Genomic DNA, 72,089 nt, shown 5'->3' on the forward strand with positions numbered 1-72,089 from the left:
TCCCAAAGGTCACCGGGCCTGGTGTCACTTTAAAGAAGTAGTCCAGTTACACATTTGTGGGCTTATAACTTGGCTTCTGAATGTCCAAGAGAGATCAGGTTTGTTTTTAGTGTACTCCAATCAACAGCCCCTACAACCACAATAAGGAATGGAGTCATTAGCACTTATGGTTTTTAAATGGCACCCAGAATTATGTTGCACGAAGCACAATTTCACATCATTCTGGGTTCATTTGTGTGAAAACAAGGTCAAATCAGGCTGAAACATTACAAGAAGGTAGAATCTATTGAGTTGTAAGTGATCTGAATGTTTCATGATGATCGCACATTCCTATAAGGGGTCAAACCATGTCCCAAAGGTCACCGGATCTGGTGTCAATTTAAAGAAGTAGTCCAGTTACACATTTGTGGGCTTATAACTTGGCTTCTGAATGTCCTAGAGAGATCACGTTTGTTTTAGTGTACTCCAATCAACAGCCCCTACAACCCAAAAAGGAATGGAGTCATTAGCACTTATGGTTTTTAAATGGCACCCAGAATTATGTTGCACAAAGCACAATTTCACATCATTCTAGGGTTCATTTGGGTGAAAACAAGGTCCAATCAGGCTGAAAAAATACAGGAAGGTAGAATCTATTGAGTTGTAAGTGATCTGAACGTTTCATGATGATAGCACTTTCCTAAGCGGGTCAAACCATCTCCCAAAGGTTACCGGATCTGGTGTCAATTTAAACAAGTAGTCCAGTTACACATTTGTGGGCTTATAACTTGGCTTCTGAATGTCCTAGAGAGATCAGGTTTGTTTTAGTGTACTCCAATCAACAGCCCCTACAACCACAAAAAGGAATGGAGTCATTAGCACTTAAGGTTTTTAAATGGCACCCAGAATTATGTTGCACGAAGCACAATTTCACATCATTCTGGGTTCATTTGTGTGAAAACAAGGTCCAATCAGGCAGAAACGTTACAAGAAGGTATAATCTATTGAGTTGTAAGTGATCTGAACGTTTCATGATGATAGCACTTTCCTAAGGGGGTCAAACCATGTCCCAAAGGTCAACGGATCTGGTGTCAATTTAAAGAAGTAGTCCAGTTACACATTTGTGGGCTTATAACTTGGCTTCTGAATGTCCTAGAGAGATCAGGTTTGTTTTAGTGTACTCCAATCAAAAGCCCCTACAACCACAAAAAGGAACTGAGTCATTACCACTTATGGTTTGTAAATGGCACCCAGAATTATGTTGCACGAAGCACAATTTCACATCATTCTGGGTTCATTTGTGTGAAAACAAGGTCCAATCAGGCTGAAACGTTACAGGAAGGTAGAATCTATTGAGTTGTAAGTGATCTGAACGTTTCATGATGATCGCACATTCCTATAGGGGGTCAAACCATGTCCCAAAGGTCACCGGGCCTGGTGTCACTTTAAAGAAGTAGTCCAGTTACACATTTCTGGGCTTATAACTTGGCTTCTGAATGTCCAAGAGAGATCAGGTTTGTTTTAGTGTACTCCAATCAACAGCCCCTACAACCACAATAAGGAATGGAGTCATTAGCACTAATGGTTTTTAAATGGCACCCAGAATTATGTTGCACGAAGCACAATTTCACATCATTCTGGGTTCATTTGTGTGAAAACAAGGTCAAATCAGGCTGAAACGTTACAAGAAGGTAGAATCTATTGAGTTGTAAGTGATCTGAATGTTTCATGATGATCGCACATTCCTATAAGGGGTCAAACCATGTCCCAAAGGTCACCGGATCTGGTGTCAATTTAAAGAAGTAGTCCAGTTACACATTTGTGGGCTTATAACTTGGCTTCTGAATGTCCTAGAGAGATCACGTTTGTTTTAGTGTACTCCAATCAACAGCCCCTACAACCACAAAAAGGAATGGAGTCATTAGCACTTATGGTTTTTCAATGGCACCCAGAATTATGTTGCACAAAGCACAATTTCACATCATTCTAGGGTTCATTTGGGTGAAAACAAGGTCCAATCAGGCTGAAAAAATACAGGAAGGTAGAATCTATTGATTTGTAAGTGATCTGAACGTTTCATGATGATAGCACTTTCCTAAGCGGGTCAAACCATCTCCCAAAGGTCACCGGATCTGGTGTCAATTTAAAGAAGTAGTCCAGTTACACATTTGTGGGCTTATAACTTGGCTTCTGAATGTCCTAGAGAGATCAGGTTTGTTTTAGTGTACTCCAATCAACAGCCCCTACAACCACAAAAAGGAATGGAGTCATTAGCACTTATGGTTTTTAAATGGCACCCAGAATTATGTTGCACGAAGCACAATTTCACATCATTCTGGGTTCATTTGTGTGAAAACAAGGTCAAATCAGGCTGAAACGTTACAAGAAGGTAGAATCTATTGAGTTGTAAGTGATCTGAACGTTTCATGATGATAGCACTTTCCTAAGGGGGTCAAACCATGTCCCAAAGGTCACCGGATCTGGTGTCAATTTAAAGAAGTAGTCCAGTTACACATTTGTGGGCTTATAACTTGGCTTCTGAATGTCCTAGAGAGATCAGGTTTGTTTTAGTGTACTCCAATCAAAAGCCCCTACAACCACAAAAAGGAATGGAGTCATTAGCACTTATGGTTTGTAAATGGCACCCAGAATTATGTTGCACGAAGCACAATTTCACATCATTCTGGGTTCATTTGTGTGAAAACAAGGTCCAATCAGGCTGAAACGTTACAGGAAGGTAGAATCTATTGAGTTGTAAGTGATCTGAACGTTTCATGGTGATAGCACTTTCCTAAGGGGGTCAAACCATGTCCCAAAGGTCACCGGATCTGGTGTCAATTTAAAGAAGTAGTCAAGTGTTCTAAAATAAAATGTTTTATTTTATTTTAATTACCTTAAAAGACTCAAAGTCTCTTTTTACACTTTATATTTATTTAATCAGGATCGTTGTCAAGTCGACGCCAGAAACAATGAAACACAACTTGAATATCAGATGAACAACAAGGCTTTATTCAACCGGCATTCATACAAGTTATCAATCATGAACAAAACATTTCTCTTACCGTTGCTTATGGGTGGAGAGCTGAACACCCCAGTTAGAAAACGTAATCCATGATAGGTGAAGAACTGAACACATGTAATCCATGAACCTCGTCAGGTAGAATCCTTCAAGCAGCTCTAACCCCCTGAGCTCTACTCTGCTCCTTATACATTCCCTGATGTGCGTGCAAAGCTGCACACCTCCACCATGATTACCTTGATTACATCCTCATGATCACATTATGTTCGGCTCTACCATGATTACCCTTGATTACATCCTCATGATAAGTGTGATTGACAAACAGTAGTGATCAATAACTTATATAAAGCAATTATACAACAGATGACAAGTTCATTTTTATTACATTCCACTCTTGAACTTTTCATCTAATTTATGTAACATATCCATCACCATTTCCCCATCAAAACCAACGTCATTTATAACATACCTTGTAGTTCCACTTTAATTTTCATCGTAGTCTTTGCATTATTACCCAATTTATTTCTCTTCTTAATCGAATAACATACCAACAAATAATAAGATTACACAATGTTAGAATGCTGATTATAATTAATGCTGCAATCATAGGTGGAATTAGCACTTTATTAGCGGTACTCGACATGCCTGTAAATATATCCCACCAATGATGAGCGGAAGCCTGTTCAATCAATGTAGCAACATGTTTTATTTCCCCTTGTGCCACAAGAGTAGACACCATGAGCCTGGAAAGGTTGGACCTATGAGAGTCAATCAATTTTGCCACTTCAGTGGAACCATCCAATGCGCATTTGAATCGTTCCAGTGAGAGTGTCCAAGGGGAGTGTAAAACCTCCCATTGTATCTTAGTCAGCCGACTAGATACAGTGTAATTACTCAACCAATAGGTCACGTTATTCCATTCCCACATATGTATACCCTTGAGACAACCTGAAAAGGGAACTGAAGGTACCTGTGGGGAATTGGTCATTGTAGCCACGCATAAGGTGTTAGGACCCACCTGCCAAAACTGTTCCTCTGGGGGTGTGACCGTCCAATCACAGAGTACGACCCTTGAATCAGTGAAACATGGATTGCTATGTCCTTTTACCAATGGGCAGGCTAAACCCTTATCAGTCTCATCACAGTGTTTTACTTCATATGTTCGATTTGTTTTAACATCCCACCACTCTCCACTAACATGGAGATACCAAAACCCTTTAGTGGTTATCACCGGCAGTATCTGATATCTACACACAGTCATTACTGATGTCATATTATACTGATCCCAGTATCCAGTACACATAGATTTATTACAAATCGTCATTTCTGCATGTGGCTGTAGCCATAATGAACTACTGATGTTCCATAATGTTCGCCATGCATGATAGTTATTACTCATTACCTGTATTTGAAACCTATTTCTTTGTGTCTCAGCATGAATAGTCTGCAAGGAACAGACTGTCCAATTACCTATGTGTGACAAATTATGCAATGCATCATAAGTTTCATTCCAAAGCTTTAGATTCCATTTAAATACACTTTTCCACACATCACTTCCTTCTAACTGACTAGATACAGTCGAAGGCATCCATCTTGCAGTCTTGGTGACAGCTTGTGCGGTGTATTCTCCAGTGTTGGACAGCATAGTTCGTGTTACCTCATTGTCTGCTGTGTTAGCCAGACCATACAAAGTTCCAGTTCCTCCTAGCACGGTGTCATACCATGCTCGCCTCCTCCTGTTGCAAGGCGGAATAGGAGGGAATTTCACAGTCCATCGCACATATTCGGCTACCCTTATTTGTCCCATTTGTTGACAAGTGTGAACCAGGGGAGCTACAGCTGTCTGCGTAGCTCTAGCTGTGTCGGGCAGCACCCAGAATATGTACAAATAGGCGTGTCCTCCTGTGATTACAGTTCCATTCCTGATCCAGAAATCGTGATCAACCTTCATACTCCAATTTGTGCCATTTTGTATGCAAGTACCATTCCCCTGATGGTATGCACAGATGCGCGCTGCAGAATTAAAGGTTACTGTTGATCCTTGAACCAACACCCCCGGGCTGATCACCCTTCCTCGGAATTTAAGACATCCTCTGCACCGGTACATCTTACCGGTAGATGTTAGGTTTCCCAAGTAGCAAGCGTCATTTGCTCTGCATGTGAATGTGCCTTGAGTGCGGTTGGACATACTGCTAACCAATTCCAGATGGCCCATGACCCCTTCTTCCAACACATGTCCTTCCGTGAGCCCCCAACAGAAATGTGCCCTCAGTGCGATGACAGCGAGGACATGGAGGACGATGACCAAACATCCGACACCACCAGGTCCGCGGAGCCCATCCATCGCCTCGACAAGGGTTCAATCCTTTTGTAGGGGAAGGGGACCCAGTCAACCACCGTCACTCAGACACCCGCCTATGGGATACATACAAAACTGCAGATAGAATGACAAGCATTAATTTTCTCTCCTGTAACATTTGTTTATCGGAATATTAATCCATTTTTCCTCTCCGGGGAACAATACACTTACCACAGCATCTTTTCCCTGTGCAATAATCTCTCCAGCTCTGGGAGGACCATTGAGCTGCTCCACCCACACTTTTGCCCCCGCAGTAAAGTCTGATGATCCAAACCCAGTTTCACCCCTCTGAGTGATAGTGGTAGGTTTAGTAATCTCTTCAACTTTGGACATTACACACCGTTTGATTACTAACTGAGCTATCTTGTCTCCTTTTTCCAGTACCAACGGTTCTTTACCTGTATGCTGACACACCACACCTATTTCCCCTTGATAGTCTGAGTCTATTACCCCAGCTAAAATGGTTAGACCCCTCAAAGCTAAACCACTTCTTGGACACACATGAGCATAAGTTCCTGGTGGACATTGAATTCCCAATCCTGTTTTTACCACTGTCACTTTATTGGTTACTAAAGTGATGCTTTCCAAGATTTTAAGATCTAATCCCACAGAGCCCGCAGTTGCTCTAACAGGGAGTTCTGCCTCAGAAGTTAGTTTCCACATTCGTATAGGAGGGTCAGTAGAAGTTGTTTCCCTTCCTGCCCTGGCAACCATTAGCATCAGTGGAGTAACTCCATCCCCCACGGGTCTGTTATTTAACTGATGTACTGCCCTAGTCAGATTTTCTCTCCATTTGTCCAAAGAATTAGTAACCAATAGTTTCCTTAGTTTCTCTTTCAGTAACCCATTCATTCTCTCAATGAGTCCACTAGCTTTCGGGTGATATGCTACATGATAGATCCATTCTACCGCGTTGTTCTCTGCCCATTCTTTGATCTTATTTCCAGTGAAATGGGTACCATTATCAGTCTGAACCTGCAAAGGTAGTCCATAATAGGTCTCTATTAATGACAGACATTTCAATGTAGCCTCCTGATTGGCGTTATGACACGGATGCACCACCAGTACCCCTGACACCGTATCCACGGCTGTGCATGCATACTTACAGTTTTTACTTTTTGGCAATGGTCCAATGAAATCAATCTGCCAACACTGTCCCGCTTGTTTACCTCGATGTATCTGTCCCTGTATATGTCGAGGGATTCTCTTTTTCTGATGTTGACAAGGTTCACAATCTTCTATGGCAGTTTTAATATCATCAATGATGAGATCTATTCCTCTGTCCCTCGCCCATTTCAATGTTCCCTGCACACCCCAATGTCCAGCAGTAACGTGAGCCCATTTGGCTAATCCAGGACTTGATTGTCTTACAGCCTGAATTTTCACTATCTTATCTACAGTCTGATTATGCAGGGATTCAGGATCATTGTTATTAGTATGAGCATCCACATGTAATACTGACACAGGAATATTTTGGCATTTCTCCCAAATGTCCTTCCATAGGTCAGCTCCCCAAACCTCTTTTGAATGTATCTTCCATTGTGTAGCATGCCAAGTTGGCATCCAAGTTAACATTCCTTGGGCTACTGACCAGGAGTCAGTATAAATACTTACTCCCTGCACCCCAGCCGCCATTATTACCATGTGTACTGCTTTCAACTCCGCCCATTGACTACTCTTTCCTGTCCCTGTGAGTTCCATAACTTGTTGTGTACCAGGGTTAAATGCCCCAGCCTTCCATTTCCTGGTTCCTGCCACATATTGACAGGAACCATCAGTGAACCAGGCTCGCTCCTGCTGCTCTGGGGTGAGTTCGCTCCATCTTACCCCCAGTTTCACAGGAGAATCCTGGATTGGTTTTACCTCAAAAGGCACTTCATCCATTTCTGGAACGTCTGCCACTTGCTCGTGGAGCATTGATACTCCTTTTTCTCCTGGTTTCATTCTCTCAGAAACATACCACTTCCATTTTATGATGCTAGCCTCTTGAGCTACCCCTATGCGGTGAGTTGTAGGATTGCTCATGACCCAAGTTAGAATGGGTATATGTGTTCTCATCATTACTTCATGCCCCACAGTTTGGGCTTCTGTTTCCAACAAAGCCCAATAACATGCCAACAACTGTTTTTCAAATGGAGTATATCTCTGTCCTGCATCAGGCAATTTCCTAGACCAAAAACCCAAAGGTTTTCTGCACCTATCTTGTTTTTGCCACAAACTCCAGTTAGCATAATCATTTACTGCAGAAACCTGTAACTCCACTGGTCCTGACAACATCTTCCCCAAAGAAACAGCTTGTTGGATTGCCTCTTTAGCTAGTTCAAATGACTGTTGTTGATCAGGCCCCCATTCAAACTGCTCCTTCTTCCGAGTGCATCTGTACATAGGCTGCAAGATCTGTCCTAAATGAGGTATGTGGTGTCTCCAGAACCCGAACAACCCAATATACCGCTGAGCATCTGTCTTATTCTGTGGTATTGGGAACCGTGCTATTTTCTCTTTAGCTTTAGTTGTTATCTCTCTTTCCCCTCTATTCCAGATAATTCCCAAGAACTTCACTGACTGTGCAGATCCCTGCACTTTCGCTGGATTTATCTCCCATCCATGATTCTTCATATGTGTTATCAGAAGTGGGAGCAATTGCTCAACCTCTTCTTTAGTGTTTCCCTGAATCATGATGTCATCAATGTAGTGTGATAGCAATATGCCTGATGGGATCTTTAAAGTCGACAGATTTTCAGCCACTATCCTATGACAGATTGTGGGTGAATGCAAATACCCTTGTGGTAATCTGGTGAAGGTGTACTGTCTTCCTTCCCATGTAAAGGCAAACTGTTCCATCTTGTCCTCAGGGATAGGTATGGTAAAGAAAGCATTGGCCAAATCTATCACCGCATACCATGTACCAGAGTGATGCTGCACCCTTTCCACAATCGTGATAACATCCGGAACCGCAGACGTTAAAGGAGGAGTATGTTTATTCAGCGCTCTATAATCCACAGTCATTCTCCATGAACCATCTGATTTCTTCACTGGCCATAAGGGATTATTCCACCGTGTGGTGCATGTTTTCAAAACTCCTGCCTCCAGATATTCTTTAATAGTGTCCGTAATTTCTTTCTGACCCCCAGGCAACCGGTATTGTTTTTGTGATACCACCTGTGTTGCTTCAGGAATGGGAAAAGGTGTCATTTTGACCTTGCCTACCAAAATGGTGTGGATTCTGTTTATACCAAAACAAAATCGACCATGTTTCAGATGAAGAGTCATTCCGGCCAATATATCCATTCCAATAATCCATTCCCTTGCAGGAGCCACTACTACACTGTAATTTCTAATAGGTTGATTTCCTATTTTTAAGGGCAAAGTTACTCCCTTTCCTACTAACATCTGCCCCCCAAGTCCAGTCAAAGGTACAATGTTTCCCTTTATTTTATCAGGATTGCCATGAATTACCGAGGCCTCCGCCCCAGTGTCAACCAATGCCATTACTGTCTGTACTGATTTTTTCCAATAAATCTGTAATTCCACATGTGGTCTGATATCATTTATTGACCATCCTGAGGCACTGGCAACAACCCGAGCTTGACCTTCATCCTATTCATCATCATGTTCCCTTCGGTGCTGTTTTTCCTTTCTACGCTTCACTGCCGCCACCTGATAACACTCATCTGAACTCTCCTCCTCTGAAGATTCCTTGGGAGGGGCGGAAGGTTCAGCAGGCTTCGACGCCACCTCCCTGATCACATTCTGCAACATTCCAGCCAATTCTGACACAGACATCCTGTCGTCCTTTTCAGGACAATGTCTGAACTGACAATGGACCTTCAGTCCCATTTGGCTGCATTTCTCCATCAATGCATTAGTGGGCAATCCATCAATCTCCTCAAACGGCACTCCCGCTTGTCGCAGTGCCCTCCACAGATCTGTTCTAGAGGGGCCCATTGCCCCCCCTTTACGACCCCTTAAATGTGGATCAATCCTGGGTTTATTTTCAGTTCTAGCTCCCTCTCTCCTCGTCTCAGACCAATCACCCAGCGTGGTGAGTTCGCCAAGACGATCTTTTATCGCGGCAAAAGTCTGGTCTGCCGCGCCAAACAACAAGCTGGTCACCATGGGTTTATAATGTGGTGGGGCATGTCTGATGAGGTGATCTCTAGTTGCCTTAGAGATGTTACAGTCCACCACTCCAGCTCCCCCGTTTCGAGCCACTTGCTCTCTAATAGTGAGTCTGGTGAGCCGCTGAATGGCATCTCTCACTGTCTGCCATTGCCCTTTAATCTCAGACCAGTCCGCCGTGGTAGGATAGATTACATGACATGCCAGAGCATATGCATCCCCCACATTGAAATCTTCATCAGCTGGCAATGCCCGGACTGTAGCCCGGTATTCAGCATTTATCTGTGCATCAGTACTTAATCCTGAAAATCTCATGGCATCACCGGCATCTATGGCTATATCACACGCGCCATCCTCCATAAGGCGATTAAGCCAGGAGTCAGTTGGTTCGCCTGGGCGCTGTTTCAGCTTCCCATTCATGTGATTTAACTCATCTTGTGAATAATCCTCTAGCGTTGTTAGCAGCCTAGGGGCGGGTTGTGGCTGCTGTTGTAACATCCTTCTTATATTACCCGCCTCATCGAGTTCCGGCCGTCCCTGATCATCCACCATATCTACCAGTATTGGTGGAATAATTTGCTGTTCTCGCCGACGCCTAGTAATAGGTCTTTGTTCTGACATCTTTATCCCCTGTAATGATGGATACAAGGGCTGAGGTGGTGGGTCAGGTTTAATCGCCCACTCCTCCTCCTCATCATCCCCCCAAAGATCCCCGTTCCATTTCTCCGGGTCCCAATCTTCACCAACATTCTTTACAAACGCCCGGATCTGAGCAGGACCTGTTCTACGAGGTCGCTTCTTTTCCTTCCTTTGCGCTCGAGACACAAAAGTCAGCGTTTTATCCAAAACATTCTGAGCATGCTTTAGCTCTTTCCCCATCACACACACTCTCTGCTCAAACTCTGAGCATGATTTTTCAACTTCTTCAGCATGGATTTTCTCCTGCGCCGCTCGCTCTCTACAACTGCTCAATTCTAACTCCTGTTTTTTCCATGCTTCTGCAAAAAGCCACATCATATCTCTCACTCCTGCCAGCGGCGCTTTTTCTTTAACTTCTATCCGCGTCAAACGGTCCAGCACCACGGCGGGGCTGACCACTCCATTTAACTCTCCCCACGGCCCAGGGCGTCCACCGCGCTGCCTTAACATATCACCAATGGTTCGGAACTCCTCCGTTTCCCAGCCGGGAATCGGCACGGGAATCGACGTTCCCTCCCCAGAAGCACTCGGCTCCTTTTTGCTTCTCCAAAAACACTTCATTGTTGCTGGAATAGCTTGACTGATCCTGTTCGTGACGCCAAAAATGTTCTAAAATAAAATGTTTTATTTTATTTTAATTACCTTAAAAGACTCAAAGTCTCTTTTTACACTTTATATTTATTTAATCAGGATCGTTGTCAAGTCGACGCCAGAAACAATGAAACACAACTTGAATATCAGATGAACAACAAGGCTTTATTCAACCGGCATTCATACAAGTTATCAATCATGAACAAAACATTTCTCTTACCGTTGCTTATGGGTGGAGAGCTGAACACCCCAGTTAGAAAGCGTAATCCATGATAGGTGAAGAACTGAACACATGTAATCCATGAACCTCATCAGGTAGAATCCTTCAAGCAGCTCTAACCCCCTGAGCTCTACTCTGCTCCTTATACATTCCCTGATGTGCGTGCAAAGCTGCACACCTCCACCATGATTACCTTGATTACATCCTCATGATCACATTATGTTCGGCTCTACCATGATTACCCTTGATTACATCCTCATGATAAGTGTGATTGACAAACAGTAGTGATCAATAACTTATATAAAGCAATTATACAACAGATGACAAGTTCATTTTTATTACATCAAGTTACACCTTTGTGGGCTTATAACTTGGCTTCTGAATGTCCTAGAGAGATCAGGTTTGTTTTAGTGTACTCCAATCAACAGCCCCTACAACCACAAAAAGGAATGGTGTCATTAGCACTTGTGGTTTTAAAATGGCACCCAGAATTATGTTGCACTAAGCACAATTTCACATCATTCTGGGTTCATTTGTGTGAAAACAAGGTCCAATCAGGCAGAAACGTTACAGGAAGGTAGAATCTATTGAGTTGTAAGTGATCTGAACATTTCAAGATGATAGCACTTTCCTAAGGGGGTCAAACCATGTCCCAAAGGTCACCGGATCTGGTGTCAATTTAAAGAAGTAGTCCAGTTACACCTTTGTGGGCTTATAACTTGGCTTCTGAATATCCTAGAGAGTTCAGGTTTGTTTTAGAGTACTCCAATTAACAGCCCCCATTACCACAAAAAGGAATGGAGTCATTAGCACTTATGGTTTTTACATGGCATCCAGAATTATGTTGCACAAAGCACAATTTCACATCATTCTGGGTTTATTTGTGTGAAAACAAGGTCCAATCAGGCTGAAACGTTACAAGAAGGTAGAATCTATTGAGTTGTAAGTGATCTGAACGTTTCATGATGATCGCACATTCCTATAGGGGGTCAAACCATGTCCCAAAGGTCACCGGGCCTGGTGTCACTTTAAAGAAGTAGTCCAGTTACACATTTGTGGGCTTATAACTTGGCTTCTGAATGTCCAAGAGAGATCAGGTTTGTTTTTAGTGTACTCCAATCAACAGCCCCTACAACCACAATAAGGAATGGAGTCATTAGCACTTATGGTTTTTAAATGGCACCCAGAATTATGTTGCACGAAGCACAATTTCACATCATTCTGGGTTCATTTGTGTGAAAACAAGGTCAAATCAGGCTGAAACATTACAAGAAGGTAGAATCTATTGAGTTGTAAGTGATCTGAATGTTTCATGATGATCGCACATTCCTATAAGGGGTCAAACCATGTCCCAAAGGTCACCGGATCTGGTGTCAATTTAAAGAAGTAGTCCAGTTACACATTTGTGGGCTTATATCTTGGCTTGTGAATGTCCTAGAGAGATCAGGTTTGTTTTAGTATACTCCAATCAACAGCCCCTACAACCACAAAAAGGAACGGAGTCATTATCACTTATGGTTTTTAAATGGCACCCAGAATTATTTTGCACGAAGCACAATTTCATATCATTCTGGGTTCATTTGTGTGAAAACAAGGTCCAATCAGGCTGAAACGTTACAGAAAGGTAGAATCTATTGAGTTGTAAGTGATCTGAACGTTTCATGATGATAGCACTTTCGTAAGTGGGTCAAACCATGTCCCAAAGGTCACCGGATATGGTGTCAATTTAAAGAAGTAGTCCAGTTACACATTTGTGGGCTTATAACTTGGCTTCTGAATGTCCTAGAGAGATCAGGTTTGTTTTAGTATACTCCAATCAACAGCCCCTACAACCACAAAAAGGAATGGAGTCATTATCACTTATGGTTTTTAAATGGCACCCAGAATTATGTTGCACGAAGCACAATTTCATATCATTCTGGGTTCATTTGTGTGAAAACAAGGTCCAATCAGGCTGAAACGTTACAGGAAGGTAGAATCTATTGAGTTGTAAGTGATCTGAACGTTTCATGATGATAGCACTTTCGTAAGTGGGTCAAACCATGTCCCAAAGGTCACCGGATCTGGTGTCAATTTAAAGAAGTAGTCCAGTTACACATTTGTGGGCTTATAACTTGGCTTCTGAATGTCCTAGAGAGATCAGGTTTGTTTTAGTATACTCCAATCAACAGCCCCTACTACCACAAAAAGGAATGGAGTCATTAGCACTTATGGTTTTTAAATGGCACCCAGAATTATGTTGCACGAAGCACAATTTCATATCATTCTGGGTTCATTTGTGTGAAAACAAGGTCCAATCAGGCTGAAACGTTACAGGAAGGTAGAATCTATTGAGTTGTAAGTGATCTGAACGTTTCATGATGATAGCACTTTCCTAAGGGGGTCAAACCATGTCCCAAAGGTCACCGGATCTGGTGTCAATTTAAAGAAGTAGTCCAGTTACACATTTGTGGGCTTATAACTTGGCTTCTGAATGTCCTAGAGAGATCAGGTTTGTTTTAGTGTACTCCAATCAAAAGCCCCTACAACCACAAAAAGGAATGGAGTCATTATCACTTATGGTTTTTAAATGGCACCCAGAATTATGTTGCACGAAGCACAATTTCACATCATTCTGGGTTCATTTGTGTGAAAACAAGGTCCAATCAGGCTGAAACGTTACAGGAAGGTAGAATCTATTGAGTTGTAAGTGATCTGAACGTTTCATGATGATAGCACTTTCGTAAGGGGGTCAAACCATGTCCCAAAGGTCACCGGATCTGGTGTCAATTTAAAGAAGTAGTCCAGTTACACATTTGTGGGCTTATAACTTGGCTTCTGAATGTCCTAGAGAGATCAGGTTTGTTTTAATGTACTCCAATCAACAGCCCCTACAACCACAAAAAGGAATGGAGTCATTAGCACTTATGATTTGTAAATGGCACCCAGAATTATGTTGCACGATGCACAATTTCACATCATTCTGGGTTCATTTGTGTGAAAACAAGGTCCAATAAGGCTGAAATGTTACAGGAAGGTAGAATCTATTGAGTTGTAAGTGATCTGAACGTTTCATGATGATAGCACTTTCCTAAGGGGTTCAAAACATGTCCCAAATGTCACCGGATCTGGTGTCAATTTAAAGAAGTAGTCCAGTTACATCTTTGTGGGCTTATAACTTGGCTTCTGAATGTCCTAGACAGGTTAGGTTTGTTTTAGTGTACTCCAATCAACAGCCCCTACAACCACAAAAAGGAATGGAGTCATTAGCACTTATGGTTTGTAAATGGCACCCAGAATTATGTTGCACGAAGCACAATTTCACATAATTCTGGGTCCATTTGTGTGAAAACAAGGTCCAATCAGGCTGAAACGTTACAAGAAGGTAGAATCTATTGAGTTGTAAGTGATCTGAACGTTTCATGATGATCGCACATTCCTATAGGGGGTCAAACCATGTCCCAAAGGTCACCGGGCCTGGTGTCACTTTAAAGAAGTAGTCCAGTTACACCTTTGTGGGCTTATAACTTGGCTTCTGAATGTCCTAGAGAGGTCAGGTTTGTTTTAGTGTACTCCAATCAACAGCCCCTACAACCACAAAAAGGAATGGAGTCATTAGCACTTATGGTTTGTAAATGGCACCCAGAATTATGTTGCACGAAGCACAATTTCACATCATTCTGGGTTCATTTGTGTGAAAACAAGGTCCAATCAGGCTGAAACGTTACAGGAAGGTAGAATCTATTGAGTTGTAAGTGATCTGAACGTTTCATGATGATAGCACTTTCCTAAGGAGGTCAAACCATGTCCCAAAGGTCACCGGATCTGGTGTCAATTTAAAGAAGTAGTCCAGTTACACATTTGTGGGCTTATAACTTGGCTTCGGAATGTCCTAGAGAGATCAGGTTTGTTTTAGTATACTCCAATCAACAGCCCCTACAACCACAAAAAGGAATGGAGTCATTAGCACTTATGGTTTTTAATTGGCACCCAGAATTATGTTGCACGAAGCACAATTTCACATCATTCTGGGTTCATTTGTGTGAAAACAAGGTCCAATCAGGCTGAAACGTTACAGGAAGGTAGAATCTATTGAGTTGTAAGTGATCTGAACGTTTCATGATGATAGCACTTTCCTAGGGGGGTCAAACCATGTCCCAAAGGTCACCGGATCTGGTGTCAATTTAAAGAAGTAGACCAGTTACACATTTGTGGGCTTATAACTTGGCTTCTGAATGTCCTAGAGAGATCAGGTTTGTTTTAGAGTACTCCAATCAAAAGCCCCTACAACCACAAAAAGGAATGGAGTCATTAGCACTTACTGTTTGTAAATGGCACCCAGAATTATGTTGCACGAAGCACAATTTCACATCATTCTGGGTCCATTTGTGTGAAAACAAGGTCCAATCAGGCTGAAACGCTACAAGAAGGTAGAATCTATTGAGTTGTAAGTGAACTCAACGTTACATGATGATCGCACATTCCTATAGGGGGTCAAACCATGTCCCAAAGGTCACCGGGCCTGGTGTCACTTTAAAGAAGTAGTCCAGTTACACCTTTGTGGGCTTATAACTTGGCTTCTGAATGTCCTAGAGAGGTCAGGTTTGTTTTAGTGTATTCCAATCAACAGCCCCTACAACCACAAAAAGGAATGGAGTCATTAGCACTTATGGTTTGTAAATGGCACCCAGAATTATGTTGCACGAAGCACAGTTTCACATCATTCTGGGTTCATTTGTGTGAAAACAAGGTCCAATCAGGCTGAAACGTTACAGGAAGGTAGAATCTATTGAGTTGTAAGTGATCTGAACGTTTCATGATGATAGCACTTTCCTAAGGAGGTCAAACCATGTCCCAAAGGTCACCGGATCTGGTGTCCATTTAAAGAAGTAGTCCAGTTACACATTTGTGGGCTTATAACTTGGCTTCTGAATGTCCTAGAGAGATCAGGTTTGTTTTAGTATACTCCAATCAACAGCCCCTACAACCACAATAAGGAATGGAGTCATTAGCACTTATGGTTTTTAAATGGCACCCAGAATTATGTTGCACGAAGCACAATTTCACATCATTCTGGGTTCATTTGTGTGAAAACATGGTCCAATCAGGCTGAAACGTTACAGGAAGGTATAATCTATTGAGTTGTAAGTGATCTGAACGTTTCATGATGATAGCGCTTTTCTAAGGGGGTCAAACCATGTCCCAAAGGTCACCGGATCTGGTGTCAATTTAAAGAAGTAGTCCAGTTACACATTTGTGGGCTTATAACTTGGCTTCTGAATGTCCTAGAGAGATCAGGTTTGTTTTAGTATACTCCAATCAACAGCCCCTACTACCACAAAAAGGAATGGAGTCATTAGCACTTATGGTTTTTAAATGGCACCCAGAATTATGTTGCACGAAGCACAATTTCATATCATTCTGGGTTCATTTGTGTGAAAACAAGGTCCAATCAGGCTGAAACGTTACAGGAAGGTAGAATCTATTGAGTTGTAAGTGATCTGAACGTTTCATGATGATAGCACTTTCCTAAGGGGGTCAAACCATGTCCCAAAGGTCACCGGATCTGGTGTCAATTTAAAGAAGTAGTCCAGTTAAACATTTGTGGGCTTATAACTTGGCTTCTGAATGTCCTAGAGAGATCAGGTTTGTTTTAGTGTACTCCAATCAAAAGCCCCTACAACCACAAAAAGGAATGGAGTCATTAGCACTTATGGTTTTTAAATGGCACCCAGAATTATGTTGCACGAAGCACAATTTCACATCATTCTGGGTTCATTTGTGTGAAAACAAGGTCCAATCAGGCTGAAACGTTACAGGAAGGTAGAATCTATTGAGTTGTAAGTGATCTGAACGTTTCATGATGATAGCGCTTTTCTAAGGGGGTCAAACCATGTCCCAAAGGTCACCGGATCTGGTGTCAATTTAAAGAAGTAGTCCAGTTACACATTTGTGGGCTTATAACTTGGCTTCTGAATGTCCTAGAGAGATCAGGTTTGTTTTAGTGTACTCCAATCAAAAGCCCCTACAACCACAAAAAGGAATGGAGTCATTAGCACTTATGGTTTTTAAATGGCACCCAGAATTATGTTGCACGAAGCACAATTTCACATCATTCTGGGTTCATTTGTGTGAAAACAAGGTCCAATAAGGCTGAAACGTTACAGGAAGGTAGAATCTATTGAGTTGTAAGTGATCTGAACGTTTCATGATGATAGCACTTTCGTAAGGGGGTCAAACCATGTCCCAAAGGTCACCGGATCTGGTGTCAATTTAAAGAAGTAGTCCAGTTACACATTTGTGGGCTTATAACTTGGCTTCTGAATGTCCTAGAGAGATCAGGTTTGTTTTAATGTACTCCAATCAACAGCCCCTACAACCACAAAAAGGAATGGAGTCATTAGCACTTATGATTTGTAAATGGCACCCAGAATTATGTTGCACGACGCACAATTTCACATCATTCTGGGTTCATTTGTGTGAAAACAAGGTCCAATAAGGCTGAAATGTTACAGGAAGGTAGAATCTATTGAGTTGTAAGTGATCTGAACGTTTCATGATGATAGCACTTTCCTAAGGGGTTCAAAACATGTCCCAAATGTCACCGGATCTGGTGTCAATTTAAAGAAGTAGTCCAGTTACATCTTTGTGGGCTTATAACTTGGCTTCTGAATGTCCTAGACAGGTTAGGTTTGTTTTAGTGTACTCCAATCAACAGCCCCTACAACCACAAAAAGGAATGGAGTCATTAGCACTTATGGTTTGTAAATGGCACCCAGAATTATGTTGCACGAAGCACAATTTCACATAATTCTGGGTCCATTTGTGTGAAAACAAGGTCCAATCAGGCTGAAACGTTACAAGAAGGTAGAATCTATTGAGTTGTAAGTGATCTGAACGTTTCATGATGATTGCACATTCCTATAGGGGGTCAAACCATGTCCCAAAGGTCACCGGGCCTGGTGTCACTTTAAAGAAGTAGTCCAGTTACACCTTTGTGGGCTTATAACTTGGCTTCTGAATGTCCTAGAGAGGTCAGGTTTGTTTTAGTGTACTCCAATCAACAGCCCCTACAACCACAAAAAGGAATGGATTCATTAGCACTTATGGTTTGTAAATGGCACCCAGAATTATGTTGCACGAAGCACAATTTCACATCATTCTGGGTTCATTTGTGTGAAAACAAGGTCCAATCAGGCTGAAACGTTACAGGAAGGTAGAATCTATTGAGTTGTAAGTGATCTGAACGTTTCATGATGATAGCACTTTCCTAAGGAGGTCAAACCATGTCCCAAAGGTCACCGGATCTGGTGTCAATTTAAAGAAGTAGTCCAGTTACACATTTGTGGGCTTATAACTTGGCTTCAGAATGTCCTAGAGAGATCAGGTTTGTTTTAGTATACTCCAATCAACAGCCCCTACAACCACAAAAAGGAATGGAGTCATTAGCACTTATGGTTTTTAATTGGCACCCAGAATTATGTTGCACGAAGCACAATTTCACATCATTCTGGGTTCATTTGTGTGAAAACAAGGTCCAATCAGGCTGAAACGTTACAGGAAGGTAGAATCTATTGAGTTGTAAGTGATCTGAACGTTTCATGATGATAGCACTTTCCTAAGGGGGTCAAACCATGTCCCAAAGGTCACCGGATCTGGTGTCAATTTAAAGAAGTAGACCAGTTACACATTTGTGGGCTTATAACTTGGCTTCTGAATGTCCTAGAGAGATCAGGTTTGTTTTAGAGTACTCCAATCAAAAGCCCCTACAACCACAACAAGGAATGGAGTCATTAGCACTTACTGTTTGTAAATGGCACCCAGAATTATGTTGCACGAAGCACAATTTCACATCATTCTGGGTCCATTTGTGTGAAAACAAGGTCCAATAAGGCTGAAACGCTACAAGAAGGTAGAATCTATTGAGTTGTAAGTGAACTCAACGTTACATGATGATCGCACATTCCTATAGGGGGTCAAACCATGTCCCAAAGGTCACCGGGCCTGGTGTCACTTTAAAGAAGTAGTCCAGTTACACCTTTGTGGGCTTATAACTTGGCTTCTGAATGTCCTAGAGAGGTCAGGTTTGTTTTAGTGTATTCCAATCAACAGCCCCTACAACCACAATAAGGAATGGAGTCATTAGCACTTATGGTTTTTAAATGGCACCCAGAATTATGTTGCACGAAGCACAATTTCACATCATTCTGGGTTCATTTGTGTGAAAACAAGGTCCAATCAGGCTGAAACGTTACAGGAAGGTAGAATCTATTGAGTTGTAAGTGATCTGAACGTTTCATGATGATAGCGCTTTTCTAAGGGGGTCAAACCATGTCCCAAAGGTCACCGGATCTGGTGTCAATTTAAAGAAGTAGTCCAGTTACACATTTGTGGGCTTATAACTTGGCTTCTGAATGTCCTAGAGAGATCAGGTTTGTTTTAGTATACTCCAATCAACAGCCCCTACTACCACAAAAAGGAATGGAGTCATTAGCACTTATGGTTTTTAAATGGCACCCAGAATTATGTTGCACGAAGCACAATTTCATATCATTCTGGGTTCATTTGTGTGAAAACAAGGTCCAATCAGGCTGAAACGTTACAGGAAGGTAGAATCTTTTGAGTTGTAAGTGATCTGAACGTTTCATGATGATAGCACTTTCCTAAGGGGGTCAAACCATGTCCCAAAGGTCACCGGATCTGGTGTCAATTTAAAGAAGTAGTCCAGTTAAACATTTGTGGGCTTATAACTTGGCTTCTGAATGTCCTAGAGAGATCAGGTTTGTTTTAGTGTACTCCAATCAAAAGCCCCTACAACCACAAAAAGGAATGGAGTCATTAGCACTTATGGTTTTTAAATGGCACCCAGAATTATGTTGCACGAAGCACAATTTCACATCATTCTGGGTTCATTTGTGTGAAAACAAGGTCCAATCAGGCTGAAACGTTACAGGAAGGTAGAATCTATTGAGTTGTAAGTGATCTGAACGTTTCATGATGATAGCGCTTTTCTAAGGGGGTCAAACCATGTCCCAAAGGTCACCGGATCTGGTGTCAATTTAAAGAAGTAGTCCAGTTACACATTTGTGGGCTTATAACTTGGCTTCTGAATGTCCTAGAGAGATCAGGTTTGTTTTAGTGTACTCCAATCAAAAGCCCCTACAACCACAAAAAGGAATGGAGTCATTAGCACTTATGGTTTTTAAATGGCACCCAGAATTATGTTGCACGAAGCACAATTTCACATCATTCTGGGTTCATTTGTGTGAAAACAAGGTCCAATAAGGCTGAAACGTTACAGGAAGGTAGAATCTATTGAGTTGTAAGTGATCTGAACGTTTCATGATGATAGCACTTTCGTAAGGGGGTCAAACCATGTCCCAAAGGTCACCGGATCTGGTGTCAATTTAAAGAAGTAGTCCAGTTACACATTTGTGGGCTTATAACTTGGCTTCTGAATGTCCTAGAGAGATCAGGTTTGTTTTAATGTACTCCAATCAACAGCCCCTACAACCACAAAAAGGAATGGAGTCATTAGCACTTATGATTTATAAATGGCACCCAGAATTATGTTGCACGACGCACAATTTCACATCATTCTGGGTTCATTTGAGTGAAAACAAGGTCCAATAAGGCTGAAATGTTACAGGAAGGTAGAATCTATTGAGTTGTAAGTGATCTGAACGTTTCATGATGATAGCACTTTCCTAAGGGGTTCAAAACATGTCCCAAATGTCACCGGATCTGGTGTCAATTTAAAGAAGTAGTCCAGTTACATCTTTGTGGGCTTATAACTTGGCTTCTGAATGTCCTAGACAGGTTAGGTTTGTTTTAGTGTACTCCAATCAACAGCCCCTACAACCACAAAAAGGAATGGAGTCATTAGCACTTATGGTTTGTAAATGGCACCCAGAATTATGTTGCACGAAGCACAATTTCACATAATTCTGGGTCCATTTGTGTGAAAACAAGGTCCAATCAGGCTGAAACGTTACAAGAAGGTAGAATCTATTGAGTTGTAAGTGATCTGAACGTTTCATGATGATCGCACATTCCTATAGGGGGTCAAACCATGTCCCAAAGGTCACCGGGCCTGGTGTCACTTTAAAGAAGTAGTCCAGTTACACCTTTGTGGGCTTATAACTTGGCTTCTGAATGTCCAAGAGAGGTCAGGTTTGTTTTAGTGTACTCCAATCAACAGCCCCTACAACCACAAAAAGGAATGGATTCATTAGCACTTATGGTTTGTAAATGGCACCCAGAATTATGTTGCACGAAGCACAATTTCACATCATTCTGGGTTCATTTGTGTGAAAACAAGGTCCAATCAGGCTGAAACGTTACAGGAAGGTAGGATCTATTGAGTTGTAAGTGATCTGAACGTTTCATGATGATAGCACTTTCCTAAGGAGGTCAAACCATGTCCAAAAGGTCACCGGATCTGGTGTCAATTTAAAGAAGTAGTCCAGTTACACATTTGTGGGCTTATAACTTGGCTTCAGAATGTCCTAGAGAGATCAGGTTTGTTTTAGTATACTCCAATCAACAGCCCCTACAACCACAAAAAGGAATGGAGTCATTAGCACTTATGGTTTTTAATTGGCACCCAGAATTATGTTGCACGAAGCACAATTTCACATCATTCTGGGTTCATTTGTGTGAAAACAAGGTCCAATCAGGCTGAAACGTTACAGGAAGGTAGAATCTATTGAGTTGTAAGTGATCTGAACGTTTCATGATGATAGCACTTTCCTAAGGGGGTCAAACCATGTCCCAAAGGTCACCGGATCTGGTGTCAATTTAAAGAAGTAGACCAGTTACACATTTGTGGGCTTATAACTTGGCTTCTGAATGTCCTAGAGAGATCAGGTTTGTTTTAGAGTACTCCAATCAAAAGCCCCTACAACCACAAAAAGGAATGGAGTCATTAGCACTTACTGTTTGTAAATGGCACCCAGAATTATGTTGCACGAAGCACAATTTCACATCATTCTGGGTCCATTTGTGTGAAAACAAGGTCCAATAAGGCTGAAACGCTACAAGAAGGTAGATTCTATTGAGTTGTAAGTGAGCTCAACGTTACATGATGATCGCACATTCCTATAGGGGGTCAAACCATGTCCCAAAGGTCACCGGGCCTGGTGTCACTTTAAAGAAGTAGTCCAGTTACACCTTTGTGGGCTTATAACTTGGCTTCTGAATGTCCTAGAGAGGTCAGGTTTGTTTTAGTGTATTCCAATCAACAGCCCCTACAACCACAAAAAGGAATGGAGTCATTAGCACTTATGGTTTGTAAATGGCACCCAGAATTATGTTGCACGAAGCACAGTTTCACATCATTCTGGGTTCATTTGTGTGAAAACAAGGTCCAATCAGGCTGAAACGTTACAGGAAGGTAGAATCTATTGAGTTGTAAGTGATCTGAACGTTTCATGATGATCGCACATTCCTATAGGGGGTCAAACCATGTCCCAAAGGTCACCGGGCCTGGTGTCACTTTAAAGAAGTAGTCCAGTTACACCTTTGTGGGCTTATATCTTGGCTTCTGAATGTCCTAGAGAGGTCAGGTTTGTTTTAGTGTACTCCAATCAACAGCCCCTACAACCACAAAAAGGAATGGAGTCATTAGCACTTATGGTTTGTAAATGGCACCCAGAATTATGTTGCACGAAGCACAATTTCACATCATTCTGGGTTCATTTGTGTGAAAACAAGGTCCAATCAGGCTGAAACGTTACAGGAAGGTAGAATCTATTGAGTTGTAAGTGATCTGAACGTTTCATGATGATAGCACTTTCCTAAGGAGGTCAAACCATGACCCAAAGGTCACCGGATCTGGTGTCAATTTAAAGAAGTAGTCCAGTTACACATTTGTGGGCTTATAACTTGGCTTCGGAATGTCCTAGAGAGATCAGGTTTGTTTTAGTATACTCCAATCAACAGCCCCTACAACCACAAAAAGGAATGGAGTCATTAGCACTTATGGTTTTTAATTGGCACCCAGAATTATGTTGCACGAAGCACAATTTCACATCATTCTGGGTTCATTTGTGTGAAAACAAGGTCCAATCAGGCTGAAACGTTACAGGAAGGTAGAATCTATTGAGTTGTAAGTGATCTGAATGTTTCATGATGATAGCACTTTCCTAAGGGGGTCAAACCATGTCCCAAAGGTCACCGGATCTGGTGTCAATTTAAAGAAGTATACCAGTTACACATTTGTGGGCTTATAACTTGGCTTCTGAATGTCCTAGAGAAATCAGGTTTGTTTTAGAGTACTCCAATCAAAAGCCCCTACAACCACAAAAAGGAATGGAGTCATTAGCTCTTACTGTTTGTAAATGGCACCCAGAATTATGTTGCACGAAGCACAATTTCACATCATTCTGGGTCCATTTGTGTGAAAACAAGGTCCAATCAGGCTGAAACGCTACAAGAAGGTAGAATCTATTGAGTTGTAAGTGAACTCAACGTTACATGATGATCGCACATTCCTATAGGGGGTCAAACCATGTCCCAAAGGTCACCGGGCCTGGTGTCACTTTAAAGAAGTAGTCCAGTTACACCTTTGTGGGCTTATAACTTGGCTTCTGAATGTCCTAGAGAGGTCAGGTTTGTTTTAGTGTATTCCAATCAACAGCCCCTACAACCACAAAAAGGAATGGAGTCATTAGCACTTATTGTTTGTAAATGGCACCCAGAATTATGTGGCACGAAGCACAGTTTCACATCATTCTGGGTTCATTTGTGTGAAAACAAGGTCCAATAAGGCTGAAATGTTACAGGAAGGTAGAATCTATTGAGTTGTAAGTGATCTGAACGTTTCATGATGATAGCACTTTCCTAAGGGGTTCAAAACATGTCCCAAATGTCACCGGATCTGGTGTCAATTTAAAGAAGTAGTCCAGTTACATCTTTGTGGGCTTATAACTTGGCTTCTGAATGTCCTAGACAGGTTAGGTTTGTTTTAGTGTACTCCAATCAACAGCCCCTACAACCACAAAAAGGAATGGAGTCATTAGCACTTATGGTTTGTAAATGGCACCCAGAATTATGTTGCACGAAGCACAATTTCACATAATTCTGGGTCCATTTGTGTGAAAACAAGGTCCAATCAGGCTGAAACGTTACAAGAAGGTAGAATCTATTGAGTTGTAAGTGATCTGAACGTTTCATGATGATCGCACATTCCTATAGGGGGTCAAACCATGTCCCAAAGGTCACCGGGCCTGGTGTCACTTTAAAGAAGTAGTCCAGTTACACCTTTGTGGGCTTATAACTTGGCTTCTGAATGTCCTAGAGAGGTCAGGTTTGTTTTAGTGTACTCCAATCAACAGCCCCTACAACCACAAAAAGGAATGGATTCATTAGCACTTATGGTTTGTAAATGGCACCCAGAATTATGTTGCACGAAGCACAATTTCACATCATTCTGGGTTCATTTGTGTGAAAACAAGGTCCAATCAGGCTGAAACGTTACAGGAAGGTAGGATCTATTGAGTTGTAAGTGATCTGAACGTTTCATGATGATAGCACTTTCCTAAGGAGGTCAAACCATGTCCAAAAGGTCACCGGATCTGGTGTCAATTTAAAGAAGTAGTCCAGTTACACATTTGTGGGCTTATAACTTGGCTTCAGAATGTCCTAGAGAGATCAGGTTTGTTTTAGTATACTCCAATCAACAGCCCCTACAACCACAAAAAGGAATGGAGTCATTAGCACTTATGGTTTTTAATTGGCACCCAGAATTATGTTGCACGAAGCACAATTTCACATCATTCTGGGTTCATTTGTGTGAAAACAAGGTCCAATCAGGCTGAAACGTTACAGGAAGGTAGAATCTATTGAGTTGTAAGTGATCTGAACGTTTCATGATGATAGCACTTTCCTAAGGGGGTCAAACCATGTCCCAAAGGTCACCGGATCTGGTGTCAATTTAAAGAAGTAGACCAGTTACACATTTGTGGGCTTATAACTTGGCTTCTGAATGTCCTAGAGAGATCAGGTTTGTTTTAGAGTACTCCAATCAAAAGCCCCTACAACCACAAAAAGGAATGGAGTCATTAGCACTTATGGTTTTTAATTGGCACCCAGAATTATGTTGCACGAAGCACAATTTCACATCATTCTGGGTTCATTTGTGTGAAAACAAGGTCCAATCAGGCTGAAACGTTACAGGAAGGTAGAATCTATTGAGTTGTAAGTGATCTGAACGTTTCATGATGATAGCACTTTCCTAAGGGGGTCAAACCATGTCCCAAAGGTCACCGGATCTGGTGTCAATTTAAAGAAGTAGACCAGTTACACATTTGTGGGCTTATAACTTGGCTTCTGAATGTCCTAGAGAGATCAGGTTTGTTTTAGAGTACTCCAATCAAAAGCCCCTACAACCACAAAAAGGAATGGAGTCATTAGCACTTACTGTTTGTAAATGGCACCCAGAATTATGTTGCACGAAGCACAATTTCACATCATTCTGGGTCCATTTGTGTGAAAACAAGGTCCAATAAGGCTGAAACGCTACAAGAAGGTAGATTCTATTGAGTTGTAAGTGAGCTCAACGTTACATGATGATCGCACATTCCTATAGGGGGTCAAACCATGTCCCAAAGGTCACCGGGCCTGGTGTCACTTTAAAGAAGTAGTCCAGTTACACCTTTGTGGGCTTATAACTTGGCTTCTGAATGTCCTAGAGAGGTCAGGTTTGTTTTAGTGTATTCCAATCAACAGCCCCTACAACCACAAAAAGGAATGGAGTCATTAGCACTTATGGTTTGTAAATGGCACCCAGAATTATGTTGCACGAAGCACAGTTTCACATCATTCTGGGTTCATTTGTGTGAAAACAAGGTCCAATCAGGCTGAAACGTTACAGGAAGGTAGAATCTATTGAGTTGTAAGTGATCTGAACGTTTCATGATGATCGCACATTCCTATAGGGGGTCAAACCATGTCCCAAAGGTCACCGGGCCTGGTGTCACTTTAAAGAAGTAGTCCAGTTACACCTTTGTGGGCTTATATCTTGGCTTCTGAATGTCCTAGAGAGGTCAGGTTTGTTTTAGTGTACTCCAATCAACAGCCCCTACAACCACAAAAAGGAATGGAGTCATTAGCACTTATGGTTTGTAAATGGCACCCAGAATTATGTTGCACGAAGCACAATTTCACATCATTCTGGGTTCATTTGTGTGAAAACAAGGTCCAATCAGGCTGAAACGTTACAGGAAGGTAGAATCTATTGAGTTGTAAGTGATCTGAACGTTTCATGATGATAGCACTTTCCTAAGGAGGTCAAACCATGTCCCAAAGGTCACCGGATCTGGTGTCAATTTAAAGAAGTAGTCCAGTTACACATTTGTGGGCTTATAACTTGGCTTCGGAATGTCCTAGAGAGATCAGGTTTGTTTTAGTATACTCCAATCAACAGCCCCTACAACCACAAAAAGGAATGGAGTCATTAGCACTTATGGTTTTTAATTGGCACCCAGAATTATGTTGCACGAAGCACAATTTCACATCATTCTGGGTTCATTTGTGTGAAAACAAGGTCCAATCAGGCTGAAACGTTACAGGAAGGTAGAATCTATTGAGTTGTAAGTGATCTGAATGTTTCATGATGATAGCACTTTCCTAAGGGGGTCAAACCATGTCCCAAAGGTCACCGGATCTGGTGTCAATTTAAAGAAGTATACCAGTTACACATTTGTGGGCTTATAACTTGGCTTCTGAATGTCCTAGAGAAATCAGGTTTGTTTTAGAGTACTCCAATCAAAAGCCCCTACAACCACAAAAAGGAATGGAGTCATTAGCTCTTACTGTTTGTAAATGGCACCCAGAATTATGTTGCACGAAGCACAATTTCACATCATTCTGGGTCCATTTGTGTGAAAACAAGGTCCAATCAGGCTGAAACGCTACAAGAAGGTAGAATCTATTGAGTTGTAAGTGAACTCAACGTTACATGATGATCGCACATTCCTATAGGGGGTCAAACCATGTCCCAAAGGTCACCGGGCCTGGTGTCACTTTAAAGAAGTAGTCCAGTTACACCTTTGTGGGCTTATAACTTGGCTTCTGAATGTCCTAGAGAGGTCAGGTTTGTTTTAGTGTATTCCAATCAACAGCCCCTACAACCACAAAAAGGAATGGAGTCATTAGCACTTATTGTTTGTAAATGGCACCCAGAATTATGTGGCACGAAGCACAGTTTCACATCATTCTGGGTTCATTTGTGTGAAAACAAGGTCCAATAAGGCTGAAATGTTACAGGAAGGTAGAATCTATTGAGTTGTAAGTGATCTGAACGTTTCATGATGATAGCACTTTCCTAAGGGGTTCAAAACATGTCCCAAATGTCACCGGATCTGGTGTCAATTTAAAGAAGTAGTCCAGTTACATCTTTGTGGGCTTATAACTTGGCTTCTGAATGTCCTAGACAGGTTAGGTTTGTTTTAGTGTACTCCAATCAACAGCCCCTACAACCACAAAAAGGAATGGAGTCATTAGCACTTATGGTTTGTAAATGGCACCCAGAATTATGTTGCACGAAGCACAATTTCACATAATTCTGGGTCCATTTGTGTGAAAACAAGGTCCAATCAGGCTGAAACGTTACAAGAAGGTAGAATCTATTGAGTTGTAAGTGATCTGAACGTTTCATGATGATCGCACATTCCTATAGGGGGTCAAACCATGTCCCAAAGGTCACCGGGCCTGGTGTCACTTTAAAGAAGTAGTCCAGTTACACCTTTGTGGGCTTATAACTTGGCTTCTGAATGTCCTAGAGAGGTCAGGTTTGTTTTAGTGTACTCCAATCAACAGCCCCTACAACCACAAAAAGGAATGGATTCATTAGCACTTATGGTTTGTAAATGGCACCCAGAATTATGTTGCACGAAGCACAATTTCACATCATTCTGGGTTCATTTGTGTGAAAACAAGGTCCAATCAGGCTGAAACGTTACAGGAAGGTAGGATCTATTGAGTTGTAAGTGATCTGAACGTTTCATGATGATAGCACTTTCCTAAGGAGGTCAAACCATGTCCAAAAGGTCACCGGATCTGGTGTCAATTTAAAGAAGTAGTCCAGTTACACATTTGTGGGCTTATAACTTGGCTTCAGAATGTCCTAGAGAGATCAGGTTTGTTTTAGTATACTCCAATCAACAGCCCCTACAACCACAAAAAGGAATGGAGTCATTAGCACTTATGGTTTTTAATTGGCACCCAGAATTATGTTGCACGAAGCACAATTTCACATCATTCTGGGTTCATTTGTGTGAAAACAAGGTCCAATCAGGCTGAAACGTTACAGGAAGGTAGAATCTATTGAGTTGTAAGTGATCTGAACGTTTCATGATGATAGCACTTTCCTAAGGGGGTCAAACCATGTCCCAAAGGTCACCGGATCTGGTGTCAATTTAAAGAAGTAGACCAGTTACACATTTGTGGGCTTATAACTTGGCTTCTGAATGTCCTAGAGAGATCAGGTTTGTTTTAGAGTACTCCAATCAAAAGCCCCTACAACCACAAAAAGGAATGGAGTCATTAGCACTTACTGTTTGTAAATGGCACCCAGAATTATGTTGCACGAAGCACAATTTCACATCATTCTGGGTCCATTTGTGTGAAAACAAGGTCCAATAAGGCTGAAACGCTACAAGAAGGTAGATTCTATTGAGTTGTAAGTGAACTCAACGTTACATGATGATCGCACATTCCTATAGGGGGTCAAACCATGTCCCAAAGGTCACCGGGCCTGGTGTCACTTTAAAGAAGTAGTCCAGTTACACCTTTGTGGGCTTATAACTTGGCTTCTGAATGTCCTAGAGAGGTCAGGTTTGTTTTAGTGTATTCCAATCAACAGCCCCTACAACCACAAAAAGGAATGGAGTCATTAGCACTTATGGTTTGTAAATGGCACCCAGAATTATGTTGCACGAAGCACAGTTTCACATCATTCTGGGTTCATTTGTGTGAAAACAAGGTCCAATCAGGCTGAAACGTTACAGGAAGGTAGAATCTATTGAGTTGTAAGTGATCTGAACGTTTCATGATGATCGCACATTCCTATAGGGGGTCAAACCATGTCCCAAAGGTCACCGGGCCTGGTGTCACTTTAAAGAAGTAGTCCAGTTACACCTTTGTGGGCTTATATCTTGGCTTCTGAATGTCCTAGAGAGGTCAGGTTTGTTTTAGTGTACTCCAATCAACAGCCCCTACAACCACAAAAAGGAATGGAGTCATTAGCACTTATGGTTTGTAAATGGCACCCAGAATTATGTTGCACGAAGCACAATTTCACATCATTCTGGGTTCATTTGTGTGAAAACAAGGTCCAATCAGGCTGAAACGTTACAGGAAGGTAGAATCTATTGAGTTGTAAGTGATCTGAACGTTTCATGATGATAGCACTTTCCTAAGGAGGTCAAACCATGTCCCAAAGGTCACCGGATCTGGTGTCAATTTAAAGAAGTAGTCCAGTTACACATTTGTGGGCTTATAACTTGGCTTCGGAATGTCCTAGAGAGATCAGGTTTGTTTTAGTATACTCCAATCAACAGCCCCTACAACCACAAAAAGGAATGGAGTCATTAGCACTTATGGTTTTTAATTGGCACCCAGAATTATGTTGCACGAAGCACAATTTCACATCATTCTGGGTTCATTTGTGTGAAAACAAGGTCCAATCAGGCTGAAACGTTACAGGAAGGTAGAATCTATTGAGTTGTAAGTGATCTGAATGTTTCATGATGATAGCACTTTCCTAAGGGGGTCAAACCATGTCCCAAAGGTCACCGGATCTGGTGTCAATTTAAAGAAGTATACCAGTTACACATTTGTGGGCTTATAACTTGGCTTCTGAATGTCCTAGAGAAATCAGGTTTGTTTTAGAGTACTCCAATCAAAAGCCCCTACAACCACAAAAAGGAATGGAGTCATTAGCTCTTACTGTTTGTAAATGGCACCCAGAATTATGTTGCACGAAGCACAATTTCACATCATTCTGGGTCCATTTGTGTGAAAACAAGGTCCAATCAGGCTGAAACGCTACAAGAAGGTAGAATCTATTGAGTTGTAAGTGAACTCAACGTTACATGATGATCGCACATTCCTATAGGGGGTCAAACCATGTCCCAAAGGTCACCGGGCCTGGTGTCACTTTAAAGAAGTAGTCCAGTTACACCTTTGTGGGCTTATAACTTGGCTTCTGAATGTCCTAGAGAGGTCAGGTTTGTTTTAGTGTATTCCAATCAACAGCCCCTACAACCACAAAAAGGAATGGAGTCATTAGCACTTATTGTTTGTAAATGGCACCCAGAATTATGTGGCACGAAGCACAGTTTCACATCATTCTGGGTTCATTTGTGTGAAAACAAGGTCCAATCAGGCTGAAACGTTACAGGAAGGTAGAATCTATTGAGTTGTAAGTGATCTGAACGTTTCATGATGATAGCACTCTCCTAAGGAGGTCAAACCATGTCCCAAAGGTCACCGGATCTGGTGTCAATTTAAATAAGTAGTCCAGTTACACATTTGTGGGCTTATAACTTGGCTTCTGAATGTCCTAGAGAGATCAGGGTTGTTTTAGTATACTCCAATCAACAGCCCCTACATCCACAAAAAGGAATGGAGTCATTAGCACTTATGGTTTTTAAATGGCACCCAGAATTATGTTGCACGAAGCACAATTTCACATCATTCTGGGTTCATTTGTGTGAAAACAAGGTCCAATCAGGCTGAAACGTTACAGGAAGGTAGAATCTATTGAGTTGTAAGTGATCTGAACGTTTCATGATGATAGCGCTTTTCTAAGGGGGTCAAACCATGTCCCAAAGGTCACCGGATCTGGTGTCAATTTAAAGAAGTAGTCCAGTTACACATTTGTGGGCTTATAACTTGGCTTCTGAATGTCCTAGAGAGATCAGGTTTGTTTTAGTGTACTCCAATCAAAAGCCCCTACAACCACAAAAACGAATGGAGTCATTAGCACTTATGGTTTTTAAATGGCACCCAGAATTATGTTGCACGAAGCACAATTTCACATCATTCTGGGTTCATTTGTGTGAAAAGAAGGTCCAATAAGGCTGAAACGTTACAGGAAGGTAGAATCTATTGAGTTGTAAGTGATCTGAACGTTTCATGATGATAGCACTTTCGTAAGGGGGTCAAACCATGTCCCAAAGGTCACCGGATCTGGTGTCAATTTAAAGAAGTAGTCCAGTTACACATTTGTGGGCTTATAACTTGTCTTCTGAATGTCCTAGAGAGATCAGGTTTGTTTTAATGTACTCCAATCAACAGCCCCTACAACCACAAAAAGGAATGGAGTCATTAGCACTTATGATTTGTAAATGGCACCCAGAATTATGTTGCACGACGCACAATTTCACATCATTCTGGGTTCATTTGTGTGAAAACAAGGTCCAATAAGGCTGAAATGTTACAGGAAGGTAGAATCTATTGAGTTGTAAGTGATCTGAACGTTTCATGATGATAGCACTTTCCTAAGGGGTTCAAAACATGTCCCAAATGTCACCGGATCTGGTGTCAATTTAAAGAAGTAGTCCAGTTTCATCTTTGTGGGCTTATAACTTGGCTTCTGAATGTCCTAGACAGGTTAGGTTTGTTTTAGTGTACTCCAATCAACAGCCCCTACAACCACAAAAAGGAATGGAGTCATTAGCACTTATGGTTTGTAAATGGCACCCAGAATTATGTTGCACGAAGCACAATTTCACATAATTCTGGGTCCATTTGTGTGAAAACAAGGTCCAATCAGGCTGAAACGTTACAAGAAGGTAGAATCTATTGAGTTGTAAGTGATCTGAACGTTTCATGATGATCGCACATTCCTATAGGGGGTCAAACCATGTCCCAAAGGTCACCGGGCCTGGTGTCACTTTAAAGAAGTAGTCCAGTTACACCTTTGTGGGCTTATAACTTGGCTTCTGAATGTCCTAGAGAGGTCAGGTTTGTTTTAGTGTACTCCAATCAACAGCCCCTACAACCACAAAAAGGAATGGAGTCATTAGCACTTATGGTTTGTAAATGGCACCCAGAATTATGTTGCACGAAGCACAATTTCACATCATTCTGGGTTCATTTGTGTGAAAACAAGGTCCAATCAGGCTGAAACGTTACAGGAAGGTAGAATCTATTGAGTTGTAAGTGATCTGAACGTTTCATGATGATAGCACTTTCCTAAGGAGGTCAAACCATGTCCCAAAGGTCACCGGATCTGGTGTCAATTTAAAGAAGTAGTCCAGTTACACATTTGTGGGCTTATAACTTGGCTTCGGAATGTCCTAGAGAGATCAGGTTTGTTTTAGTATACTCCAATCAACAGCCCCTACAACCACAAAAAGGAATGGAGTCATTAGCACTTATGGTTTTTAATTGGCACCCAGAATTATGTTGCACGAAGCACAATTTCACATCATTCTGGGTTCATTTGTGTGAAAACAAGGTCCAATCAGGCTGAAACGTTACAGGAAGGTAGAATCTATTGAGTTGTAAGTGATCTGAACGTTTCATGATGATAGCACTTTCCTAAGGGGGTCAAACCATGTCCCAAAGGTCACCGGATCTGGTGTCAATTTAAAGAAGTATACCAGTTACATCTTTGTGGGCTTATAACTTGGCTTCTGAATGTCCTAGACAGGTTAGGTTTGTTTTAGTGTACTCCAATCAACAGCCCCTACAACCACAAAAAGGAATGGAGTCATTAGCACTTATGGTTTTTAATTGGCACCCAGAATTATGTTGCACGAAGCACAATTTCACATCATTCTGGGTTCATTTGTGTGAAAACAAGGTCCAATCAGGCTGAAACGTTACAGGAAGGTAGAATCTATTGAGTTGTAAGTGATCTGAACGTTTCATGATGATAGCACTTTCCTAAGGGGGTCAAACCATGTCCCAAAGGTCACCGGATCTGGTGTCAATTTAAAGAAGTATACCAGTTACATCTTTGTGGGCTTATAACTTGGCTTCTGAATGTCCTAGACAGGTTAGGTTTGTTTTAGTGTACTCCAATCAACAGCCCCTACAACCACAAAAAGGAATGGAGTCATTAGCACTTATGGTTTGTAAATGGCACCCAGAATTATGTTGCACGAAGCACAATTTCACATAATTCTGGGTCCATTTGTGTGAAAACAAGGTCCAATCAGGCTGAAACGTTACAAGAAGGTAGAATCTATTGAGTTGTAAGTGATCTGAACGTTTCATGATGATCGCACATTCCTATAGGGGGTCAAACCATGTCCCAAAGGTCACCGGGCCTGGTGTCACTTTAAAGAAGTAGTCCAGTTACACCTTTGTGGGCTTATAACTTGGCTTCTGAATGTCCTAGAGAGGTCAGGTTTGTTTTAGTGTACTCCAATCAACAGCCCCTACAACCACAAAAAGGAATGGAGTCATTAGCACTTATGGTTTGTAAATGGCACCCAGAATTATGTTGCACGAAGCACAATTTCACATCATTCTGGGTTCATTTGTGTGAAAACAAGGTCCAATCAGGCTGAAACGTTACAGGAAGGTAGAATCTATTGAGTTGTAAGTGATCTGAACGTTTCATGATGATAGCACTTTCCTAAGGAGGTCAAACCATGTCCCAAAGGTCACCGGATCTGGTGTCAATTTAAAGAAGTAGTCCAGTTACACATTTGTGGGCTTATAACTTGGCTTCAGAATGTCCTAGAGAGATCAGGTTTGTTTTAGTATACTCCAATCAACAGCCCCTACAACCACAAAAAGGAATGGAGTCATTAGCACTTATGGTTTTTAATTGGCACCCAGAATTATGTTGCACGAAGCACAATTTCACATCATTCTGGGTTCATTTGTGTGAAAACAAGGTCCAATCAGGCTGAAACGTTACAGGAAGGTAGAATCTATTGAGTTGTAAGTGATCTGAACGTTTCATGATGATAGCACTTTCCTAAGGGGGTCAAACCATGTCCCAAAGGTCACCGGATCTGGTGTCAATTTAAAGAAGTATACCAGTTACACATTTGTGGGCTTATAACTTGGCTTCTGAATGTCCTAGAGAGATCAGGTTTGTTTTAGAGTACTCCAATCAAAAGCCCCTACAACCACAAAAAGGAATGGAGTCATTAGCACTTACTGTTTGTAAATGGCACCCAGAATTATGTTGCACGAAGCACAATTTCACATCATTCTGGGTCCATTTGTGTGAAAACAAGGTCCAATCAGGCTGAAACGCTACAAGAAGGTAGAATCTATTGAGTTGTAAGTGAACTCAACGTTACATGATGATCGCACATTCCTATAGGGGGTCAAACCATGTCCCAAAGGTCACCGGGCCTGGTGTCACTTTAAAGAAGTAGTCCAGTTACACCTTTGTGGGCTTATAACTTGGCTTCTGAATGTCCTAGAGAGGTTAGGTTTGTTTTAGTGTATTCCAATCAACAGCCCCTACAACCACAAAAAGGAATGGAGTCATTAGCACTTATTGTTTGTAAATGGCACCCAGAATTATGTGGCACGAAGCACAGTTTCACATCATTCTGGGTTCATTTGTGTGAAAACAAGGTCCAATCAGGCTGAAACGTTACAGGAAGGTAGAATCTATTGAGTTGTAAGTGATCTGAACGTTTCATGATGATAGCACTCTCCTAAGGAGGTCAAACCATGTCCCAAAGGTCACCGGATCTGGTGTCAATTTAAATAAGTAGTCCAGTTACACATTTGTGGGCTTATAACTTGGCTTCTGAATGTCCTAGAGAGATCAGGGTTGTTTTAGTATACTCCAATCAACAGCCCCTACATCCACAAAAAGGAATGGAGTCATTAGCACTTATGGTTTTTAAATGGCACCCAGAATTATGTTGCACGAAGCACAATTTCACATCATTCTGGGTTCATTTGTGTGAAAACAAGGTCCAATCAGGCTGAAACGTTACAGGAAGGTAGAATCTATTGAGTTGTAAGTGATCTGAACGTTTCATGATGATAGCGCTTTTCTAAGGGGGTCAAACCATGTCCCAAAGGTCACCGGATCTGGTGTCAATTTAAAGAAGTAGTCCAGTTACACATTTGTGGGCTTATAACTTGGCTTCTGAATGTCCTAGAGAGATCAGGTTTGTTTTAGTGTACTCCAATCAAAAGCCCCTACAACCACAAAAAGGAATGGAGTCATTAGCACTTATGGTTTTTAAATGGCACCCAGAATTATGTTGCACGAAGCACAATTTCACATCATTCTGGGTTCATTTGTGTGAAAACAAGGTCCAATAAGGCTGAAACGTTACAGGAAGGTAGAATCTATTGAGTTGTAAGTGATCTGAACGTTTCATGATGATAGCACTTTCGTAAGGGGGTCAAACCATGTCCCAAAGGTCACCGGATCTGGTGTCAATTTAAAGAAGTAGTCCAGTTACACATTTGTGGGCTTATAACTTGGCTTCTGAATGTCCTAGAGAGATCAGGTTTGTTTTAATGTACTCCAATCAACAGCCCCTACAACCACAAAAAGGAATGGAGTCATTAGCACTTATGATTTGTAAATGGCACCCAGAATTATGTTGCACGACGCACAATTTCACATCATTCTGGGTTCATTTGTGTGAAAACAAGGTCCAATAAGGCTGAAATGTTACAGGAAGGTAGAATCTATTGAGTTGTAAGTGATCTGAACGTTTCATGGTGATAGCACTTTCCTAAGGGGTTCAAAACATGTCCCAAATGTCACCGGATCTGGTGTCAATTTAAAGAAGTAGTCCAGTTACATCTTTGTGGGCTTATAACTTGGCTTCTGAATGTCCTAGACAGGTTAGGTTTGTTTTAGTGTACTCCAATCAACAGCCCCTACAACCACAAAAAGGAATGGAGTCATTAGCACTTATGGTTTGTAAATGGCACCCAGAATTATGTTGCACAAAGCACAATTTCACATAATTCTGGGTCCATTTGTGTGAAAACAAGGTCCAATCAGGCTGAAACGTTACAAGAAGGTAGAATCTATTGAGTTGTAAGTGATCTGAACGTTTCATGATGATCGCACATTCCTATAGGGGGTCAAACCATGTCCCAAAGGTCACCGGGCCTGGTGTCACTTTAAAGAAGTAGTCCATTTACACCTTTGTGGGCTTATAACTTGGCTTCTGAATGTCCTAGAGAGGTCAGGTTTGTTTTAGTGTACTCCAATCAACAGCCCCTACAACCACAAAAAGGAATGGATTCATTAGCACTTATGGTTTGTAAATGGCACCCAGAATTATGTTGCACGAAGCACAATTTCACATCATTCTGGGTTCATTTGTGTGAAAACAAGGTCCAATCAGGCTGAAACGTTACAGGAAGGTAGAATCTATTGAGTTGTAAGTGATCTGAACGTTTCATGATGATAGCACTTTCCTAAGGAGGTCAAACCATGTCCCAAAGGTCACCGGATCTGGTGTCAATTTAAAGAAGTAGTCCAGTTACACATTTGTGGGCTTATAACTTGGCTTCGGAATGTCCTAGAGAGATCAGGTTTGTTTTAGTATACTCCAATCAACAGCCCCTACAACCACAAAAAGGAATGGAGTCATTAGCACTTATGGTTTTTAATTGGCACCCAGAATTATGTTGCACGAAGCACAATTTCACATCATTCTGGGTTCATTTGTGTGAAAACAAGGTCCAATCAGGCTGAAACGTTACAGGAAGGTAGAATCTATTGAGTTGTAAGTGATCTGAACGTTTCATGATGATAGCACTTTCCTAAGGGGGTCAAACCATGTCCCAAAGGTCACCGGATCTGGTGTCAATTTAAAGAAGTAGACCAGTTACACATTTGTGGGCTTATAACTTGGCTTCTGAATGTCCTAGAGAGATCAGGTTTGTTTTAGAGTACTCCAATCAAAAGCCCCTACAACCACAAAAAGGAATGGAGTCATTAGCACTTACTGTTTGTAAATGGCACCCAGAATTATGTTGCACGAAGCACAATTTCACATCATTCTGGGTCCATTTGTGTGAAAACAAGGTCCAATCAGGCTGAAACGCTACAAGAAGGTAGAATCTATTGAGTTGTAAGTGAACTCAACGTTACATGATGATCGCACATTCCTATAGGGGGTCAAACCATGTCCCAAAGGTCACCGGGCCTGGTGTCACTTTAAAGAAGTAGTCCAGTTACACCTTTGTGGGCTTATAACTTGGCTTCTGAATGTCCTAGAGAGGTCAGGTTTGTTTTAGTGTATTCCAATAAACAGCCCCTACAACCACAAAAAGGAATGGAGTCATTAGCACTTATGGTTTGTAAATGGCACCCAGAATTATGTTGCACGAAGCACAGTTTCACATCATTCTGGGTTCATTTGTGTGAAAACAAGGTCCAATCAGGCTGAAACGTTACAGGAAGGTAGAATCTATTGAGTTGTAAGTGATCTGAACGTTTCATGATGATAGCACTTTCCTAAGGAGGTCAAACCATGTCCCAAAGGTCACCGGATCTGGTGTCAATTTAAAGAAGTAGTCCAGTTACACATTTGTGGGCTTATAACTTGGCTTCTGAATGTCCTAGAGAGATCAGGTTTGTTTTAGTATACTCCAATCAACAGCCCCTACAACCACAAAAAGGAATGGAGTCATTAGCACTTATGGTTTTTAAATGGCACCCAGAATTATGTTGCACGAAGCACAATTTCACATCATTCTGGGTTCATTTGTGTGAAAACAAGGTCCAATCAGGCTGAAACGTTACAGGAAGGTAGAATCTATTGAGTTGTAAGTGATCTGAACGTTTCATGATGATAGCGCTTTTCTAAGGGGGTCAAACCATGTCCCAAAGGTCACCGGATCTGGTGTCAATTTAAAGAAGTAGTCCAGTTACACATTTGTGGGCTTATAACTTGGCTTCTGAATGTCCTAGAGAGATCAGGTTTGTTTTAGTGTACTCCAATCAAAAGCCCCTACAACCACAAAAAGGAATGGAGTCATTAGCACTTATGGTTTGTAAATGGCACCCAGAATTATGTTGCACGAAGCACAATTTCACATCATTCTGGGTTCATTTGTGTGAAAACAAGGTCCAATCAGGCTGAAACGTTACAGGAAGGTAGAATCTATTGAGTTGTAAGTGATCTGAACGTTTCATGATGATAGCACTTTCGTAAGGGGGTCAAACCATGTCCCAAAGGTCACCGGATCTGGTGTCAATTTAAAGAAGTAGTCCAGTTACACATTTGTGGGCTTATAACTTGGCTTCTGAATGTCCTAGAGAGATCAGGTTTGTTTTAATGTACTCCAATCAACAGCCCCTACAACCACAAAAAGGAATGGAGTCATTAGCACTTATGATTTGTAAATGGCACCCTGAATTATGTTGCACGACGCACAATTTCACATCATTCTGGGTTCATTTGTGTGAAAACAAGGTCCAATAAGGCTGAAATGTTACAGGAAGGTAGAATCTATTGAGTTGTAAGTGATCTGAACGTTTCATGATGGTAGCACTTTCCTAAGGGGGTCAAAACATGTCCCAAATGTCACCGGATCTGGTGTCAATTTAAAGAAGTAGTCCAGTTACATCTTTGTGGGCTTATAACTTGGCTTCTGAATGTCCTAGACAGTTTAGGTTTGTTTTAGTGTACTCCAATCAACAGCCCCTACAACCACAAAAAGGAATGGAGTCATTAGCACTTATGGTTTGTAAATGGCACCCAGGATTATGTTGCACGAAGCACAATTTCACATAATTCTGGGTCCATTTGTGTGAAAACAAGGTCCAATCAGGCTGAAACGTTACAAGAAGGTAGAATCTATTGAGTTGTAAGTGATCTGAACGTTTCATGATGATCGCACATTCCTATAGGGGGTCAAACCATGTCCCGAAGGTCACTGGGCCTGGTGTCACTTTAAAGAAGTAGTCCAGTTACACCTTTGTGGGCTTATAACTTGGCTTCTGAATGTCCTAGAGAGGTCAGGTTTGTTTTAGTGTACTCCAATCAACAGCCCCTACAACCACAAAAAGGAATGGAGTCATTAGCACTTATGGTTTGTAAATGGCACCCAGAATTATGTTGCACGAAGCACAATTTCACATCATTCTGGGTTCATTTGTGTGAAAACAAGGTCCAATCAGGCTTAAACGATACAGGAAGGTAGAATCTATTGAGTTGTAAGTGATCTGAACGTTTCATGATGATAGCACTTTCCTAAGGAGGTCAAACCATGTCCCAAAGGTCACCGGATCTGGTGTCAATTTAAAGAAGTAGTCCAGTTACACATTTGTGGGCTTATAACTTGGCTTCGGAATGTCCTAGAGAGATCAGGTTTGTTTTAGTATACTCCAATCAACAGCCCCTACAACCACAAAAAGCAATGGAGTCATTAGCACTTATGGTTTTTAATTGGCACCCAGAATTATGTTGCACGAAGCACAATTTCACATCATTCTGGGTTCATTTGTGTGAAAACAAGGTCCAATCAGGCTGAAACGTTACAGGAAGGTAGAATCTATTGAGTTGTAAGTGATCTGAACGTTTCATGATGATAGCACTTTCCTAAGGGGGTCAAACCATGTCCCAAAGGTCACCGGATCTGGTGTCAATTTAAAGAAGTAGACCAGTTACACATTTGTGGGCTTATAACTTGGCTTCTGAATGTCCTAGAGAGATCAGGTTTGTTTTAGTGTACTCCAATCAAAAGCCCCTACAACCACAAAAACGAATGGAGTCATTAGCACTTATGGTTTTTAAATGGCACCCAGAATTATGTTGCACGAAGCACAATTTCACATCATTCTGGGTTCATTTGTGTGAAAAGAAGGTCCAATAAGGCTGAAACGTTACAGGAAGGTAGAATCTATTGAGTTGTAAGTGATCTGAACGTTTCATGATGATAGCACTTTCGTAAGGGGGTCAAACCATGTCCCAAAGGTCACCGGATCTGGTGTCAATTTAAAGAAGTAGTCCAGTTACACATTTGTGGGCTTATAACTTGTCTTCTGAATGTCCTAGAGAGATCAGGTTTGTTTTAATGTACTCCAATCAACAGCCCCTACAACCACAAAAAGGAATGGAGTCATTAGCACTTATGATTTGTAAATGGCACCCAGAATTATGTTGCACGACGCACAATTTCACATCATTCTGGGTTCATTTGTGTGAAAACAAGGTCCAATAAGGCTGAAATGTTACAGGAAGGTAGAATCTATTGAGTTGTAAGTGATCTGAACGTTTCATGATGATAGCACTTTCCTAAGGGGTTCAAAACATGTCCCAAATGTCACCGGATCTGGTGTCAATTTAAAGAAGTAGTCCAGTTACATCTTTGTGGGCTTATAACTTGGCTTCTGAATGTCCTAGACAGGTTAGGTTTGTTTTAGTGTACTCCAATCATCAGCCCCTACAACCACAAAAAGGAATGGAGTCATTAGCACTTATGGTTTGTAAATGGCACCCAGAATTATGTTGCACGAAGCACAATTTCACATAATTCTGGGTCCATTTGTGTGAAAACAAGGTCCAATCAGGCTGAAACGTTACAAGAAGGTAGAATCTATTGAGTTGTAAGTGATCTGAACGTTTCATGATGATCGCACATTCCTATAGGGGGTCAAACCATGTCCCAAAGGTCACCGGGCCTGGTGTCACTTTAAAGAAGTAGTCCAGTTACACCTTTGTGGGCTTATAACTTGGCTTCTGAATGTCCTAGAGAGGTCAGGTTTGTTTTAGTGTACTCCAATCAACAGCCCCTACAACCACAAAAAGGAATGGAGTCATTAGCACTTATGGTTTGTAAATGGCACCCAGAATTATGTTGCACGAAGCACAATTTCACATCATTCTGGGTTCATTTGTGTGAAAACAAGGTCCAATCAGGCTGAAACGTTACAGGAAGGTAGAATCTATTGAGTTGTAAGTGATCTGAACGTTTCATGATGATAGCACTTTCCTAAGGAGGTCAAACCATGTCCCAAAGGTCACCGGATCTGGTGTCAATTTAAAGAAGTAGTCCAGTTACACATTTGTGGGCTTATAACTTGGCTTCGGAATGTCCTAGAGAGATCAGGTTTGTTTTAGTATACTCCAATCAACAGCCCCTACAACCACAAAAAGGAATGGAGTCATTAGCACTTATGGTTTTTAATTGGCACCCAGAATTATGTTGCACGAAGCACAATTTCACATCATTCTGGGTTCATTTGTGTGAAAACAAGGTCCAATCAGGCTGAAACGTTACAGGAAGGTAGAATCTATTGAGTTGTAAGTGATCTGAACGTTTCATGATGATAGCACTTTCCTAAGGGGGTCAAACCATGTCCCAAAGGTCACCGGATCTGGTGTCAATTTAAAGAAGTATACCAGTTACATCTTTGTGGGCTTATAACTTGGCTTCTGAATGTCCTAGACAGGTTAGGTTTGTTTTAGTGTACTCCAATCAACAGCCCCTACAACCACAAAAAGGAATGGAGTCATTAGCACTTATGGTTTTTAATTGGCACCCAGAATTATGTTGCACGAAGCACAATTTCACATCATTCTGGGTTCATTTGTGTGAAAACAAGGTCCAATCAGGCTGAAACGTTACAGGAAGGTAGAATCTATTGAGTTGTAAGTGATCTGAACGTTTCATGATGATAGCACTTTCCTAAGGGGGTCAAACCATGTCCCAAAGGTCACCGGATCTGGTGTCAATTTAAAGAAGTATACCAGTTACATCTTTGTGGGCTTATAACTTGGCTTCTGAATGTCCTAGACAGGTTAGGTTTGTTTTAGTGTACTCCAATCAACAGCCCCTACAACCACAAAAAGGAATGGAGTCATTAGCACTTATGGTTTGTAAATGGCACCCAGAATTATGTTGCACGAAGCACAATTTCACATAATTCTGGGTCCATTTGTGTGAAAACAAGGTCCAATCAGGCTGAAACGTTACAAGAAGGTAGAATCTATTGAGTTGTAAGTGATCTGAACGTTTCATGATGATCGCACATTCCTATAGGGGGTCAAACCATGTCCCAAAGGTCACCGGGCCTGGTGTCACTTTAAAGAAGTAGTCCAGTTACACCTTTGTGGGCTTATAACTTGGCTTCTGAATGTCCTAGAGAGGTCAGGTTTGTTTTAGTGTACTCCAATCAACAGCCCCTACAACCACAAAAAGGAATGGAGTCATTAGCACTTATGGTTTGTAAATGGCACCCAGAATTATGTTGCACGAAGCACAATTTCACATCATTCTGGGTTCATTTGTGTGAAAACAAGGTCCAATCAGGCTGAAACGTTACAGGAAGGTAGAATCTATTGAGTTGTAAGTGATCTGAACGTTTCATGATGATAGCACTTTCCTAAGGAGGTCAAACCATGTCCCAAAGGTCACCGGATCTGGTGTCAATTTAAAGAAGTAGTCCAGTTACACATTTGTGGGCTTATAACTTGGCTTCAGAATGTCCTAGAGAGATCAGGTTTGTTTTAGTATACTCCAATCAACAGCCCCTACAACCACAAAAAGGAATGGAGTCATTAGCACTTATGGTTTTTAATTGGCACCCAGAATTATGTTGCACGAAGCACAATTTCACATCATTCTGGGTTCATTTGTGTGAAAACAAGGTCCAATCAGGCTGAAACGTTACAGGAAGGTAGAATCTATTGAGTTGTAAGTGATCTGAACGTTTCATGATGATAGCACTTTCCTAAGGGGGTCAAACCATGTCCCAAAGGTCACCGGATCTGGTGTCAATTTAAAGAAGTATACCAGTTACACATTTGTGGGCTTATAACTTGGCTTCTGAATGTCCTAGAGAGATCAGGTTTGTTTTAGAGTACTCCAATCAAAAGCCCCTACAACCACAAAAAGGAATGGAGTCATTAGCACTTACTGTTTGTAAATGGCACCCAGAATTATGTTGCACGAAGCACAATTTCACATCATTCTGGGTCCATTTGTGTGAAAACAAGGTCCAATCAGGCTGAAACGCTACAAGAAGGTAGAATCTATTGAGTTGTAAGTGAACTCAACGTTACATGATGATCGCACATTCCTATAGGGGGTCAAACCATGTCCCAAAGGTCACCGGGCCTGGTGTCACTTTAAAGAAGTAGTCCAGTTACACCTTTGTGGGCTTATAACTTGGCTTCTGAATGTCCTAGAGAGGTTAGGTTTGTTTTAGTGTATTCCAATCAACAGCCCCTACAACCACAAAAAGGAATGGAGTCATTAGCACTTATTGTTTGTAAATGGCACCCAGAATTATGTGGCACGAAGCACAGTTTCACATCATTCTGGGTTCATTTGTGTGAAAACAAGGTCCAATCAGGCTGAAACGTTACAGGAAGGTAGAATCTATTGAGTTGTAAGTGATCTGAACGTTTCATGATGATAGCACTCTCCTAAGGAGGTCAAACCATGTCCCAAAGGTCACCTGATCTGGTGTCAATTTAAATAAGTAGTCCAGTTACACATTTGTGGGCTTATAACTTGGCTTCTGAATGTCCTAGAGAGATCAGGGTTGTTTTAGTATACTCCAATCAACAGCCCCTACATCCACAAAAAGGAATGGAGTCATTAGCACTTATGGTTTTTAAATGGCACCCAGAATTATGTTGCACGAAGCACAATTTCACATCATTCTGGGTTCATTTGTGTGAAAACAAGGTCCAATCAGGCTGAAACGTTACAGGAAGGTAGAATCTATTGAGTTGTAAGTGATCTGAACGTTTCATGATGATAGCGCTTTTCTAAGGGGGTCAAACCATGTCCCAAAGGTCACCGGATCTGGTGTCAATTTAAAGAAGTAGTCCAGTTACACATTTGTGGGCTTATAACTTGGCTTCTGAATGTCCTAGAGAGATCAGGTTTGTTTTAGTGTACTCCAATCAAAAGCCCCTACAACCACAAAAAGGAATGGAGTCATTAGCACTTATGGTTTTTAAATGGCACCCAGAATTATGTTGCACGAAGCACAATTTCACATCATTCTGGGTTCATTTGTGTGAAAACAAGGTCCAATAAGGCTGAAACGTTACAGGAAGGTAGAATCTATTGAGTTGTAAGTGATCTGAACGTTTCATGATGATAGCACTTTCGTAAGGGGGTCAAACCATGTCCCAAAGGTCACCGGATCTGGTGTCAATTTAAAGAAGTAGTCCAGTTACACATTTGTGGGCTTATAACTTGGCTTCTGAATGTCCTAGAGAGATCAGGTTTGTTTTAATGTACTCCAATCAACAGCCCCTACAACCACAAAAAGGAATGGAGTCATTAGCACTTATGATTTGTAAATGGCACCCAGAATTATGTTGCACGACGCACAATTTCACATCATTCTGGGTTCATTTGTGTGAAAACAAGGTCCAATAAGGCTGAAATGTTACAGGAAGGTAGAATCTATTGAGTTGTAAGTGATCTGAACGTTTCATGGTGATAGCACTTTCCTAAGGGGTTCAAAACATGTCCCAAATGTCACCGGATCTGGTGTCAATTTAAAGAAGTAGTCCAGTTACATCTTTGTGGGCTTATAACTTGGCTTCTGAATGTCCTAGACAGGTTAGGTTTGTTTTAGTGTACTCCAATCAACAGCCCCTACAACCACAAAAAGGAATGGAGTCATTAGCACTTATGGTTTGTAAATGGCACCCAGAATTATGTTGCACAAAGCACAATTTCACATAATTCTGGGTCCATTTGTGTGAAAACAAGGTCCAATCAGGCTGAAACGTTACAAGAAGGTAGAATCTATTGAGTTGTAAGTGATCTGAACGTTTCATGATGATCGCACATTCCTATAGGGGGTCAAACCATGTCCCAAAGGTCACCGGGCCTGGTGTCACTTTAAAGAAGTAGTCCATTTACACCTTTGTGGGCTTATAACTTGGCTTCTGAATGTCCTAGAGAGGTCAGGTTTGTTTTAGTGTACTCCAATCAACAGCCCCTACAACCACAAAAAGGAATGGATTCATTAGCACTTATGGTTTGTAAATGGCACCCAGAATTATGTTGCACGAAGCACAATTTCACATCATTCTGGGTTCATTTGTGTGAAAACAAGGTCCAATCAGGCTGAAACGTTACAGGAAGGTAGAATCTATTGAGTTGTAAGTGATCTGAACGTTTCATGATGATAGCACTTTCCTAAGGAGGTCAAACCATGTCCCAAAGGTCACCGGATCTGGTGTCAATTTAAAGAAGTAGTCCAGTTACACATTTGTGGGCTTATAACTTGGCTTCGGAATGTCCTAGAGAGATCAGGTTTGTTTTAGTATACTCCAATCAACAGCCCCTACAACCACAAAAAGGAATGGAGTCATTAGCACTTATGGTTTTTAATTGGCACCCAGAATTATGTTGCACGAAGCACAATTTCACATCATTCTGGGTTCATTTGTGTGAAAACAAGGTCCAATCAGGCTGAAACGTTACAGGAAGGTAGAATCTATTGAGTTGTAAGTGATCTGAACGTTTCATGATGATAGCACTTTCCTAAGGGGGTCAAACCATGTCCCAAAGGTCACCGGATCTGGTGTCAATTTAAAGAAGTAGACCAGTTACACATTTGTGGGCTTATAACTTGGCTTCTGAATGTCCTAGAGAGATCAGGTTTGTTTTAGAGTACTCCAATCAAAAGCCCCTACAACCACAAAAAGGAATGGAGTCATTAGCACTTACTGTTTGTAAATGGCACCCAGAATTATGTTGCACGAAGCACAATTTCACATCATTCTGGGTCCATTTGTGTGAAAACAAGGTCCAATCAGGCTGAAACGCTACAAGAAGGTAGAATCTATTGAGTTGTAAGTGAACTCAACGTTACATGATGATCGCACATTCCTATAGGGGGTCAAACCATGTCCCAAAGGTCACCGGGCCTGGTGTCACTTTAAAGAAGTAGTCCAGTTACACCTTTGTGGGCTTATAACTTGGCTTCTGAATGTCCTAGAGAGGTCAGGTTTGTTTTAGTGTATTCCAATAAACAGCCCCTACAACCACAAAAAGGAATGGAGTCATTAGCACTTATGGTTTGTAAATGGCACCCAGAATTATGTTGCACGAAGCACAGTTTCACATCATTCTGGGTTCATTTGTGTGAAAACAAGGTCCAATCAGGCTGAAACGTTACAGGAAGGTAGAATCTATTGAGTTGTAAGTGATCTGAACGTTTCATGATGATAGCACTTTCCTAAGGAGGTCAAACCATGTCCCAAAGGTCACCGGATCTGGTGTCAATTTAAAGAAGTAGTCCAGTTACACATTTGTGGGCTTATAACTTGGCTTCTGAATGTCCTAGAGAGATCAGGTTTGTTTTAGTATACTCCAATCAACAGCCCCTACAACCACAAAAAGGAATGGAGTCATTAGCACTTATGGTTTTTAAATGGCACCCAGAATTATGTTGCACGAAGCACAATTTCACATCATTCTGGGTTCATTTGTGTGAAAACAAGGTCCAATCAGGCTGAAACGTTACAGGAAGGTAGAATCTATTGAGTTGTAAGTGATCTGAACGTTTCATGATGATAGCGCTTTTCTAAGGGGGTCAAACCATGTCCCAAAGGTCACCGGATCTGGTGTCAATTTAAAGAAGTAGTCCAGTTACACATTTGTGGGCTTATAACTTGGCTTCTGAATGTCCTAGAGAGATCAGGTTTGTTTTAGTGTACTCCAATCAAAAGCCCCTACAACCACAAAAAGGAATGGAGTCATTAGCACTTATGGTTTGTAAATGGCACCCAGAATTATGTTGCACGAAGCACAATTTCACATCATTCTGGGTTCATTTGTGTGAAAACAAGGTCCAATCAGGCTGAAACGTTACAGGAAGGTAGAATCTATTGAGTTGTAAGTGATCTGAACGTTTCATGATGATAGCACTTTCGTAAGGGGGTCAAACCATGTCCCAAAGGTCACCGGATCTGGTGTCAATTTAAAGAAGTAGTCCAGTTACACATTTGTGGGCTTATAACTTGGCTTCTGAATGTCCTAGAGAGATCAGGTTTGTTTTAATGTACTCCAATCAACAGCCCCTACAACCACAAAAAGGAATGGAGTCATTAGCACTTATGATTTGTAAATGGCACCCTGAATTATGTTGCACGACGCACAATTTCACATCATTCTGGGTTCATTTGTGTGAAAACAAGGTCCAATAAGGCTGAAATGTTACAGGAAGGTAGAATCTATTGAGTTGTAAGTGATCTGAACGTTTCATGATGGTAGCACTTTCCTAAGGGGGTCAAAACATGTCCCAAATGTCACCGGATCTGGTGTCAATTTAAAGAAGTAGTCCAGTTACATCTTTGTGGGCTTATAACTTGGCTTCTGAATGTCCTAGACAGTTTAGGTTTGTTTTAGTGTACTCCAATCAACAGCCCCTACAACCACAAAAAGGAATGGAGTCATTAGCACTTATGGTTTGTAAATGGCACCCAGGATTATGTTGCACGAAGCACAATTTCACATAATTCTGGGTCCATTTGTGTGAAAACAAGGTCCAATCAGGCTGAAACGTTACAAGAAGGTAGAATCTATTGAGTTGTAAGTGATCTGAACGTTTCATGATGATCGCACATTCCTATAGGGGGTCAAACCATGTCCCGAAGGTCACTGGGCCTGGTGTCACTTTAAAGAAGTAGTCCAGTTACACCTTTGTGGGCTTATAACTTGGCTTCTGAATGTCCTAGAGAGGTCAGGTTTGTTTTAGTGTACTCCAATCAACAGCCCCTACAACCACAAAAAGGAATGGAGTCATTAGCACTTATGGTTTGTAAATGGCACCCAGAATTATGTTGCACGAAGCACAATTTCACATCATTCTGGGTTCATTTGTGTGAAAACAAGGTCCAATCAGGCTTAAACGATACAGGAAGGTAGAATCTATTGAGTTGTAAGTGATCTGAACGTTTCATGATGATAGCACTTTCCTAAGGAGGTCAAACCATGTCCCAAAGGTCACCGGATCTGGTGTCAATTTAAAGAAGTAGTCCAGTTACACATTTGTGGGCTTATAACTTGGCTTCGGAATGTCCTAGAGAGATCAGGTTTGTTTTAGTATACTCCAATCAACAGCCCCTACAACCACAAAAAGCAATGGAGTCATTAGCACTTATGGTTTTTAATTGACACCCAGAATTATGTTGCACGAAGCACAATTTCACATCATTCTGGGTTCATTTGTGTGAAAACAAGGTCCAATCAGGCTGAAACGTTACAGGAAGGTAGAATCTATTGAGTTGTAAGTGATCTGAACGTTTCATGATGATAGCACTTTCCTAAGGGGGTCAAACCATGTCCCAAAGGTCACCGGATCTGGTGTCAATTTAAAGAAGTAGACCAGTTACACATTTGTGGGCTTATAACTTGGCTTCTGAATGTCCTAGAGAGATCAGGTTTGTTTTAGAGTACTCCAATCAAAAGCCCCTACACCCCACAAAAAGGAATGGAGTCATTAGCACTTACTGTTTGTAAATGGCACCCAGAATTATGTTGCACGAAGCACAATTTCACATCATTCTGGGTCCATTTGTGTGAAAACAAGGTCCAATCAGGCTGAAACGCTACAAGAAGGTAGAATCTATTGAGTTGTAAGTGAACTCAACGTTACATGATGATCGCACATTCCTATAGGGGGTCAAACCATGTCCCAAAGGTCACCGGGCCTGGTGTCACTTTAAAGAAGTAGTCCAGTTACACATTTGTGGGCTTATAACTTGGCATCTGAATGTCCTAGAGAGGTCAGGTTTGTTTTAGTGTATTCCAATCAACAGCCCCTACAATCACAAAAAGGAATGGAGTCATTAGCACTTATGGTTTGTAAATGGCACCCAGAATTATGTTGCACGAAGCACAGTTTCACATCATTCTGGGTTCATTTGTGTGAAAACAAGGTCCAATCAGGCTGAAACGTTACAGGAAGGTAGAATCTATTGAGTTGTAAGTGATCTGAACGTTTCATGATGATAGCACTTTCCTAAGGGGGTCAAACCATGTCCCAAAGGTCACCGGATCTGGTGTCAATTTAAAGAAGTAGTCCAGTTACACATTTGTGGGCTTATAACTTGGCTTCTGAATGTCCTAGAGAGATCAGGTTTGTTTTAGTGTACTCCAATCAACAGCCCCTACAACCACAAAAAGGAATGGAGTCATTAGCACTTATGGTTTTTAAATGGCACCCAGAATTATGTTGCACAAAGCACAATTTCACATCATTCTGGGTTCATTTGTGTGAAAACAAGGTCCAATCAGGCTGAAACGTTACAGGAAGGTAGAATCTACTGAGTTGTAAGTAATCCGAACGTTTCATGATGATAGCACTTTCCTAAGGGGGTCAAACCATGTCCCAAAGATCACCGGATCTGGTGTCAATTTAAAGAAGTAGTCCAGTTACACATTTGTGGGCTTATAACTTGGCTTCTGAATGTCCTAGAGAGATCAGGTTTGTTTTAGTGTACTCCAATCAACAGCCCCTACAACCACAAAAAGGAATGGAGTCATTAGCACTTATGGTTTGTAAATGGCACCCAGAATTATGTTACACGAAGCACAATTTCACATCATTCTGGGTCCATTTGTGTGAAAACAAGGTCCAATAAGGCTGAAACGCTACAAGAAGGTAGAATCTATTGAGTTGTAAGTGATCTGAACGTTTCAAGATGATCGCACATTCCTATAGGGGGTAAAACCATGTCCCAAAGGTCACCGGGCCTGGGGTCACTTTAAAGAAGTAGTCCAGTTACACCTTTGTGGGCTTATAACTTGGCTTCTGAATGTCCTAGAGAGGTTAGGTTTGTTTTAGTGTACTCCAATCAACAGTCCCTACAACCACAAAAAGGAAAGGAGTCATTAGCACTTATGGTTTGTAAATGGCACCCAGAATTATGTTGCACGAAGCACAATTTCACATTATTCTGGGTCCATTTGTGTGAAAACAAGGTCCAATCAGGCTGAAACATAACAGGAAGGTAGAATCTATTAAGTTGTAAGTGATCTGAACGTTTCATGATGATACCACTTCCCTAAGGAGGTCAAACCATGTCCCAAAGGTCACCGGATCTGGTGTCTAAAGAAGTAGTCCAGTTACACAATTGTGGGCTTATAACTTGGCTTCTGAATAACCTAGAGAGGTTAGGTTTGTTTTAGTGTACTCCAATCAACAGCCCCTACAACCACAAAAAAGGAATGGAGTCATTAGCACTCATGGTTTGTAAATGGCACCCAGAATTATGTTGCACGAAGCACAATTTCACATCATTCTGGGTCCATTTGTGTGAAAACAAGGTCCAATCAGGCTGAAACATTACAGGAAGGTAGAATCTATTAAGTTGTAAGTGATCTGAACGTTTCATGATGATAGCACTTCCCTAAGGGGGTCAAACCATGTCCCAAAGCTCACCGGATCTGGTGTCTAAAGAGGTAGTCCAGTTACACATTTGTGGGCTTATAACTTGGCTTCTGAATGCCCTAGAGAGATCAGGTTTGTTTTAGTATACTCCAATCAACAGCCCCTACAACCACAAAAAGGAATGGAGTCATTAGCACTTATGGTTTTTAAATGGCACCCAGAATTATGTTGCACGAAGCACAATTTCTCATCATTCTGGGTTCATTAGTGTGAAAACAAGGTCCAATCAGGCTGAAACGTTACAGGAAGGTAGAATCTTTTGAGTTGTAAGTGATCTGAACGTTTCATGATGATAGAACTTTCCTAAGGGGGTCAAACCATGTCCCAAAGGTCACCGGATCTGGTGTCAATTTAAAGAAGTAGTCCAGTTACACATTTGTGGGCTTATAACTTGGCTTCTGAATGTCCTATAGCGATCAGGTTTGCTTTAGTGTACTCCAATCAACAGCCCCTACAACCACAAAAAGGAATGGAGACATTAGCACTTATGGTTTTTAAATGGCACCCAGAATTATGTTGCACGAAGCACAATTTCACATCATTCTGGGTTCATTTGTGTGAAAACAAGGTCCAATCAGGCTGAAACAATACAGGAAGGTAGAATCTATTGAGTTGTAAGTGATCTGAACGTTTCATGATGATCGCACTTTCCTAAGGGGGTCAAACCATGTCCCAAAGGTCACCGGATCTGGTGTCACTTTAAAGAAGTAGTCCAGTTACACATTTGTGGGCTTATAACTTGGCTTCTGAATGTCCTAGAGAGGTCAGGGTTGTTTTAGTGTACTCCAATCAACAGCCCCTACAACCACAAAAAGCAATGGAGTCATTAGCACTTATGGTTTGTAAATGGCACCCAGAATTATGTTGCACGAAGCACAATTTCACATCATTCTGGGTCCATTTGTGTGAAAACAAGGTCAAATCAGGCTGAAACGTTACAGGAAGGTAGAATCTATTGAGTTGTAAGTGATTTGAACATTTCATGATGATAGCACTTTCCTAAGGGGGTCACACCATGTCCCAAAGGTCACCGGGCCTGGGGTCACTTTAAAGAAGTAGTCCAGTTACACCTTTGTGGGCTTATAACTTGGCTTCTGAATGTCCTAGAGAGGTCAGGTTTGTTTTAGTGTACTCCAATCAGCAGCCCCTACAACCACAAAAAGGAATGGAGTCATTAGCACTTATGGTTTGTAAATGGCACCCAGAATTATGTTGCACAAAGCACAATTTCACATCATTCTGGGTCCATTTGTGTGAAAACAAGGTCCAATCAGGCTGAAACATTACAGGAAGGTAGAATCTATTAAGTTGTAAGTGATCTGAACGTTTCATGATGATAGCACTTCCCTAAGGAGGTCAAACCATGTCCCAAAGGTCACCGGATCTGGTGTCTAAAGAAGTAGTCTAGTTACACATTTGTGGGCTTATAACTTGGCTTCTGAATAACCTAGAGAGGTTAGGTTTGTTTTAGTGTACTCCAATCAACAGCCCCTACAACCACAAAAAAGGAATGGAGTCATTAGCACTCATGGTTTGTAAATGGCACCCAGAATTATGTTGCACGAAGCACAATTTCACATCATTCTGGGTCCATTTGTGTGAAAACAAGGTCCAATCAGGCTGAAACATTACAGGAAGGTAGAATCTATTAAGTTGTAAGTGATCTGAACGTTTCATGATGATAGCACTTCCCTAAGGGGGTCAAACCATGTCCCAAAGGTCACCGGATCTGGTGTCTAAAGAGGTAGTCCAGTTACACATTTGTGGGCTTATAACTTGGCTTCTGAATGCCCTAGAGAGATCAGGTTTGTTTTAGTATACTCCAATCAACAGCCCCTACAACCACAAAAAGGAATGGAGTCATTAGCACTTATGGTTTTTAAATGGCACCCAGAATTATGTTGCACAAAGCACAATTTCTCATCATTCTGGGTTCATTTGTGTGAAAACAAGGTCCAATCAGGCTGAAACGTTACAGGAAGGTAGAATCTTTTGAGTTGTAAGTGATCTGAACGTTTCATGATGATAGCACTTTCCTAAGGGGGTCAAACCATGTCCCAAAGGTCACCGGATCTGGTGTCAATTTAAAGAAGTAGTCCAGTTACACATTTGTGGGCTTATAACTTGGCTTCTGAATGTCCTAGAGCGATCAGGTTTGCTTTAGTGTACTCCAATCAACAGTCCCTACAACCACAAAAAGGAATGGAGACATTAGCACTTATGGTTTTTAAATGGCACCCAGAATTATGTTGCACGAAGCACAATTTCACATCATTCTGGGTTCATTTGTGTGAAAACAAGGTCCAATCAGGCTGAAACAATACAGGAAGGTAGAATCTATTGAGTTGTAAGTGATCTGAACGTTTCATGATGATCGCACTTTCCTAAGGGGGTCAAACCATGTCCCAAAGGTCACCGGATCTGGTGTCACTTTAAAGAAGTAGTCCAGTTACACATTTGTGGGCTTATAACTTGGCTTCTGAATGTCCTAGAGAGGTCAGGGTTGTTTTAGTGTACTCCAATCAACAGCCCCTACAACCACAAAAAGCAATGGAGTCATTAGCACTTATGGTTTGTAAATGGCACCCAGAATTATGTTGCACGAAGCACAATTTCACATCATTCTGGGTCCATTTGTGTGAAAACAAGGTCAAATCAGGCTGAAACGTTACAGGAAGGTAGAATCTATTGAGTTGTAAGTGATCTGAACATTTCATGATGATAGCACTTTCCTAAGGGGGTCACACCATGTCCCAAAGGTCACCGGATCTGGTGTCAATTTAAAGAAGTAGTCCAGTTACACATTTGTGGGCTTATAACTTGGCTTCTGAATGTCCTAGAGAGATCAGGTTATTTTTAGTGTACTCCAATCAACAGCCCCTACAACCACAAAAAGCAATGGAGTCATTAGCACTTATGGTTTGTAAATGGCACCCAGAATTATGTTGCACGAAGCACAATTTCACATCATTCTGGGTTCATTTGTGTGAAAACAAGGTCCAATAAGGCTGAAACGCTACAAGAAGGTAGAATCTATTGAGCTGTAAGTGATCTGAACGTTTCAAGATGATCGCACATTCCTATAGGGGGTAAAACCATGTCCCAAAGGTCACCGGGCCTGGTGTCACTTTAAAGATGTAGTCCAGTTACACCTTTGTGGGCTTATAACTTGGCTTCTGAATGTCCTAGAGAGGTTAGGTTTGTTTTAGTGTACTCCAATCAACAGCCCCTACAACCACAAAAAGGAATGGAGTCATTAGCACTTATGGTTTGTAAATGGCACCCAGAATTATGTTGCACAAAGCACAATTTCACATCATTCTGGGTCCATTTGTGTGAAAACAAGGTCCAATCAGGCTGAAACGTTACAGGAAGGTAGAATCTATTGAGTTGTAAGTGATCTGAACGTTTCATGATGATAGCACTTTCCTAAGGGGTTCAAACCATGTCCCAAAGGTCATCGGATCTGGTGTCAATTTAAAGAAGTAGTCCAGTTACACATTTGTGGGCTTATAACTTGGCTTCTGAATGTCCGAGAGAGATCAGGTTTGTTTTAATGTACTCCAATCAACAGCCCCTACAACCACAAAAAGGAATGGAGTCATTAGCACTTATGGTTTGTAAGTGGCACCCAGAATTATGTTGCACGAAGCACAATTTCACATCATTCTGGGTCCATTTGTGTGAAAACAAGGTACAATCCGGCTGAAACGCTACAAGAAGGTAGAATCTATTGAGTTGTAATTGATCTGAACGTTTCAAGATGATCGCACATTCCTATATGGGGTCAAACCATGTCCCAAAGGTCACCGGGCCAAGTGTCAATTTAAAGAAGTAGTCCAGTTACACCTTTGTGGGCTTATAACTTGGCTTCTGAATGTCCTAGAGAGGTTAGGTTTGTTTTAGTGTACTCCAATCAACGGCCCCTACAAACACAAAAAGGAATGGAGTCATTAGCACTTATGGTTTGTAAATGGCACCCAGAATTATTTTGCACGAAGCTCAATTTCACATCATTCTGGGTTCATTTGTGTGAAAACAAGGTCCAATCAGGCTGAAACATTACAGGAAGGTAGAATCTATTGAGTTGTAAGTGATCTGAACGTTTCATGATGATAGCGTTTTCCTAAGGGGGTCAAAACATGTCCCAAAGGTCACCGGATCTGGTGTCAATTTAAAGAAGTAGTCCAGTTACACATTTGTGGGCTTATAACTTGGCTTCTGAATGTCCTAGAGAGATCACGTTTGTTTTAGTATACTCCAATCAACAGGCCCTACAACCACAAAAAGGAATGGAGTCATTAGCACTTATGGTTTTTAAATGGCACCCAGAATTATGTTGCACGAAGCACAGTTTCACCTCATTCTGGGTTCATTTGTGTGAAAACAAGGTCCAATCAGGCTGAAACGTTACAGGAAGGTAGAATCTATTGAGTTGTAAGTGATCTGAACGTTTCATGATGATAGCACTTTCCTAAGCGGGTCAAACCATGTCCCAAAGGTCACCGGATCTGGTGTCAGTTTAAAGAAGTAGTCCAGTTACACATTTGTGGGCTTATAACTTGGCTTCTGAATGTCCTAGAGAGGTTAGGTTTGTTTTAGTGTACTCCAATCAAAAGCCCCTACAACCACAAAAAGGAAGGTAGTCATTAGCACTTATGGTTTGTAAATGGCACCCAGAATTATGTTGCACGAAGCACAATTTCATATCATTCTGGGTTCATTTGTATGAAAACAAGGTCCAATCAGGCTGAAACGTTACAGGAAGGTAGAATCTATTGAGTTGTAAGTGATCTGAACGTTTCATGATGATAGCACTTTCCTAAGGGGGTCAAACCATGTCCCAAAGGTCACCGGATCTGGTGTCTAAAGAAGTAGTACAGTTACACATTTGTGGGCTTATAACTTGGCTTCTGAATGCCCTAGAGCGATCAGGTTTGTTTTAGTATACTCCAATCAACAGCCCCTACAACCACAAAAAGGAATGGAGTCATTAGCACTTATGGTTTTTAAATGGCACCCAGAATTATGTTGCACGAAGCACAATTTCACATCATTCTGGGTTCATTTGCGTGAAAACAAGGTCCAATCAGGCTGAAACGTTACAGGAAGGTAGAATCTAGTGAGTTGTAAGTGATCTGAACGTTTCATGATGATAGCACTTTCCTAAGGGGGTCAAACCATGTCCCAAAGGTCACTGGATCTGGTGTCAATTTAAAGAAGTAGTCCAGTTACACATTTGTGGGCTTATAACTTGGCTTCTGAATGTCCTAGAAAGATCAGGTTTGCTTTAGTGTACTCCAATCAACAGCCCCTACAACCACAAAAAGGAATGGAGACATTAGCACTTATGGTTTTTAAATGGCACCCAGAATTATGTTGCACGAAGCACAATTTCACATCATTCTGGGTCCATTTGTGTGAAAACAAGGTCAAATCAGGCTGAAACGTTACAGGAAGGTAGAATCTATTGAGTTGTAAGTGATCTGAACGTTTCATGATGATAGCACTTTCCTAAGGGAGTCAAACCATGTCCCAAAGGTCACCGGATCTGGTGTCAATTTAAAGAAGTAGTCCAGTTACACATTTGTGGGCTTATAACTTGGCTTCTGAATGTCCTAGAGAGATCAGGTTTGTTTTAGTGTACTCCAATCAACAGCCCCTACAACCACAAAAAGGAATGGAGTCATTAGCACTTATGGTTTTTAAATGGCACCCAGATTTATGTTGCACGAAGCACAATTTCACATCATTCTGGGTTCATTTGTGTGAAAACAAGGTCCAATCAGGCTGAAACGTTACAGGAAGGTAGAATATATTGAGTTGTAAGTGATCTGAACGTTTCATGATGATAGCACTTCCCTAAGGGGGTCAAACCATGTCCCAAAGGTCACCGGATCTGGTGTCTAAAGAAGTAGTCCAGTTACACATTTGTGGGCTTATAACTTGGCTTCTGAATGCCCTAGAGCAATCAGGTTTGTTTATTATACTCCAATAAACAGCCCCTACAACCACAAAAAGGAATGGAGTCATTAGCACTTATGGTTTTTAAATGGCACCCAGAATTATGTTGCACGAAGCACAATTTCACATCATTCTGGGTTCATTTGCGTGAAAACAAGGTCCAATCAGGCTGAAACGTTACAGGAAGGTAGAATCTAGTGAGTTGTAAGTGATCTGACCGTTTCATGATGATAGCACTTTCCTAAGGGGGTCAAACCATGTCCCAAAGGTCACCGGATCTGGTGTCAATTTAAAGAAGTAGTCCAGTTACACATTTGTGGGCTTATAACTTGGCTTCTGAATGTCCTAGAGCGATCAGGTTTGCTTTAGTGTACTCCAATCAACAGCCCCTACAACCACAAAAAGGAATGGAGACATTAGCACTTATGGTTTTTAAATGGCACCCAGAATTATGTTGCACGAAGCACAATTTCACATCATTCTGGGTTCATTTGTGTGAAAACAAGGTCCAATCAGGCTGAAACAATACAGGAAGCTAGAATCTATTGAGTTGTAAGTGATCTGAACGTTTCATGATGATCGCACTTTCCTAAGGGGGTCAAACCATGTCCCAAAGGTCACCGGATCTGGTGTCACTTTAAAGAAGTAGTCCAGTTACACATTTGTGGGCTTATAACTTGGCTTCTGAATGTCCTAGAGAGGTCAGGGTTGTTTTAGTGTTCTCCAATCAACAGCCCCTACAACCACAAAAAGCAATGGAGTCATTAGCACTTATGGTTTGTAAATGGCACCCAGAATTATGTTGCACGAACCACAATTTCACATCATTCTGGGTCCATTTGTGTGAAAACAAGGTCAAATCAGGCTGAAACGTTACAGGAAGGTAGAATCTATTGAGTTGTAAGTGATCTGAACGTTTCATGATGATAGCACTTTCCTAAGGGGGTCACACCATGTCCCAAAGGTCACCGGATCTGGTGTCAATTTAAAGAAGTAGTCCAGTTACACATTTGTGGGCTTATAACTTGGCTTCTGAATGTCCTAGAGAGATCATGTTTGTTTTAGTGTACTCCAATCAACAGCCCCTACAACCACAAAAAGGAATGGAGTCATTAGCACTTATGGTTTTTAAATGGCACCCAGAATTATGTTGCACAAAGCACAAGTTCACATCATTCTGGGTTCATTTGTGTGAAAACAAGGTCCAATCAGGCTGAAACGTTACAGGAAGGTAGAATCTACTGAGATGTAAGTGATCTGAACGTTTCATGATGATAGCACTTTCCTAAGGGGGTCAAACCATGTCCCAAAAATCACCGGATCTGGTGTCAATTTAAAGAAGTAGTCCAGTTACACATTTGTGGGCTTATAACTTGGCTTCTGAATGTCCTAGAGAGATCCGGTTTGTTTTAGTGTACTCCAATCAACAGCCCCTACAACCACAAAAAGGAATGGAGTCATTAGCACTTATGGTTTGTAAATGGCACCCAGAATTATGTTACACGAAGCACAATTTCACATCATTCTGGATCCATTTGTGTGAAAACAAGGTCCAATAAGGCTGAAACGCTACAAGAAGGTAGAATCTATTGAGTTGTAAGTGATCTGAACGTTTCAAGATGATCGCACGTTCCTATAGGGGGTCAAACCATGTCCCAAAAGTCACTGGATCTGGTGTCTAAAGAAGTAGTCCAGTTACACATTCGTGGGCTTATAACTTGGCTTCTGAATGCCCTAGAGAGATCAGGTTTGTTTTAGTATACTCCAATCAACAGCCCCTACAACCACAAAAAGGAATGGAGTCATTAGCACTTATGGTTTTTAAATGGCACCCAGAATTATGTTGCACAAAGCACAATTTCACATCATTCTGGGTTCATTTGTGTGAAAACAAGGTCCAATCAGGCTGAAACGTTACAGGAAGGTAGAATCTATTGAGTTGTAAGTGATCTGAACGTTTCATGATGATAGCACTTTCCTAAGGGGGTCAAACCATGTCCCAAAGATCACCGGATCTGGTGTCAATTTAAAGTAGTCCAGTTACACATTTGTGGGCTTATAACTTGGCTTCTGAATGTCCTAGAGAGATCAGGTTTGTTTTAGTGTACTCCAATCAACAGCCCCTACAACCACAAAAAGGATAGGAGTCATTAGCACTTATGGTTTGTAAATGGCACCCAGAATTATGTTACACGAAGCACAATTTCACATCATTCTGGGTCCATTTGTGTGAAAACAAGGTCCAATAAGGCTGAAACGCTACAAGAAGGTAGAATCTATTGAGTTGTAAGTGATCTGAACGTTTCAAGATGATCGCACGTTCCTATAGGGGGTAAAACCATGTCCCAAAGGTCACCGGGCCTGGTGTCACATTAAAGAAGTAGTCCAGGTACACCTTTGTGGGCTTATAACTTGGCTTCTGAATGTCCTAGAGAGGTTAGGTTTGTTTTAGTGTACTCCAATCAACAGCCCCTACAACCACAAAAAGGAATGGAGTCATTAGCACTTATGGTTTGTAAATGGCACCCAGAATTATGTTGCACGAAGCACAATTTCACATCATTCTGGGTCCATTTGTGTGAAAATAAGGTCCAATCAGGCTGAAACATTACAGGAAGGTAGAATCTATTAAGTTGTAAGTGATCTGAACGTTTCATGATGATAGCGCTTCCCTAAGGGGGTCAAACCATGTCCCAAAGGTCACCGGATCTGATGTCTAAAGAAGTTTTCCAGTTACACATTTGTGGGCTTATAACTTGGCTTCTGAATGCCCTAGAGATATCAGGTTTGTTTTAGTATACTCCAATCAACAGCCCCTACAACCACAAAAAGGAATGGAGTCATTTGCACTTATGGTTTTTAAATGGCACCCAGAATTATGTTGCACAAAGCACAATTTCACATCATTCTGGGTTCATTTGTGTGAAAACAAGGTCCAATCAGGCTGACACGTTACAGGAAGGTAGAATCTATTGAGTTGTAAGTGATCTGAACGTTTCATGATGATAGCACTTTCCTAAGGGGGTCAAACCATGTCCCAAAAATCACCGGATCTGGTGTCAATTTAAAGAAGTAGTCCAGTTACACATTTGTGGGCTTATAACTTGGCTTCTGAATGTCCTAGAGAGATCAGGTTTGTTTTAGTGTACTCCAATCAACAGCCCCTACAACCACAAAAAGGAATGGAGTCATTAGCACTTATGGTTTGTAAATGGCACCCAGAATTATGTTACACGAAGCACAATTTCACATCATTCTGGGTCCATTTGTGTGAAAACAAGGTCCAATAAGGCTGAAACGCTACAAGAAGGTAGAATCTATTGAGTTGTAAGTGATCTGAACGTTTCAAGATGATCGCACGTTCCTATAGAAGTCAAACCATGTCCCAAAAGTCACCGGATCTGGTGTCTAAAGAAGTAGTCCAGTTACACATTCGTCGGCTTATAACTTGGCTTCTGAATGCCCTAGAGAGATCAGGTTTGTTTTAGTATACTCCAATCAACAGCCCCTACAACCACAAAAAGGAATGGAGTCATTAGCACTTATGGTTTTTAAATGGCACCCAGAATTATGTTGCACAAAGCACAATTTCACATCATTCTGGGTTCATTTGTGTGAAAACAAGGTCCAATCAGGCTGAAACGTTACAGGAAGGTAGAATCTATTGAGTTGTCAGTGATCTGAACGTTTCATGATGATAGCACTTTCCTAAGGGGGTCAAACCATGTCCCAAAGATCACCGGATCTGGTGTCAATTTAAAGTAGTCCAGTTACACATTTGTGGGCTTATAACTTGGCTTCTGAATGTCCTAGAGAGATCAGGTTTGTTTTAGTGTACTCCAATCAACAGCCCCTACAACCACAAAAAGGATAGGAGTCATTAGCACTTATGGTTTGTAAATGGCACCCAGAATTATGTTACACGAAGCACAATTTCACATCATTCTGGGTCCATTTGTGTGAAAACAAGGTCCAATAAGGCTGAAACGCTACAAGAAGGTAGAATCTATTGAGTTGTAAGTGATCTGAACGTTTCAAGATGATCGCACGTTCCTATAGGGGGTAAAACCATGTCCCAAAGGTCACCGGGCCTGGTGTCACATTAAAGAAGTAGTCCAGTTACACCTTTGTGGGCTTATAACTTGGCTTCTGAATGTCCTAGAGAGGTTAGGTTTGTTTTAGTGTACTCCAATCAACAGCCCCTACAACCACAAAAAGGAATGGAGTCATTAGCACTTATGGTTTGTAAATGGCACCCAGAATTATGTTGCACGAAGCACAATTTCACATCATTCTGGGTCCATTTGTGTGAAAACAAGGTCCAATCAGGCTGAAACATTACAGGAAGGTATAATCTATTAAGTTGTAAGTGATCTGAACGTTTCATGATGATAGCGCTTCCCTAAGGGGGTCAAACCATGTCCCAAAGGTCACCAGATCTGATGTCTAAAGAAGTTTTCCAGTTACACATTTGTGGGCTTATAACTTGGCTTCTGAATGCCCTAGAGATATCAGGTTTGTTTTAGTATACTCCAATCAACAGCCCCTACAACCACAAAAAGGAATGGAGTCATTTGCACTTATGGTTTTTAAAGGGCACCCAGAATTATGTTGCACAAAGCACAATTTCACATCATTCTGGGTTCATTTGTGTGAAAACAAGGTCCAATCAGGCTGACACGTTACAGGAAGGTAGAATCTATTGAGTTGTAAGTGATCTGAACGTTTCATGATGATAGCACTTTCCTAAGGGGGTCAAACCATGTCCCAAAGGTCACCGGATCTGGTGTCAATTTAAAGAAGTAGTCCAGTTACACATTTGTGGGCTTATAACTTGGCTTCTGAATGTCCTAGAGAGGTCAGGGTTGTTTTAGTGTACTCCAATCAACAGCCCCTACAACCACAAAAAGCAATGGAGTCATTAGCACTTATGGTTTATAAATGGCACCCAGAATTATGTTGCACGAAGCACAATTTCACATCATTCTGGGTCCATTTGTGTGAAAACAAGGTCAAATCAGGCTGAAACGTTACAGGAAGGTAGAATCTATTGAGTTGTAAGTGATCTGAACGTTTCATGATGATAGCACTTTCCTAAGGGGGTCACACCATGTCCCAAAGGTCACCGGATCTGGTGTCAATTTAAAGAAGTAGTCCAGTTACACATTTGTGGGCTTATAACTTGGCTTCTGAATGTCCTAGAGAGATCAGGTTTGTTTTAGTGTACTCCAATCAACAGCCCCTACAACCACAAAAAGGAATGGAGTCATTAGCACTTATGGTTTTTAAATGGCACCCAGAATTATGTTGCACGAAGCACAATTTCACATCATTCTGGATTCATTTGTGTGAAAACAAGGTCCAATCAGGCTGAAACGTTACAGGAAGGTAGAATCTACTGAGTTGTAAGTGATCTGAACGTTTCATGATGATAGCACTTTCCTAAGGGGGTCAAACCATGTCCCAAAGATCACCGGATCTGGTGTCAATTTAAAGAAGTAGTCCAGTTACACATTTGTGTGCTTATAACTTGGCTTCTGAATGTCCTAGAGAGATCAGGTTTGTTTTAGTGTACTCCAATCAACAGCCCCTACAACCACAAAAAGGAATGGAGTCATTAGCACTTATAGTTTGTAAATGGCACCCAGAATTATGTTACACGAAGCACAATTTCACATCATTCTGGGTCCATTTGTGTGAAAACAAGGTCCAATAAGGCTGAAACGCTACAAGAAGGTAGAATCTATTGAGTTGTAAGTGATCTGAACGTTTCAAGATGATCGCACATTCCTATAGGGGGTAAAACCATGTCCCAAAGGTCACCGGGCCTGGTGTCACTTTAAAGAAGTAGTCCAGTTACACCTTTGTGGGCTTATAACTTGTCTTCTGAATGTCCTAGAGAGGTTAGGTTTGTTTTAGTGTACTCCAATCAACAGCCCCTACAACCACAAAAAGGAATGGAGTCATTAGCACTTATGGTTTGTAAATGGCACCCAGAATTATGTTGCACGAAGCACTATTTCACATCATTCTGGGTCCATTTGTGTGAAAACAAGGTCCAATCAGGCTGAAACGTTACAGGAAGGTAGAATATATTGAGTTGTAAGTGATCTGAACGTTTCATGATCATCGCACATTCCTATAGGGGGTCAAACCATGTCCCAAAGGTCACCGGGCCTGGTGTCACTTTAAAGAAGTAGTCCAGTTACACCTTTGTGGGCTTATAACTTGGCTTCTGAATGTCCTAGAGAGGTCAGGTTTGTTTTAGTGTACTCCAATCAACAGCCCCTACAACCACAAAAAGGAATGGAGTCATTAGCACTTATGGTTTGTAAATGGCACCCAGAATTATGTTGCACGAAGCACAATTTCACATCATTCTGGGTCCATTTGTGTGAAAACAAGGTCCAATCAGGCTGAAACATTACAGGAAGGTAGAATCTATTGAGTTGTAAGTGATCTGAATGTTTCATGATGATAGCACTTTCCTAAGGGGGTCAAACCATGTCCCAAAGGTCATCGGATCTGGTGTCAATTTAAAGAAGTAGTCCAGTTACACATTTGTGGGCTTATAACTTGGCTTCTGAATGTCCTAGAGAGGTCAGGGTTGTTTTAGTGTTCTCCAATCAACAGCCCCTACAACCACAAAAAGGAATGGAGTCATTAGCACTTATGGTTTGTAAGTGGCACCCAGAATTATGTTGCACGAAGCACAATTTCACATCATTCTGGGTCCATTTGTGTGAAAACAAGGTCCAATCCGGCTGAAACGCTACAAGAAGGTAGAATCTATTGAGTTGTAAGTGATCTGAACGTTTCAAGATGATCGCACATTCCTATAGGGGGTCAAACCATGTCCCAAAGGTCACCGGGCCAAGTCTCACTTTAAAGAAGTAGTCCAGTTACACCTTTGTGGGCTTATAACTTGGCTTCTGAATGTCCTAGAGAGGTCAGGTTTGTTTTAGTGTACTCCAATCAACAGCCCCTACAACCACAAAAAGGAATGGAGTCATTAGCACTTATGGTTTGTAAATGGCACCCAGAATTATGTTGCACGAAGCACAATTTCACATCATTCTGGGTCCATTTGTGTGAAAACAAGGTCCAATCAGGCTGAAACGTTACAAGAAGGTAGAATCTATTGAGTTGTAAGTGATCTGAACGTTTCATGATGATCACACATTCCTATAGGGGGTCAAACCATGTCCCAAAGGTCACCGGGCCTGGTGTCACTTTAAAGAAGTAGTCCAGTTACACCTTTGTGGGCTTATAACTTGGCTTCTGAATGTCCTAGAGAGGTCAGGTTTGTTTTAGTGTACTCCAATCAACAGCCCCTACAACCACAAAAAGGAATGGAGTCATTAGCACTTATGGTTTGTAAATGGCACCCAGAATTATGTTGCACGAAGCACAATTTCACATCATTCTGGGTCCATTTGTGTGAAAACAAGGTCCAATCAGGCTGAAACATTACAGGAAGGTAGAATCTATTGAGTTGTAAGTGATCTGAATTTTTCATGATGATAGCACTTTCCTAAGGGGCTCAAACCATGTCCCAAAGGTCACCGGATCTGGTGTCAATTTAAAGAAGTAGTCCAGTTACACATTTGTGGGCTTATAACTTGGCTTCTGAATGTCCTAGAGAGATCAGGTTTGTTTTAGTATACTCCAATCAACAGCCCCTACAATCACAAAAAGGAATGGAGTCATTACAACTTATTGTTTGTAAATGGCACCCAGAATAATGTTGCACGAAGCACAATTTCACATCATTCTGGGTTCATTTGTGTGAAAACAAGGTCCAATCAGGCTGAAACGTTACAGGAAGGTAGAATCTATTGAGTTGTAAGTGATCTGAACGTTTCATGATGATAGCACTTTCGTAAGGGGGTCAAACCATGTCCCAAAGGTCACCGGATCTGGTGTCAATTTTAAAGAAGTAGTCCAGTTACACATTTGTGGGCTTATAACTTGGCTTCCGAATGTCCTAGAGAGATCAGGTTTGTTTTAGTGTACTCCAATGAAAAGCCCCTACAACCACAAAAAGGAATGGAGTCATTAGCACTTATTGTTTGTAAATGGCACCCAGAATTATGTTGCACGAAGCACAATTTCACATCATTCTGGGTCCATTTGTGTGAAAACAAGGTCCAATCAGGCTGAAACGTTACAGGAAGTTAGAATCTATTTAGTTGTAAGTGATCTGAACGTTTCATGATGATAGCACTTTCCTAAGGAGGTCAGACCATGTCCCAAAGGTCACCGGATCTGGTGTCAATTTAAAGAAGTAGTCCAGTTACACATTTGTGGGCTTATAACTTGGCTTCTGAATGTCCAAGAGAGATCAGGTTTGTTTTAGTATACTCCAATCAACAGCCCCTACAACCAAAAAAAGGAATGGAGTCATTAGCACTTATGCTTTTTAAATGGCACCCAGAATTATGTTGCACGAAGCACAATTTCACATCATTCTGGGTTCATTTGTGTGAAAACAAGGTCCAATCAGGCTGAAACGTTACAGGAAGGTAGAATCTATTGAGTTGTAAGTGATTTGAACGTTTCATGATGATAGCACTTTCCTAAGGGGGTCAAACCATGTCCCAAAGGTCACCGGATCTGGTGTCAATTTAAAGAAGTAGTCCAGTTACACATTTGTGGGCTAATAACTTGGCTTCTGAATGTCCTAGAGAGATCAGGTTTGTTTTAGTGTACTCCAATCAAAAGCCCCTACAACCACAAAAAGGAATGGAGTCATTAGCACTTATGGTTTGTAAATGGCACCCAGAATTATGTTGCACGAAGCACAATTTCACATCATTCTGGGTTCATTTGTGTGAAAACAAGGTCCAATCAGGCTGAAACGTTACAGGAAGGTAGAATCTATTGAGTTGTAAGTGATCTGAACGTTTCATGATGATAGCACTTTCGTAAGGGGGTCAAACCATGTCCCAAAGGTCACCGGATCTGGTGTCAATTTAAAGAAGTAGTCCAGTTACACATTTGTGGGCTTATAACTTGGCTTCTGAATGTCCTAGAGAGATCAGGTTTGTTTTAATGTACTCCAATCAACAGCCCCTATAACCACAAAAAGGAATGGAGTCGTTAGCACTTATGATTTGTAAATGGCACCCAGAATTATGTTGCACGAAGCACAATTTCACATCATTCTGGGTTCATTTGTGTGAAAACAAGGTCCAATCAGGCTGAAATGTTACAGGAAGGTAGAATCTATTGAGTTGTAAGTTATCTGAACGTTTCATGATGATAGCACTTTCCTAAGGGGGTCAAACCATGTCCCAAATGTCACCGGATCTGGTGTCAATTTAAAGAAGTAGTCCAGTTACATATTTGTGGGCTTATAACTTGGCTTCTGAATGTCCTAGAGTGATCAGGTTTGTTTTAGTGTACTCCAATCAACAGCCCCTACAACCACAAAAAGGAATGGAGTCATTAGCACTTATGGTTTGTAAATGGCACCCAGAATTATGTTGCACGAAGCACAATTTCACTTCATTCTGGGTCCATTTGTGTGAAAACAAGGTCCAATCAGGCTGAAACGCTACAAGAAGGTAGAATCTATTGAGTTGTAAGTGATCTGAACGTTTCAAGATGATCGTACATTCCTATAGGGGGTCAAACCATGTCCCAAAGGTCACTGGGCCTGGTGTCACTTTAAAGAAGTAGTCCAGTTACATCTTTGTGGGCTTATAACTTGGCTTCTGAATGTCCTAGACAGGTTAGGTTTGTTTTAGTGTACTCCAATCAACAGCCCCTACAACCACAAAAAGGAATGGAGTCATTAGCACTTATGGTTTGTAAATGGCACCCAGAATTATGTTGCACGAAGCACAATTTCACATCATTCTGGGTTCATTTGTGTGAAAACAAGGTCCAATCAGGCTGAAACGTTACATGAAGGTAGAATCTACTGAGTTGTAAGTGATCTGAACGTTTCATGATGATAGCACTTTCCTAAGGGGGTCAAACCATGTCCCAAATGTCACCGGATCTGGTGTCAATTTAAAGAAGTAGTCCAGTTACATATTTGTGGGCTTATAACTTGGCTTCTGAATGTCCTAGAGAGATCAGGTTTGTTTTAGTGTACTCCAATCAACAGCCCCTACAACCACAAAAAGGAATGGAGTCATTAGCACTTATGGTTTGTAAATGGCACCCAGAATTATGTTGCACGAAGCACTATTTCACTTTATTCTGGGTCCATTTGTGGGAAAACAAGGTCCAATCAGGCTGAAACGCTACAAGAAGGTAGAATCTATTGAGTTGTAAGTGATCTGAACGTTTCAAGATGATCGTACATTCCTATAGGGGGTCAAACCATGTCCCAAAGGTCACTGGGCCTGGTGTCACTTTAAAGAAGTAGTCCAGTTACATCTTTGTGGGCTTATAACTTGGCTTCTGAATGTCCTAGACAGGTTAGGTTTGTTTTAGTGTACTCCAATCAACAGCCCCTACAACCACAAAAAGGAATGGAGTCATTAGCACTTATGGTTTGTAAATGGCACCCAGAATTATGTTGCACGAAGCACAATTTCACATCATTCTGGGTTCATTTGTGTGAAAACAAGGTCCAATCAGGCTGAAACGTTACAGGAAGGTAGAATCTATTGAGTTGTAAGTGATCTGAACGTTTCATGATGATAGCACTTTCGTAAGGGGGTCAAACCATGTCCCAAAGGTCACCGGATCTGCTGTCAATTTAAAGAAGTAGTCCAGTTACACATTTGTGGGCTTATAACTTGGCTTATGAATGTCCTAGAGAGATCAGGTTTGTTTTAGTGTACTCCAATCAAAAGCCCCTACAACCACAAAAAGGAATGGAGTCATTAGCACTTATTGTTTGTAAATGGCACCCAGAATTATGTTGCACGAAGCACAATTTCACATCATTCTGGGTCCATTTGTGTGAAAACAAGGTCCAATCAGGCTGAAACGTTACAGGAAGGTAGAATCTATTGACTTGTAAGTGATCTGAACGTTTCATGATGATAGCACTTTCCTAAGGAGGTCAAACCATGTCCCAAAGGTCACCGGATCTGGTGTCAATTTAAAGAAGTAGTCCAGTTACACATTTGTGGGCTTATAACTTGGCTTCTGAATGTCCAAGAGAGATCAGGTTTGTTTTAGTATACTCCAATCAACAGCCCCTACAACCACAAAAAGGAATGGAGTCATTAGCACTTATGCTTTTTAAATGGCACCCAGAATTATGTTGCACGAAGTACAATTTCACATCATTCTGGGTTCATTTGTGTGAAAACAAGGTCCAATCAGGCTGAAACGTTACAGGAAGGTAGAATCTATTGAGTTGTAAGTGATTTGAACGTTTCATGATGATAGCACTTTCCTAAGGGGGTCAAACCATGTCCCAAATGTCACCGGATCTGGTGTCAATTTAAAGAAGTAGTCCAGTTACATATTTGTGGGCTTATAACTTGGCTTCTGAATGTCCTAGAGAGATCAGGTTTGTTTTAGTGTACTCCAATCAACAGCCCCTACAACCACAAAAAGGAATGGAGTCATTAGCACTTATGGTTTGTAAATGGCACCCAGAATTATGTTGCACGAAGCACTATTTCACTTTATTCTGGGTCCATTTGTGGGAAAACAAGGTCCAATCAGGCTGAAACGCTACAAGAAGGTAGAATCTATTGAGTTGTAAGTGATCTGAACGTTTCAAGATGATCGTACATTCCTATAGGGGGTCAAACCATGTCCCAAAGGTCACTGGGCCTGGTGTCACTTTAAAGAAGTAGTCCAGTTACATCTTTGTGGGCTTATAACTTGGCTTCTGAATGTCCTAGACAGGTTAGGTTTGTTTTAGTGTACTCCAATCAACAGCCCCTACAACCACAAAAAGGAATGGAGTCATTAGCACTTATGGTTTGTAAATGGCACCCAGAATTATGTTGCACGAAGCACAATTTCACATCATTCTGGGTTCATTTGTGTGAAAACAAGGTCCAATCAGGCTGAAACGTTACAAGAAGGTAGAATCTATTGAGTTGTAAGTGATCTGAACGTTTCATGATGATCGGACATTCCTATAGGGGGTCAAACCATGTCCCAAAGGTCACCGGGCCTGGTGTCACTTTAAAGAAGTAGTCCAAATACACATTTGTGGGCTTATTACTTGGCTTCTGAATGTCCTAGAGAGATCAGGTTTGTTTTAGTATACTCCAATCAACAGCCCCTACAACCACAAAAAGGAATGGAGTCATTAGCACTCATGGTTTGTAAATGGCACACAGAATTATGTTGCACGAAGCACAATTTCACATCATTCTGGGTCCATTTGTGTGAAAACAAGGTCCAATCAGGCTGAAACGTTACAAGAAGGTAAAATCTATTGAGTTGTAAGTGATCTGAACGTTTCATGATGATCTCACATTCCTATAGGGGGTCAAAACATGTCCCAAAGGTCACCGGGCCTGGTGTCACTTTAAAGAAGTAGTCCAGTTACACCTTTGTGGGCTTATAACTTGGCTTCTGAATGTCCTAGAGAGGTCAGGTTTGTTTTAGTGTACTCCAATCAACAGCCCCTACAACCACAAAAAGGAATGGAGTCATTAGCACTTATGGTTTGTAAATGGCACCCAGAATTATGTTGCACGAAGCACAATTTCACATCATTCTGGGTCCATTTGTGTGAAAACAAGGTCCAATCAGGCTGAAACGTTACAAGAAGGTAGAATCTATTGAGTTGTAAGTGATCTGAACGTTTCATGATGATCGCACATTCCTATAGGGGGTCAAACCATGTCCCAAAGGTCACCGGGCCTGGTGTCACTTTAAAGTAGTCCAGTTACACCTTTGTGGGCTTATAACTTGGCTTCTGAATGTCCTAGAGAGGTCAGGTTTGTTTTAGTGTACTCCAATCAACAGCCCCTACAACCACAAAAAGGAATGGAGTCATTAGCACTTATGGTTTGTAAATGGCACCCAGAATTATTTTGCACGAAGCACAATTTCACATCATTCTGGGTTCATTTGTGTGAAAACAAGGTCCAATCAGGCTGAAACGTTACAGGAAGGTAGAATCTATTGAGTTGTAAGTGATCTGAACGTTTCATGATGATAGCACTTTCCTAAGGGGGTCAAACCATGTCCCAAAGGTCACCGGATCTGGTGTCAATTTAAAAAAGTAGTCCAGTTACACATTTGTGGGCTTATAACTTGGCTTCTGAATGTCCTAGAGAGATCAGGTTTGTTTTAGTGTACTCCAATCAAAAGCCCCTACAACCACAAAAAGGAATGGAGTCATTAGCACTTATTGTTTGTAAATGGCACCCAGAATTATGTTGCACGAAGCACAATTTCACATCATTCTGGGTCCATTTGTGTGAAAACAAGGTCCAATCAGGCTGAAACGCTACAAGAAGGTAGAATCTATTGAGTTGTAAGTGATCTCAACGTTTCATGATGATCGCACATTCCTATAGGGGGTCAAACCATGTCCCAAAGGTCACCGGGCCTGGTGTCACTTTAAAGAAGTAGTCCAAATACACATTTGTGGGCTTATTACTTGGCTTCTGAATGTCCTAGAGAGATCAGGTTTGTTTTAGTATACTCCAATCAACAGCCCCTACAACCACAAAAAGGAATGGAGTCATTAGCACTCATGGTTTGTAAATGGCACCCAGAATTATGTTGCACGAAGCACAATTTCACATCATTCTGGGTTCATTTGTGTGAAAACAAGGTCCAATCAGGCTGAAACATTACAGGAAGGAAGAATCTATTGAGTTGTAAGTGATCTGAACGTTTCATGATGATAGCACTTTCCTAAGGGGGTCAAACCATGTCCCAACGGTCACCGGATCTGGTGTCAATTTAAAGAAGTAGTCCAGTTACACATTTGTGGGCTTATAACTTGGCTTCTGAATGTCCTAGAGAGGTCAGGGTTGTTTTAGTGTACTCCAATCAACAGCCCCTACAACCACAAAAAGCAATGGAGTCATTAGCACTTATGGTTTGTAAATGACACCCAGAATTATGTTGTACGAAGCACAATTTCACATCATTCTGGGTCCATTTGTGTGAAAACAAGGTCAAATCAGGCTGAAACGTTACAGGAAGGTAGAATCTATTGAGTTGTAAGTGATCTGAACGTTTCATGATGATAGCACTTTCCTAAGGGGGTCACACCAAGTCCCAAAGGTCACGGGATCTGGTGTCAATTTAAAGAAGTAGTCCAGTTACACATTTGTGGGCTTATAACTTGGCTTCTGAATGTCCTAGAGAGATCAGGTGTGTTTTAGTGTACTCCAATCAACAGCCCCTACAACCACAAAAAGGAATGGAGTCATTAGCACTTATGGTTTTTAAATGGCACCCAGAATTATGTTGCACGAAGCACAATTTCACATCATTCTGGGTTCATTTGTGTGAAAACAAGGTCCAATCAGGCTGAAACGTTACAGGAAGGTAGAATCTATTGAGTTGTAAGTGATCTGAACGTTTCATGATGATAGCACTTTCCTAAGGGGGTCAAACCATGTCCCAAAGGTCACCGGATCTGGTGTCAATTTAAAAAAGTAGTCCAGTTACACATTTGTGGGCTTATAACTTGGCTTCTGAATGTCCTAGAGAGATCAGGTTTGTTTTAGTGTACTCCAATCAAAAGCCCCTACAACCACAAAAAGGAATGGAGTCATTAGCACTTATTGTTTGTAAATGGCACCCAGAATTATGTTGCACGAAGCACAATTTCACATCATTCTGGGTCCATTTGTGTGAAAACAAGGTCCAATCAGGCTGAAACGCTACAAGAAGGTAGAATCTATTGAGTTGTAAGTGATCTCAACGTTTCATGATGATCGCACATTCCTATAGGGGGTCAAACCATGTCCCAAAGGTCACCGGGCCTGGTGTCACTTTAAAGAAGTAGTCCAAATACACATTTGTGGGCTTATTACTTGGCTTCTGAATGTCCTAGAGAGATCAGGTTTGTTTTAGTATACTCCAATCAACAGCCCCTACAACCACAAAAAGGAATGGAGTCATTAGCACTTATGGTTTGTAAATGGCACCCAGAATTATGTTGCACGAAGCACAATTTCACATCATTCTGGGTCCATTTGTGTGAAAACAAGGTCCAATCAGGCTGAAACGTTACAAGAAGGTAGAATCTATTGAGTTGTAAGTGATCTGAACGTTTCATGATGATCGCACATTCCTATAGGGGGTCAAACCATGTCCCAAAGGTCACCGGGCCTGGTGTCACTTTAAAGTAGTCCAGTTACACCTTTGTGGGCTTATAACTTGGCTTCTGAATGTCCTAGAGAGGTCAGGTTTGTTTTAGTGTACTCCAATCAACAGCCCCTACAACCACAAAAAGGAATGGAGTCATTAGCACTTATGGTTTGTAAATGGCACCCAGAATTATTTTGCACGAAGCACAATTTCACATCATTCTGGGTTCATTTGTGTGAAAACAAGGTCCAATCAGGCTGAAACGTTACAGGAAGGTAGAATCTATTGAGTTGTAAGTGATCTGAACGTTTCATGATGATAGCACTTTCCTAAGGGGGTCAAACCATGTCCCAAAGGTCACCGGATCTGGAGTCAATTTAAAAAAGTAGTCCAGTTACACATTTGTGGGCTTATAACTTGGCTTCTGAATGTCCTAGAGAGATCAGGTTTGTTTTAGTGTACTCCAATCAAAAGCCCCTACAACCACAAAAAGGAATGGAGTCATTAGCACTTATTGTTTGTAAATGGCACCCAGAATTATGTTGCACGAAGCACAATTTCACATCATTCTGGGTCCATTTGTGTGAAAACAAGG

Source organism: Nothobranchius furzeri, chromosome 18 (assembly GCF_043380555.1).
Source record: "Nothobranchius furzeri strain GRZ-AD chromosome 18, NfurGRZ-RIMD1, whole genome shotgun sequence".
Classification (NCBI taxonomy): Eukaryota; Metazoa; Chordata; class Actinopteri; order Cyprinodontiformes; family Nothobranchiidae; genus Nothobranchius; species Nothobranchius furzeri.